General features: G+C 44.5%; 3 protein-coding genes across 12 annotated transcripts; 2 read left to right on the plus strand and 1 right to left on the minus strand.

Annotated features, from left to right (window-relative positions):
• The first annotated feature begins 18,907 nt into the window (after nucleotides 1-18,907).
• Nucleotides 18,908-27,375, plus strand: LOC123098111 (bZIP transcription factor 1-A-like). 10 transcript variants are annotated; one of them, XM_044519995.1, is made up of 16 exons: nucleotides 18,908-19,178; nucleotides 20,913-20,981; nucleotides 21,792-21,859; nucleotides 22,321-22,414; nucleotides 22,484-22,543; nucleotides 22,686-22,790; nucleotides 23,089-23,172; nucleotides 23,251-23,310; nucleotides 23,524-23,693; nucleotides 23,764-23,815; nucleotides 24,480-24,522; nucleotides 24,695-24,957; nucleotides 25,057-25,134; nucleotides 26,629-26,754; nucleotides 26,838-26,913; nucleotides 26,997-27,375. In XM_044519995.1, exons 4-15 carry the CDS (start codon nucleotides 22,358-22,360, stop codon nucleotides 26,883-26,885), a joined length of 1,146 nt encoding a protein of 381 aa, XP_044375930.1. In that variant the 5' UTR covers nucleotides 18,908-19,178; nucleotides 20,913-20,981; nucleotides 21,792-21,859; nucleotides 22,321-22,357; the 3' UTR covers nucleotides 26,886-26,913; nucleotides 26,997-27,375. The 10 variants fall into 10 exon arrangements, with proteins under 10 accessions (XP_044375930.1, XP_044375934.1, XP_044375928.1 ...); XM_044519999.1 differs by having other exon boundaries at nucleotides 22,328-22,414; XM_044519993.1 differs by having other exon boundaries at nucleotides 21,792-22,414.
• Nucleotides 27,376-29,573: 2,198 nt separating this feature from the next.
• On the plus strand, nucleotides 29,574-32,426 carry LOC123098114 (zinc finger protein 7). Its single transcript, XM_044520004.1, has 2 exons — nucleotides 29,574-29,810; nucleotides 31,385-32,426. Exon 2 carries the CDS (start codon nucleotides 31,453-31,455, stop codon nucleotides 32,173-32,175), a length of 723 nt encoding a protein of 240 aa, XP_044375939.1. The 5' UTR covers nucleotides 29,574-29,810; nucleotides 31,385-31,452; the 3' UTR covers nucleotides 32,176-32,426.
• Nucleotides 32,427-32,876: 450 nt separating this feature from the next.
• Nucleotides 32,877-36,484, minus strand: LOC123098113 (protein TITANIA). Its single transcript, XM_044520002.1, has 2 exons — nucleotides 34,713-36,484; nucleotides 32,877-33,856 (listed from the first exon to the last, which is right to left on the minus strand). Exons 1-2 carry the CDS (start codon nucleotides 36,349-36,351, stop codon nucleotides 33,111-33,113), a joined length of 2,385 nt encoding a protein of 794 aa, XP_044375937.1. The 5' UTR covers nucleotides 36,352-36,484; the 3' UTR covers nucleotides 32,877-33,110.
• Nucleotides 36,485-72,089: the final 35,605 nt, after the last annotated feature.

Consider the following 72,089-nt stretch of genomic DNA (forward strand, 5'->3'; position numbering starts at 1 on the left):
TTGAAGTGCATTGAACGTGAATCTGCTAATTCTTCACCTGAATGTTCAAATGCTTCTAATGCTACAAATTCTTCACCTGTCTCTGCTATCACTAATTCCTCATCTGAGGACATTGCTAGTATCACTGATGATGCAGGGCTGAAGGAATTGTACATGACAGGCATATACAAAAGCCTCAAAGGGCATCAGACTCTTTGTGATGTGCTTAAAAAGCAGATCCTCAACAGGAACCCTAGGAAAGAGGGTATTGCCTTTGAGAGGAAAATCAATGCTGATAGAACATATTGGAAGCCTGAGCAGTACCCCAAAACCTCATGGGTTGCTGCAAAGGGACCTCCAGTAGATCCATCTACTTATCTGGCTTTACATGTGAATCTCCTCATTCTTCTGATGAGTCATTTGACTCCAACTATAAACTGTTCAAAAATCAGAATGGTGAAGTATTTGCAAGATATGTTGGCACTAACTGCAGTAACGGTTCCCCTGTGAAGAAAATCTGGGTTCCCAAAAGGTGCCTTGAAAGTCTTCAGGTGAATGTCATCATGACACCACATGTGAAGAATAGGAACCCCAGATCAAATTCTTCATATGGACCAAATTCTTCATATGGATCCAAGTCCTCATACGGACGAAATTCCTCACGTGGATCAAATTCCTCAAAAGGATCAAAGTCCCCATATGAACATCATCGTGCTAACACCTCTGTTTCGCAGGGAAGAGCTAAGGGCTATGAATACGAGCATTATTCTTCTAATCATTATGTTCATAAGTCATCGAAGAATTTCTCTGCCTATTCATATGCTTATCCTAACTCCTCTTATGTGAAACTAAGTGGACTGGCTTCTATGCCACCTTTCTCGTATGGAGCTCGCAGAGTGATTAACCCTTTGCCACCCCTTCAGATGTGGGTGGTGAAGAAAAGGAACTAATCTCTCATGCAGGGTCAGGTCTCCAGACGTGCTTAAACGTCTGAAGAATTTGCTGGAGACCTGAAATTGCCTGAAAGGACGCAGGCTAATCATGAAGAAATGAACTTTCATTTCTCACGTCCTCATACTGTTTTATCTGTTCTATTGCTTGATGAAATTGATGTCATATTCTTCATGGATGAAGTATATGAGTTCGTAAGCTGCACTAATTCATCTGCAGGATGATCAACTCAAAGCCAATGAGTGGGTCCTCGATAGTGGATGTACAAATCACATGACTGGTGACAAGAATCTATTGATGGATGTTCCCTTATCTCCATCGCATCTGAAGCATATCATCTTCGCTGACAAAGGCAAAAGTCAGGTATTGGGTCTAGGTAAGGTTGCGATCTCAAAGGATCGACACATGGACAAAGTCATGCTTGTCGAGTCCTTAGGATACAACCTCATGTCTGTCTCAATGCTTTGTGATCTCGATATGGTTGTTGTCTTTGGCAAGTATCGTTGTGTTGTGATCATGGAAGTTGACAATTCCAAAGTCTTCGAAGGCTTTAGGAGAGGAGACTTGTATATTGTTGATTTCTCTACAGGACCTCAACCAGCTGTATGTCTACTTGCAAAAGCTTCAGAAGGCTGGCTATGGCATCGACGACTTGGTCATGCTGGCATGAGGAATCTGCACACGCTCGCGAAGAAGAAGCATGTCATTGGCATTGAGAATGTCAAATTCCTCAAGGATCACTTGTGCGGAGCCTGCGGAGCTGGAAAGATGACCAAGGCCAAACATCCAGTGAAGACAATCATGACTACCACTCGACCATTTGAATTGCTTCACATGGATCTCTTTGGTCCTAATCATTATTCTGCAATTACAAATGATGCATCTCTATATGGCTTTGTTATTGTTGATGATTACTCTCGTTACACATGGGTGCATATTGTCACTTACAAACATGAGGTGCAGGAAGTCTTCAAACGATTTTCCTCGAGGGCTTCAACCAACTTTGGTGTGAAGATCAAGCACATCAGAAGTGACAATGGAACTAAGTTCAAGAATTCTGGTCTTGATGACTATCTTGATGAACTTGGTATTACTCATGAGTTATCTGCTCCTTATACTCCTTAGCAGAATGGTGTCGTGGAGCGCAAGAACAGGACTCTTGTTGAGATGGCTCGCATTATGCTTGATGAATACAAGACGCCTCGTCGTTTCTGGATTGAGGCAATTGATACTGCTTGCCACATCATCAACAGGGTATATCTTCACAAATTCTTCAAGAATACTGCTTATGAACTCCTCACAGACAAGAAACCCAATGTGAGTTATTTCAAAGTCTTCGGTGCTAAATGTTGGATTAGAGATCCTCATCACAACTCAAAATTTGCACCGAAAGCACATGAAGGTTTTATGCTTGGTTACGGAAAGGACTCGCACACCTATAGAGTCTTCAACAACGTTCTTCACAAAGTTGTTGAAGCTGTAGATGTGCGGTTCGATGAAACTAATGGCTCACAAAGAGAGCACCTACCTTCTGTGTTAGATGAACAGTCACATGAGGAAACTATCAAGTTCAAAGCTACTGAGGATGTCATTCCTACCGAAGAATCTGTTGAAGAAATCATTCCAGAACGTGAAGAACATCATGCTGATGCACCTGAAGAAAATGGTGCTGAAGAAAATGCTGATCAAATTCCTCAACGACAACCCGCTCATCCTCGCGTTGCTAACGAAGTGCAGATTGAGAAAATCATCAGTGACATCAACATTCCAGGTCCTCTCACACGCTCAAAAGCTTCACATTTGTCTAACTTTTGTGGGCACTTTGCTTTCGTCTCTATCACAGAGCCCACTAAGGTAGATGAAGCATTTCTGGAGCCTGAGTGGATTCAAGCTATGCAAGAAGAATTACATCAGTTCGAGCTCAACAACGTCTGGGAACTGGTTAATCGTCCCAGATCCTCGCAAGCACAATATCATTGGCACAAAGTGGATCTACCGCAACAAGCAAGATGAAAATGGCCTTGTGGTGAGGAATAAGGCACGGCTTGTAGCTCAAGGCTACACACAGGTTGAAGGAATTGATTTCGATGAAACTTTTGCACCTGTTGCTAGACTTGAGGCTATTCGCATATTACTTGCTTATGCTAACCATCATGATATCACTTTATATCAAATGGATGTGAAAAGTGCATTCCTCAATGGTAAGCTTGAGGAAGAAGTATATGTTGCTCAACCCCCAGGTTTTGAAGATCCAAAGCATCCTGACAAAGTCTTCAGACTCAATAAGGCCCTCTATGGCCTCAAGCAGGCCCCTCGGGCGTGGTATGATACTTTGAAGGAATTCCTCATGAAGAAAGGCTTCAAACCCGGTTCACTTGACCCTACTCTTTTCACTAAATCTTATGATGGTGAATTGTTTGTGTGCCAAATTTATGTTGATGATATTATCTTTGGCTGTACTGACCAACGTTACAGTGATGAATTTGCCTATATGATGAGTGAAGAATATCAAATGTCTATGATGGGAGAATTGAAATTCTTCTTAGGTCTTCAAATTCGTCAACAGCGCAATGGCATATTCATATCTCAGGAGAAATACCTCAAGGATGTACTGAGGAAATTCGGCATGCAAGATTGCAAAGGGGTCAAAATTCCTATGCCCACAAATGGCCATCTATGCACTGATGAAAATGGTATTGACTTCGATCAAAAGGTATACCGCTCCATGATTGGTTCTTTATTGTATTTATGTGCATCTAGGCCAGATATTATGCTTAGTGTTTGCATGTGTGCCCGATTTCAAGCTACACCGAAGGAATCACACCATAAGGCTGTGAAGCATATTCTTCGATATCTAGCTCACACACCAACACTTGGATTATGGTACCCCAAGGGCTCGGCTTTTGATCTCATTGGATATTCAGACTCTGACTATGCTGGTGATCGTGTGGACCGCAAGTCAACATCAGGCACATGCCATTTCCTCGGACGATCTTTGGTCTGTTGGTCCTCGAAGAAACAGAACTGCGTATCACTGTCTACTGCTGAAGCTGAGTACATTGCTGCTGGTTCTTGCTGTGCTCAATTGCTGTGGATGAAGCAAACTCTCAAGGACTACGGCGTCAACATGAAGAATGTGCCTCTCTACTGTGACAATGAGAGTGCAATCAAGATTGCTCACAACCCAGTTCAGCACTCAAAGACAAAGCACATTCAAATTCGTCATCATTTTCTCCGTGATCATGTGTGGAAGGGCGACATCTCTATTGAGCATGTACGGACTGAAGAACAGCTAGCCGATATCTTCACAAAGCCCTTGGATGAGAAGAGATTTAGCAAGTCGAGGTGTGAGCTAAATATGCTAGAATCTTTGAATGTTCTTTGAAAAGGACACACGTCCTAACACTTATGCAAAATTGATGACTTAGATGTGCAACACGCAAAGAAACATTTTTCTTCAATCAATGAAGACTAACACTCTAAGTGTGAAGAAATTAACAAAGAATTTGATTCTCAGAGCCCTACGACAATTATACGTGGTGTCTAAAATCATCATTCTTACACGGTGGGTTACGCCACCACCAAAAGTTGAAAATCTCCAATTGAGTTTTTCCTCAGTTTTTTTGAAATTCCTCTGTTGTTCTTTTTCTTCAACTTTGCATTGTCTTCACCATTTCTGTCGTTTTTCTTCATTGGCTATTTATATATAGAGAGTTTATTCCTCTACAACATTTACTTATTGCTAATTCTTCAAGTTGCTTTTTCTGCTAAGTGAATGTGATCGGACCCTTCCCCCTCCATGCTAAACTCAACCTAGTCTATTCACAAATTCTTCATGTGCGTTCTATTTGAAACTCGTTCAAAATCTTCACTGTGTCCTTGTCAGCTGAAGAATTTGTGAACGGTACTTTAAAACCTATCTTATCTAAATTTTTGGCTTTGCCGCTCAAACCGTTCCGCATTCTGTGAAATGTTTATCTATTCACCCACGATCTCACACGATCGCCACCTCTCAGTACGTGGGTGACACATGTCAAGTGAATGAGAAGGGTCAGGGGCACGTTCGTCCAATTTCTTCGGGCAAACAGTTTTTCACTCCGACTATAAATACCCCTCCCCTTCCTCACTTCACTTTTACTCCGCTCGATCTCTCTCCCGCTCGAGCTTCTCAAACCCTAGCGCCGTCGCTACTTCCGTCGTCGCCGGTGAGGAAGAGCTTCACTGCCTCGACCTCGTCGCCGTCGTACTCGCGCCGGCTGCGGATTTCTTCACTCCGCTGCCGCCGTAGCTGTCTTCCTCTACCGAGTTAGGGCGTGGAAGATCTGAACTGACGAACTTCACATCTACACTTCCCAGTTCGTCGTGTTCTTCGTCCAGGGTAATTAAAAGTTACTTTTACTACCCTCTTTGATTCAAATGTTTTCTACAAAATCTTCAAAGGTGTTTATTCTTCAAATCTTCACACACTAAACACCTCACGTGTCATCTGTTCTTGAGCTGTTTCTCTAAGCAACATTTTTCTTCAAGATTCCTCAATTGTGTGGATTTTTGATCTGTACAACTCTGGAACCTAAGACAAAGAACGCTTAGTGAAATTCTTCAAGACTCATCTGGTCAAATTCCTCAAACTTGTTCTTTTTGAAAAACTTCTGAGAACGCATATGACCTCTCCAAATTCCTCGCAACTATACTCTGTTCACAGGTACTCATGTCCGCTGCTGAATCACTAGGTTCTCATCAACTTAACTCATTTGCAGCGTTCCTCGAAGAAAAGTTGCACACCTTTTCAGAAAATTCAGTTGTCCATATTCCTCAGCTGAAGAAAATGGCTGACGGTAAGAAGCCACAGAAAGGAGGAAAAAGGCCTGAGGTCAACACAACGTTTGAGATCCCTGATGACATCTATGCTGGGTACTCCACACCCCTTGAGGAGGATAAAAATCAGCGCAAGGTGCGCATTCAAAAGATTGAGAGGAGATGGGCAAGGGAATGGAGGGAGTACAGGTATGTTACTCCCAAGTATATGAAGAAATTCGCTCTAAATCCTCCATGCCCAAGACCTCCATTGGCACCTGGCCAAGAAGCAGATCCCACCAGCCTCAAGCGTGGTGAGGACTATCCTGATGGATGGGCCAAGCGCCAGGCCAAACTAGCCAAAATGGCTAAGGAAGCAGTGAGGAAATTTAATGAAGACTCTGCTGCTGCTGCTACCACTGCTGAGGCCTCTGCTCATAAGCCAAGTGCTTCACTCCAAATGCCCTCACGGCCAAGTTCCTCAGCAATGCCCTCACGGCCAGATTCTTCAAAGACCTCACGGCCAACTCCTCAAGCTGCTCCAACTCCTCCAAAGTCCTCAGCTCCTCCGCCAAAGTCCTCAGCTGCTCCGACCAAATCCTCAGCACCTGTGCATCTCGCCACGTGCCAAAGGACAACAGGCATCTCTATTGCCTTAGGAGATTCTGCTAGTTCTTCAGCTCCACCAAATTCTTCAACTGGCCCCTCTCTGCTGAAGAAAAAGGCTACTGCTGGACGAGGCTCTCGACCAAGTCCTCACAGAAAGCAGGTCGCCTTTCAAGTGTCGTCTGATGAAGACAAAGCTGATGATGAAGAACTTGCCGAAATCATCAGAGACAGGCAGCTCAAGGCCGCTAGAGCCAAAGGCACAAATGTGCCTCTACTTTTGGATCCAAAGTTGATCCTTGATTACATTGATCTCTGGCACAAGGACCCCAACACTCCTATGCCTGATTTCAAGCTGACTCCTGGCCAAAGTCATATGCTGACTGCCTTTATTCAGGAAGAAAAATGGAAATTTGAAAAGGCCAGGCAGATCAAGAAAGCGCGGTACAAGAAGGAGCGCTTCCTGAAGAAAAACGTTGTCTCTATGACAACTAAAGAACTTGTCACTATTCAGTCTGAGATCAAGAAGCTCAGTGATGAATTTGACGTATACCGCACTGACTGGCTTGGAGCCAAAGTCAGATTTGTGACTTTGACTGAAAAGTTCACTTCCAATGTTGCAGCCCCAACGCAACAAGAAAATCCTCAAGCTGAGGCTTCTGCTCAGCCTACTGAAGAGCATGCCAGCACCGCTGATGACAATCAGGCTGCTGAAGAAACTGCTAATGTCAGGGCTGATGACTGCATTCCAGCCGCTGAAGAAATTGCCAGGGCAACCACTAGTGTTGCGCCTGAAGAAACTGAAGAAGTCAGGGCAACTGCATCAGTTGTGCCTGAAGTAATTGAACCAAATTCCTCTGCCCCTCCTGCACCTACACCAACTACGATCCTTCCATCTGCATCAGATGTGAAGAAGACCAAGGCTGCAGAGCGTGCAGTAGTGAAGAAAAGGAAAGCATCAACTTCATCAGATTCTTCAGCTTCGAAGAAGATGAAGCCATTGACCAGCTCTTTTGCAAATCCAATTGATGCTATTCCGGTCTCATCCATGCCATCAAAGGACCTTGTTCCTTTTGATGAAGAATATGTGATTCCAAGTGAATCAGATGAAGAGAATCCTTCTGCTGCTTCGTCAGAGCAGTTGGATGAAGAAATTGAAGCGGATGCAATCCCTTCAACCCCAATAGTCTCATCGTCCATGCCTCAGTTCACTGCTGAAGAGGCCGGCGTTGAGGAAAAGAGTGAAGATGAAGATGTGGACATTGGGTGTACAACACCAGTGCTGAATGATGACTTTTGGGAAAGTCAGCACCCCAACTCTCCTCTGTTCACACCACTACAAAAAATTCCTCAGTCCCCCATCAATACTGAAGTAAAAATGGGATCTAAAGAACCTCGTGCAACCCCGTCTATCCATGAAGAGATTCTAGCCACTAGTCTTGAAGAAAATGTTAATGAAGAATTAAAGACCCGGGCTGTCACTGAAGAAGAACCTGAAATTCCTCAGCTTGTGGAGCCTGAGATTGCGATTCCTGAGGTGGTGATGCAGTTGACTGATACTCCTCAGCCCAAGCCAAAGGATCCCTTCTTGAAGAAGCAGAAATTCAAGGCTGATGGCTTCTTCGGCGAGCATGTTTTCTTCACTGACTTCAACCCATATGACTCTGCTCGTCTTAGAAGGAAACGCTTCTGGACTGCCAGCCAAGCAAATTTTTATTCCTCACTACTCTTCAACAAGGACAAAGTCTTCGACCATGAGCATATTCCTCACGTCCACATGGAATCACAGCCGTGTTTTACCCCAGTCCCCAGTGTGCTTCATGATGCAGGATTGCTCAACTTTTGCACGGATATTTGCAATTGGAATGAAGAGATCATTCTTCAGTTCTATGCAATCCTGCACATCACAGGCGATGTTGATGATATCAACTCTTGGGTGTTGGACTGGATGACCGAAAACACTCATTATAAGGCACCGGCCTCTGAATTACTTCACGCCCTGCCCATCAGTCCACCCCTTGAAGGAGCTCGCTGCCTGTACCAGGAGCCTGAACTCACTGCTCATTACATGCAAGTGCTTATGAAGCCTCTGAAGCTCGGTCAAGCCCCAAGGACCAAATTTCTCGTGAAGGAATTGTTGTCTGTACCAAGAACTGTCTATTGCATTCTGACGAAGACTATGAGTCCAATAAAAGGCCACGACTCATCTGATGAGGAAATTGTTGGCATCATGAAGAATCTGCTATTCAACATCATACATGGCATTCCTTTCAATTATCATGATTTCTTCATGAGAACTCTGGCAAATGTTGCACTCTCTCCGTTTGAGTTGAAGCCTTATGCTCCATGGATTATGAGATTCCTCAGAACAAGGTCTTCACTCAACTACAATGCTGATTTTCAGAATCACCTCAGCTACTTGCCCCCAATTGAAGTCCTCAAGCGGACGTTTTCCTCAGCTGATGAAAAGGGCAAGGCCGCTGGTGTTATTGGATGGTCAGTTTCGCAAAGCTGCATCTTATTCTACCAATGATGACTCTGCCACTCATGATTCTGCTGCCAATGCATCCAAGCCAAATCCTCAAGCCACAGCTCCAAGAGTGATGACTAACCGTGAGCTGCTTCTTAGTCTTCACCAGAAGGTGGATCGAAACCACAAATGGGTTAAGCGTCAGTTTGGTTCTATTCTTCACAACATGACTGCTACACACAATGCAGTGAAGAAAAACCATTTCTACCTCCATGAAGTCTTCGGTCGCACCTGGGCTATTTTGTCACATCTGTATGGTGAAGAAGATCTGAAGCAAATGGGTCTCAAGGAAGATTTTGACTAGTCTGCTCCTCCACCGAAGAAATTCAAGAAGGTCAAGGTTCCTTCCTTGGTGGCCAGCTCATATTCTTCATCACGCGAAACCGACGAGTATGAAGACTTGGACGACACTGCAGCAGGCCCTACAACAACAACCGACCCCAACGACGCTGGCGCTCCTCCATCAACTTGATATTCTTCAGGGGCGTTAGTCCTCATTTTTTGATCCTTTTGGTCATTTGATGACAAAGGGGGAGAAATTTGAGTTAGTCTTCAAGCGGGTCTACCTATATGGGTGTTTTTTTTGCTAAGTTACAACTCTCGTTCTTCTGAGACTTTATTCGATCGAGTTGTAAACTTAAACTCTATGGCGGTCTGATACTTTTGTTGTGTTCTTCTGCATGCTTATTCCTCGTTAATGTTAATACACGCATGTTGAATTACATCAGTCACCATATTTCATCATGCATTTCAAATTCTTCATATTATATGTCAAATGCGTGTATGAATTACAAGATATAGGTGGAGATCTCCATGATTCTACTCTTCAAGTGTGCATTGCTTCAAAAGCAAATTCCTCACTATGCACATCTTCAGGGGGAGTTCTTCTATATCTTGCAATCAAATTCCTCATTATCAGTATTTACACTTCATATGATTATCCCCGTTGAAACTTAACCTATATTATCATCAATCACCAAAAAGGGGGAGATTGTAAGTGCATCTAGTGCCCCTTAGTGATTTTGGTGTATTGAAGATTTATAGGTTAAGGGACTAATGTGTTTATGAGTGTACACAGGTCTATAAGTCTATGAGGAGTTTGATATTTATAGAGAAAGTCGACCCCTAAAAATGAAGTTCTTTGACTGAAGATTTTGGTTTTCTGAAGACTTTCTGAAGACTTTGAAAGTGAAGAAATTGGTGTGACCTGAAGACTTGGTATTCATACGAGGAACATGAAGCGTGAAGACTTTTGTTTTCATAGTTTCATTTTCTCTTTCTTGAGTCATAGGAAACACCGTACTGTTAAAGGGGGTCGAGGAAATACTAAGGAAAATTTCCATGTGATGCTCAACTCAAAATCCTACACCTACCAATCCCTTCGAGTGAAGCCATTGGAAATCTCATACAGTTCAGTCAATTTCTTCAGTGACAGAGACGAAGTTCTTCTGGTCGCTGAGGAATTTGTTCTGACTGAGGAGTTAGGAATTCGCCAGTGCGGATTGCCTACACAGTGAGGAACATGATAGCCCTGAGGAACTTGAGCCTCAAATATCCGACCGTTGTTGTGCTACGCGCCAGCTGTCCCAAAATATCTACCCACCTAACGGTCGTATCATTGAAGGGCATTTATGTCTTATCATGTCAGGCTGCTCCCTAGGCTATAAATAGCCGCCCCTTACAACCACTAGCTGGTTGGCTGCTCCGAGAGAAACTGACACTTGTCATTTGAGAGCATCCCATCCTCCGAGGACTTGAGCGAAATCATCAAGTGAGGACACCCAAACCCAAACACCTACAAACCCAAAGTGATTGAGCATCACTGAAGAGATTGATCCTGCGTGGATCTGACGCTTGTTACCTTTGAAGACTGTGCATCTTCCAGACGGTTAGGCGTCATGGTCTAGAGCATCCAAGAGGAAATTGTGGATCGCCGAGTGACCGAGTTTGTGAAGGTTTGGAAGTCACCTGAAGACTTACCACGAGTGATTGGGCGAGGTCTGTGTGACCTTAGCTCAAGGAGAATACGGTGAGGACTGTGTGTCCTCAGGTTTAGATACCTAGCCGCTTCAACCAGACGTACAACTGTCACAGCAGTTGGAACTGGTCTACCAAATCATTGTCTTCACCAAGCTTACTGGTTCTATTTCCTCAACTCTTTCATTTCCTCATTACAGTTGTTGTGTGTTTGTTCATATCTATTTGAAGACTTTGACTGAAGACTTTCTCAATTTCCTCAGTTCAATTTCTTCAGTATGTTTGTCTTCATCCTGTTTTATCCTGTGTTTACGCTTTCTGTACTCAGTGCTTGTCTTCATTTCATCATGATGACCATGCTTGTGTTCCGTTATGTTTACATCTGAGTACTTATTCCGCTGCAAGTAGTTACTCGCTTAGGAATTTCCTCACCCTGAAATTCCTCAGTGAAGAATTCATAAAAATCGCCTATTCACCCCCCCTCTAGTCGATATAACGCACTTTCAATTGGAGAAGAGCATCCCATTATGCAATGGTAGAGAAAGTAATGCAGATAAGGTTCAAGATAGTGAGACAACCATGTTGGTCTCCAAGAAAGCTGACAAAAACTAAAACTATCTTGTAGACAATGAGACAACCCCAAAGTCCTGCCTTGATGTAGTGTTCGAGTTACTGGCCAGTACCACAGGCACAAGCTCTTCGAACTTGCTACCTGAATCAGTTCGGCTTCTTGAGTCTTAGCTACAAGCTGAAAGGCATCAGTCAGCTGTGTTGTGACAAGAAGCCGAAGGACTGAGGAAGTCCTTGTAGAATTCAGATGCATACTTTCTGGTGCAACAGCAAGCATTGGAGGATTTTAGCGCCAGACAAGAGAAAGCTAATAATCTTGCTAAGCTTCTTACCAGCATGGTGGGTACCCAGGATATCGTTTCTTGAGCTCTTCTGAAGTGGTTTTAGTTCTGGACTGGTTTTGCTGTTGCGTTTATTTGCACTGGTGGCCAATTTAGATGCCCAGTGTATGTAATATGCTGCTTTGTTCACTATATTTGCACTGGTGGCGAACTTTGATGTAATATTTGTAATAGCCGTAATAGCCTAGCGTAAGTTGCTTGCTTATTTATTTCCTTATTGTCTTGTTTATTTGTTTGCTTGTAGTCACTGCAGTTCTTTTTCCGCAGTTCGCTAGTTGCCACATTTTTTTTGAGAATTAGGCCACAATAACCATGATCCACATATGGACCATTCTAACCATGGTCCTGCTACCTGTTGTAGTGACCATGGGCCTTGTATGGGCCATCGAATTCATGGGCCTTCTACGGGTCGTATGATCGATAGGCCAAACATGGGCCATACTATTCGTGGACCAATAACGGACCGCAATATGGGCCATAAACAGGCTAAAAATGGGAATCTTCCATTTATGTGCCGGGCCATAACGGGCCATTAACAGGCCGATATGTATCACGGGCTTAATTCTATCGACAAGCATAATTGGTCGTTAATGGACCGGAATAGATGGCACTATCAAAATGGCCCAATGGTTTAACGGGCTGCAAACAAGTCAAATGTAACCACGGGCTGAATTTGGCCCATTAGTAGAACAAGCCAATAATGGTACGTAAGTAATCGAGGGCTGGAAATGAGCCCAAGAATAAATGGGTCCTTACAAGGCTGAAAGATAACACATGCTGGAAATGGCCCAACTGAAAAATGGCCCGTTAATGGGTATAAAGTGATATACTATTCATTATGGGCCAGCTTCACCATGGACCGTTAAAGAACCAAGATTTACAAAGGTCCTCATATGGGTCGAAAGACGTCATGGGCCATCCATGGGCCGAAAGTTAGAGCGGGCTGGAATTATATTGGATGGCCCACATGAGCTGTTGGGCCGATTTCGGAAAGGCCAGAATGGGCCGTGAGTTAGCGGGCCGTAAATGGGCCATATACGAACATGTCGTTAACATGCTTTCCATGGGCCGCCCTGCTTTTGACCAAGTCAAACGGGCCAACCTTTTTAACCTAAATGGGCCACTGTTGGGCCGTGCCACATGTCGACGTATTATAGGCGCCTCCTATCCATTGGAAGGTTTGCATCTGTCCCAACACGGAGCTGCCACGTGGTTCCTTCAGCCAATGAGAATTTTACATGTGGAAAATAGCCATTGGTTGCAGCTGTTAATGGGTTATCGGATCCAAAATCAGACCCGATAGCTTAATGGCGACCCGTTGCGGTGGATGCCACGTGTTGGTTGCCCTTAATGAAAGCACTTCCATGACGCGCCATTTATCATCATGGAAGTGGACACTTCCGTGATGATAATTTGAGTATTGTCATTGAACACTTCTACGACGACACATGTATGACTATCTTGATTCTGTCATAAAATCTTCATGGATGTACATGCATGACAGAAATCATGACCTACTGTGACAAACATGTATCATCACGGAAGTGTTTTTTATAGTGCAAGACTACTTAAAATAGAAGGTGAATCAAGTGCGGAGCTAGATGGAAGTTCCTTACCTCCTCTCATCTTAGAGGGTACAATCTTAGTCTTAGCGTCTTCTAGATTCTTCATAGTGATAACAAGATATTCAACCCCCAAGTGAACTTAATAAATAGAGCTATGCTCCCCAACAACAGCGCCAGAAAAAGGTCTTGATAACCCACAAGTATAGGGGATCACGACAGTCTTCGGGGGTAGTATTTCATCCAATTTATTGATTCGACACAAGGGGAGCCAAAGAATATTTGTAAGCCTCAGTAGTTGAGTTGTCAATTCAACCACACCTGGAAAGTTGTTTCGCAGCAAAGTGTATAGTAGCACAATAGTTTGATAGTTTTAATAGTAGCGGTACTAGTAGCAATAGTAGCAGTAACAGTAGCGGTAGTGATTGTAACATCAGCAGCAACAATAGTAACCTAGCAAAGATCAACATGAGAAAAGCGTAGGCATTGGATCAATGATGGATATTTGTGTGGATGACATTCATCATGTAATAGTCACAACCTAGAGAGATACACAATAGCTCCAATTCATCAATTCAATGTAGGCATGTATTCCGTATATAGTCATGCGTGCTTATAATAACAACTTGCATCACATCTTTTGTCCTCCCCTCCCGTGGCAGCGGGGTCCATAAGAAAATCTAAGGGATATTAAGGCCTCCTTTTAATAGAGAACCGAAACAAAGCATTATCACATAGTGAATACATTAACTCCTTGGATTACAGTCATCCCCGAAGAGTATCCCAATTATTGTCACCTTGGGGTCTACGGATTAAAACAATAACAGGTGCATATAACTAGTAGATAGGATCAAGAACTCAGATATATTCATGGAAACATAAAGGGTTCAGATCTGAAATCATGGCACTCGGGCCCTACTGACAAGCATTAAGCATAGCAAAGTCATAACAACATCAATCTCAGAACATAGTGGATACTAGGGATCAAGCCCTAACAAATTCACTCGATTACATGACAAATCTCCAACTCCATCATCGCCCAGCAATCCTACGAAGGGATTACTCACTCCCGGTGGTGAGCATCATGGAATTGTTGATGATGATGACGACAACGAACCTCCCTCTCCGGAGCCCCGAACGGACTCTAGATCAGCCTTCCCAATGAAGAACAGGAGGTGGCGGCGGCTCCATATCTTAAAACGCGATGAAAATTTCTCTCTGATTTTTTTCTCCGCGAGACAGTACCAATGGACTTGGAGGTAGGGCAAACGGAGGCTCGAGGGGCCCACAAGCTTAGGTGGCGCGCCCTAGGGGGGCGCCACCTGAGCTTGTGGCTCTATGGTGGCCCCTCCAATAGGTCTTTTTGCTAGTATCTTTACATATTCCAGAAAAATCTCTGTAAAATTTTAGCACAATTCGAGAACTTTTATCTCTGCACAAAAATAACACCATGGTAGTTCTGCTAGACACACCGTCAGTCCGGATTAGATTCATTCAAATCATGCAAATTAGAGTCCGAAACAAGAGCAAAAGTGTTTGGAAAAAGAGATATGTTGGAGACGTATCAGTAGCCTCCAGGGCTCTATGGATGATATGAGCAACCTCACCACTTCCTTTCGAGGCACGCCCACCTACATGAACATGAACTTCTCCAACTGGAGCCAAGGATGGGCTCCTGACCAACCGCCACAATGATCCCACTGGTTTCGGCCTGCAAAAGCTTAAGCTGGGGGGGGGCATCTCCACTTCTGCATCAAGATGTGGCGGTATTATTTGAATAAATTGTAATGAGGTTGTACTTAAGCTCATGGAGCTTCAAAACACTCGTGTTGGTTTGTTCCAACACTTTGCTTTTATTTGTTGTTGCCTTTGCGATTTTTCGCTTGCAAGTTAGTTTAAAAAAAACCAAAAGTCAAAAAACAGAATAAGCTTTGCTCGGACTCTTTTTGCCCCTTGGAGTTTGTTTGCATTTTTGTTTTCAGAGGAGTTGATCTACGTCGGACAATGAGGAATGCAAGAGTAAGGAAGAGAAGTGTGTAAATTCGCAACCGTGAAGGTATGTCCTATGACTCCCGTCTTTTGCACTTGAAATACTTAGAATAGATGTAGTAGTAGTATGTGTGATATGTGCAAATGGGAGTAAGTCTTCATAATTACGACAAAGGTTATGTTCTAGTAGCTGAAATAATTTTGTAGCCTTCGTTCTATTTGGTCTAGATAACCAAGACTTGCCATGGGACAGTTTTTCAAAGACTTGGGAGTTGAGAAAAATTGTAGAGAGAATAATGTTTGAAATGCTCAACCCCATATTGTTAATTTTAATAGACTTGATGGCACTTGTGGGTTAAATTGTCTAGAGGAACTTAGTTGAAGGGTGAATGAGATTATGCCAAAAATATGTGTTGTATCTCTTACATGGTGCTTCAGCTTCTCGCTAGTGATATGGCCCTGCTAGTCTATGCACGTGTACATGTGTAAATGTGGATTCGTCACCTTTCTTGATGTTATGCTGAGGACTCCGCTAGCCAATGAATGATCCACCAAGAGTGAAAGCTCTGATTTCAGCTATGAGTTTGTTACCGTACGTAGTCGGAACACTACAAACACATATTATTCGGCTTTCTCTTGAATGGGTGTGTATGTGGTAAATAAAGGGGACTGATCAAAAGAGCTCAAAAGAGACAAATATCAAAGGTCGATAGTTCCCAAACATTAAGCCACATTGAAACTCTATGCATGATCACTTATTTGGCATAACCCTTTCACGTGACAACCAAAGTTCCAGCAAACAATGATTGAAATGAAGTGCTTAAGAGCCTTGAGGATGAAATAATTGTGGGCATGTTTATGAGCACTAGCACATCATGTTTTTCTACATGCCTTTCACTCCCTAATATATGTTTGTATGGCTCTATCCAAAGAAAACTCTTCCGTGCATTCCCGACAATCAAGTGTCGTCCAGAATAAATTAAATAGAGTGCTGCAAAGTTGTTTTATCTAGTTGATCAAGAACTTTCTGTTGAGTATCTTTGCTTCACTAACACTTGCAAACTATGCCACCGCTACAGCTACACTATGTTTCAGGTCAAGAAGCGGAGGGCTATCTAGGCGCACCGATAGTAAGTGAACCAAAACCTTCTTGTTATTTCAGTAAACAACTGAGTTCCCTATGATTCGGATTTCTCTCTATGTTGCTCAAGGACGATCAAGTTTAAGCTTGGGGAAGTTGATGAGTGATATTTTTACACTCATCTACCTTAGTTTAAAATGAGATATTTCATTTAAAAACGAGGCATTCGCTCCGGTAATGACTAATGAATGCAAAGGATTCCACAAAAATCCTCTCTTTGGTGTGTTTCCATGGGAAATGGGCTAAAAAGGGAAGAAATCACGTGTGGAAATGGAAATGAAGGAAAATTGAGAAAGAAGGAATCAACATGAGGCGTTTATGCAAAAACAGAGAAAAAGGTGGCGTTCCATATGGGCGCGTGCGCCCGTTTGAGCGCCCATATGGCATGGAAATTGAGGTAGATTGTCCACCTGAACAACTTTTATAAAGGGGGCCCCATCAAAATGTCAACGGGGAGAGCGTCGACAGAAGCCAGAACATCATCATCATCTTCTTCTTCATCCACAAACCCTAGCCGCCGCCATTTCCATCTCCATAGCCACCATCACCATCATAGTGCTTCCTCAACTAGTTCATACTTGTAATCGTTCATCGCACAAGGCATCCATTGTAAGAGATATTTGCAATCAATCAATCTTCAAGATGTGTTCTTCAATGCTTTCTTCTCGCGATCTGATCTCCATGTGTGAGTAGTTCGGTAAGGTATGCGTTGAGGCATAGGCTTTGCAACCCTCTATATTGTTGGGATCAATGGAAGGGCTTTGAATTAACATCAAGTATGTGTGATATAAAATTGTTCTTTAGATGTCTCTTGTCTTGTTCACGATCTTCATCCCTGCAGGTACCCAGATCATGGAGATCGAGTCACGGTGGAGCTAGGAGCAAGGAGACCGCGAAGTGTTATACAGAACATCGGTGATAGTAAGGTTTAGTAGGTTAACACGGATCCTATCCTTCGGGATATATGAGGTGTAGTCATTAAACTCCCAAAGCTCTTGTTTGATTTCATTATCTTAATTATCGAGGCAACCCCGTGCGACGGATAGGGCTTGCGGTACGACAACTGATTCTTGATGCAGGACTCGTGCTGGTCAATATGTTATTTGGACATATCCCCCACTTCGGTTTGTAACAAGCACATCTCGATGGGTGATTTCCAGCGCACAAATTAAGATCATATCTGGTCCTAACACAAAAACATGGTTGTAGGCATTAAGACCTCATACCCGTACCTCTTTTTATTATAAGTGTTTGAATCACTATTTGCTTGATTGATTCAGTCAAAAGATGGAGTTGATCCTTTAACATAAGCTTGCTAGAGACCATCGCTTCAAGAGAATGTTCCTCTCGTGGGTTCGATAACCCAGGGTCACCTCTATAGAAATAGGTGCGGGATACACTTTTCTGTTCCGTTACCGAATCACTAAAAGGAGGTATCAGACATTAGTCACCATCTCCGATGAGAATTTCAGGTTAAAAAGCTTACTGGAGACTAGAGTGCTGAAAAGCCTCAAAGGGCACCAAATCCACTGTGATGTGCTCAAGAAGTCAATACTGCACAAAAGTCCCAAGAAAGAAAGGATTGGGTTCGAGAGAAAACTCAATGCAGATGGAACATACTAGACCCCGGACAATATCCTCAAACCAGTTGGGTTCTTGCCAAGAGTAAACTCTTGAACCAGCATCATTATCGGGCTGTGACAGTCCCATTTTTGTTAACGATGATGAGTCTTTTGAGTCGAATTACAAGTTATTCAAACAACATAATGGAAAGGTATTTGCTCGATAAATTGGCACCAACTGCACGACAGGTTCACCCAAGAAACAAATTTGGCTGAAAAAATTCCCCTAATAATGATGGTTGTATATTGGTTGTTTTTAGGTTTTACATTTCGTTCTTCGTTGTGTAATCGTGTATGTGCATTGGATTTTGCTACTTCACAGTTGTAGAGAGGGTTGGGTGTGTAAACCCCTCACAACCCCTCTGAGTGTGGGCATCAAAGGCATTGGTGTCCATATTTTTATAAGCTACAAACTGCTTTTGATGGTTTCTAAAAACTACAAGCTACTTTTCTGACGAAACTAGCTAGGAGGGAGGAAAAGCGAATACTTCGATGCGTGCACAAATACAACAGAGTCCAACCCGAAAACAGAATATTGTCGGGCGAGATGTATGGAATCGACACCGGTCAGTAAGTAAGTGCGCACTAGCCCATTGGTTAGTCGCTCCCGATATCAGCTACAATTATTTCTTCCTCGCAAAAAAAACTATGATTTTTTATATTAACTATCATTATTTGTTGATACACTAAGCAGTACATGTTAACCACACCAAAATTATGTAGTACAACTATATAATCAAAATTTATTTACAATCTGACCACTGGCCCATCTTTTCAAAAGAAAAAAAATCTTGAAAAAGTTAGCCATTACTCCAGGACAAGAAAAAAGGGAAAGGAATTGGACAAGTAGTAAAACACCACGCTTCGCCACTCGATTCCTCTTTTTATGCGCCCTCCTCTCCTGTTTGTCTGTCCGACGTTGCGATTGGAGTGCGTTCAGACCATTTTCTCTTCCCATCTCCATACATGCGCCACGCCTCCACCCAGAATTCCCAATTCCACGGCCTCCGGGCCTCCTGCCGCCGAAGCAAGCTCGCCGCCTCCACGGAATTCTTCTGCCCCCTTCCACCGGGCCGGCGTGGAGCCGAGATCCGTCCCCGCTGATTCATTCTTCTGGTAAAGCCCTAGCCTTGTCGGATTTGCTCTGTTCTCTCTCGCCCGTGAGCAATCGAATCCAAACCCGCCCCTGAATTCGGGGCCAGCTAGGGGTGCTACTTAGATCTGCGTGGTGTTCGGGAGCAATTTCGTGGATTGTCGTGTGGAATTGCTCCTCAGGATCCCTGGATTTGCCATTCTTTCTTATGGTGCTCCGTAGACTTTGATTTCTGTTTCTCCCGTTGGTTAATTTTGTTCTGACGCGTATTACTTAGTGCTGTTGGTGCTGTGTCACTTTGACAGGACGTTGCCCATTGCGTACTTAATCATGTATTGTGAATACCCGAGCAGGTTTAAGTGCGTTAAATACTTAATTCCCAGTCACAATGAAATTTATATATTTATTTCTACCAGTTGGTTCGCTCACTTTGTTTGAAACAGGTAGCTATCCAGGAATGCAACTATAAAAATAAAAATAAAAATAAATGGTAAATACTGTTGTTGCTTGGTCTGGTGTTCTCTGTTGCTTTGTGGATCGCCTACTCACCAGAGTATGGTTCAAGAACAATACTCTCTTGGCTTCATTACTTCAAAGAATTAAGGAATGTAGTGGGAAGCTGAGACCTTTGTGGTTCTAGGGAAATGAAACATCGAATTGAAGTAGAGTTCTTTGTTTCTACTCTCTCTGTTTGAAAATATAAGGTGACTAGTTTTTCAAAAGGTCAAATTTCTCTAACTTTGACCAAATCTATAGAGAAAACATCAATGCATATAATATCATATCATTATAGATTAACTATGAAATATATTTTCATATTATATTTATTTAATAATTGTAGATGTGGAAATTCTGCTATATACTTGGTCAAGCATAGGAAGGTTTGACTTTTGGAAAAACTAATACACCTTATAGTTTGGAATGGGGTAGTAACACAGGGAGAACTTGTTTTGAGGTGTCTACTACTTGCTGATGGAGTAGTTGAGTTTGTGCTTGGATACTTTAGCACAGAGAGCATGTTTGTGTACCTTATCCATCTCTGGTAGGCTGACGGCCTCACCTTTGTCTGCTCTGCGATGTGTCACCATGATGCTGTCGAGGCCCCTGCTGTTGACTATGCTGGCTGCACGAGTCAACCCCTTATCCACGCTATGCAAATTCTTTTGGGCAAAGGCTAGCTATCTTGACATTTCATCTCCCCTTAATTTGCATGAAGAAATATGTAAATTACTACAACTATTAAAAATAATAGCTGATGAATGATGATAGACCCCATAATGCTAACTGCTAAATGCAGCTGGATGATGATGGCACCCTAAGTTGTTCCTTAAATAGTTACCATCAACATCTACAAGTTATGCCTATATCTCATTGCCAGGACAACTTAAGAGTAAGCAGGAGCCCAATTAGCAAATTATGATGGCCCTTATATAGTTTTTGCTCTGAATGTTCACCATCATGATGTATAGTTCTGGACCCCCATTATAGACTCTGATGATGAACCCTGTGAAACTAGTCTGTTGACAAATTGCTTAATGGTGGTAACGCTGCTATCTTATTGGATATTCGTGGTATAAATTTAATCATGCTATGGATACAGATGTTTCTTGTGCATTGCTAGTCTGGAACATTATAGTTAATGTTTATTTTTAGCAAGATATAATTAGTGTTTCTATCTTTTGTTTTTTTAGCAAATGTTATCAATACATTCTATGATATTCTTTGTAATAAAGAAGAAAACTCCCTGTGGCGTTCAGGTCTGGTTAGAGATTCCATCGCTCCATCAACGAAACGAAGGACACATAAAAGAACAAAGGTGCCTGTGGGTAGGAAGCTGCTACCTTACCTTTATTTGTTCGCCATTTACTTCATGGATTTCTTTCATGTAAGTTAGCTTTCTATAGTTCCGATACACTTTTGGATTTCCGATGCTCTGGCAATGCCAAATTTCTATCTTCTTTGAAATATTTGTATCACCATGATCTAGCCTCCTTGCTTGCCTAAATTATTACTTTTTAATTTCACTCGGGCAAGAGGTAGATTTGGTTTAAGCGCCATGAAAGATATAACTGAAGATGAAGCCATTAAGGCGAGTGACGTAAGACCGCTTCTGAATTTTTATGTGAGTGTTTTGTTTGTTTTTACTCGGAATGTGGTTTTATTATGATTCACCCAAAGCCTCTCGCCTCTATGGTATATATAGTGCCAGTAGAGTTGTAGTAATGCTGGTGAACATGATTACTTAAATGATGTATGGTAAATCAATGAGGTGTCTGTGGAAAGGTTCTGTGAATCACTCCATATGTATGTCTGAGTACGTGGGTTGGAGAATCAATGAGGTGTTGTGGTTTTGCTGTTGTTTGTGTATATTTGTCAAGTTTAGTAGTCTCAAATAAGAACTAACCTTTTTCGGTGTTCCAAATCTCAGAAGCTGCACTTGGGGTGATAAAATATATACTGAACTAAAACCACAGCACTTATTTTGGATCAGAGGAAGTAATATTTTTATGTTGGGTCATATCGGAGAGAATAGAATGAATTTTTAATTATACACATATTGCTGTAGATGCTCATTTTTTTTTCTTCCCATTATAGCTGATTCTCAGAACTATTGTTTTCCATATTCGATTGAAAAGCGAAAGGACAGGACAGGCAGTGGTGAAGTACTCCCCACTTGTGCCTCTCTGCATTGCACTGGGCAGGGGTAAGACCTACCTCTTATAATCCCTCTCCGGACCCCACCTGGTGTGGGAACTTCTAGCACTGGGTCTGTCCTTTTTTTTGGTTGATTGAAAAGTGCTAACCTGGTACGTCACATGCTTTTCTCGTAAAATGTACATTTTCACTTGAAACAGTTTTGGAGTGTTTAACAACACTATCTGGATTTGAACCCTTTGTTGGTATGTAGAATTTTCCACTTGACGGTGCTTATACCTTTTGTAGGTCACACCTAGATATTTCCAATGTACTTCTTGTCTGGGTAGTGTCAATCTCCCTTGTTCCTTCTTCGCAGATAGGAGATGATTTTAATGTTAGTCTAGGTCCTTGATTTGATAATTGTTGATTTTTCATGAACTTTATTATGTGTTGCCTATAGCCATGAACCCTAGTTGTTTTCTCTTGCTATAAAGGGAAAACCCCATTTTACTTTTTGCAACTTTGGAGGTGAAAGGAAGAAGGGACTAAAGGCGAGGAAATAATAATGGGAAAGGGAGATGTGGCCACTAGGTCCAAATCCCAGAAATCGTCGACATCACAGGTCTGTGTGAACAATCTAAACTCCAAGAGTAATTATTGTCACTATCTTACCTTGTTTTACTTGTTTCAGAATGAACAGAGTACACCTACTAATCCTCCTACAGCATATCCTGACTGGTCCCAGTTTCAGGTTCTTAGAATGAGACTATCCTGCATTCCTTTCTAATGATCTACTCCCTCCGTTCGGAATTACTTGTCGCGAAAGCGGATGTATCTAGACGTATTTAGTTCTAGATTATTTTATTATTCTAACAACCAGCATACATCTTTAGGCATACTATAATGTCCCTGGTACGGCTCAAATGACCCCGCCGGCTTATTTTCATTCAACGGTGGCTCCAAGTCCTCAGGGGCATCCATATATGTGGGGTCCACAGGTACATTATGTATATTTGTAGTGTTGAATTACTATTATTTTGACATAATGTTGTAAACCATGACTGGCTGGCTAGTGGCTACTATCCCTTAATCTGTTCTTCAAGAATTATGTTAGTTAACTAGTTCAAGCAAAATCATGACTGACGAGATGAACTTCTCCATGGATGTGCGAGTTAGGCAGATCCTTTAATCTTCAGTCATAGGGTTTGCTACTATTTATGAAATACATTATTAGCTAGTACAACCTCTGAAAGTCTTGTGAACAGTATTTTAACATGTAATTTCATCTGCTGGCAGATGATGCCTCCTTACGGGACACCGCCACCATATGCAACGATGTATGCTCAAGGCACACCATATCAGCAGGCACCTATGCCACCGGTAGTCCACTCTCTTACATTTTACTTGGCTGTGTAATTTTATCATGCTTCTGTATGGCTCTAAATGTTTCCACATCAGGGCTCACACCCATACAGCCCATATCCTGTTCAAGCACCAAATGGGACAGTTCAAACTCCTGTAAGTTATTGACATCATTTAGCCGCTCTATTGCTTGGTAGAACAAAAGAATAATTTCACCTGATACTTTTCAGAAGTTTATTCTTAGAGTCCTATATTTTGGTTCTGGAAGCATTGCTGTCAAACTTGTTACTTAACGATTATCACTATTCTATTATTATGCCGCATAGGCATTCATATTTTAAAATTTCCCGTTCTGTTTCATCATTTTAGACACCTGGTGCTGGAGGGTCAGAGACAGATAAGTCAAACAAAAATAAGCGGAAGACTCCCCTGAAGAGATCCAAAGGAAGCTTAGGTAGTCTGGATGTAGTTACAGTAAAAGATAAAACGCCACCTGCAAAACCTTTAGTGTCATCCTCCAATGAAGGTTCTTCACAAAGGTAATTCTTTTTATTCCGTTCATGTGTTTCTAATGGATAGGTGATGAGTCCTCACTAATGTGATCTGCAGCGAGAGTGGAAGTGGAAGTTATTCTGGAGGAAGCAGTACAAATTCTAAAAGTGTATGTCATTTCATCATATTTACCTTTTTATGCTTATCTTCATTAAGCTCATTAGTAATCTGGTACAGATTCCAAAACAGCCTACTTTTTTTTCACTGTTCTCCTTGTTTGGCATGAGAAACCACCAAACTTTCCGATCTTCGACTATTGCCAGATGACACCTACACCGCCGATCCAGTACATATAGAGGTGCTATTTGGTAGCGTTGCACACTCATTCTATATAGCGAAGTGGGAAACTGACCGAATCAATTGGATTATGCTTCTGGTCGGGCTGCAGGCCTTTTGCTAAATCCAGGAACGTGAATCCTGGTTAAGAGGATACTGACCAATGATTATCCAGCTCTATTTTTTGTGACAATCCTGAAGAATTGATTGGTAGCCCTTCTATTGAATTCTTGATTGTTACCCATGCCCAGCACCTCTTAACAGATGTTAATATATTCGACTCCATGTTAATATTGATTGTTGGTCACCCTCCTTATGCTGCATGCATCTTTGGTAGTTGTATAAAATTTATCATGGCCAATGTTGTTCATGTCTTTTGAAACATGTGGTTATCCTGCTAGTCGATGGACAAACTAGATGCTTTCTTGTCCTGTATGGTCGATATTACCGTCATCATGCTTACCTAAGACCGACATAAACGAATAATTTGCCTGCAGGGTTCACACACAAAGGATGGTTCTGAGCAGGGCCCAACTAATGGTAGGTCCTCAAATCTCTAATGTAATATTTAAAGGTACTCGGTGACTTGTTGGGAAGTGGGGAGAAAAGGATTGAGGAAGTACTATGATTCTTGTTTTGAAATGCATATATATTAGTTGCCAAGCTTTCCTTGTTAGGAAACAACTACAATCTGATTGTTTCTTTTGGCCAGATGCTAGCAATAAAGGAGTCACTGCTCAGGGCACGGCAGTTGAGCCCACACAAGTATCTTCTGGGCCAGTTGTGCTTAACCCTATGATGCCATATTGGCCTGTTCCCCCTCCCATGCCTGGCCAAGCAACTGGTGTAAACATGGGAATGGATTACTGGGGTGCTCCTACTTCTGTACCTATGCATGGCAAAGCTGTCGCTGCACCGACATCAGCTCCTTCATCAAATTCTCGTGATATCGTTCTCAGTGATCCGGTCATACAGGTCTGTTATTATTTAGGCTTTAGTTCTCATGGTTATTTTATCTCAGGGCCCTGCCGTGCACTTCTTTTTTCTTAGGTATGCTTTTTTTTGTTAATGTAGGATGAACGAGAAGTGAAGAAACAAAAACGGAAGCAATCAAACAGGGAATCAGCTCGTCGCTCTAGATTGCGCAAGCAGGTCTGTAGTTTTTGCATAATTCAGATGAACGGTTCAGTATTATTTGTTGGCACGTGCAAGCAGGTCTGGATAGTTTGGACTGTTGATAGCTTATCTAGGAGAGACCAAGTTGTTGGAGAAAAGAACCAGTTGGTGATGGTTCTCTAGTTGCAGACTGCAATAAGATGAGGAGATAGCTCAGGATTGACTTCAGATAGGCTGCATAAGATTGTATTTGGCATTGCGGTAGATTATGACAATCCCGTTTGCATAGCCTGCGTTTGCCTATTTTACCATTTTGCTAACCAAGTCTTTCCTGCTCTCATGGATTTTTTTCACAATGGATTTTTTAATAAGTTCAGTGCAGTATAGTTCATCAACTGCAAATGACCACTATTAGATCTGGTGTCTAGTTATTGTAGCGTACCTGGCCAGTATAAAGTTTTAAACTAGTGAAGTGTACCTAAATCTAGCCTAAACAGCAGTGAGCTGGGGATGTTGTTTGGACTTATTATTGACTCCATGGAAATAATTTCTAATTATGCACGATCATTTTCGGCATACATGTGTGCCTGCAAACTTTGCCATCAGTCTGGCGATGGTGTTTTCTGTACTATCTTCAATGGATGGCATAAACTGATTTTTTTGAAGAACAAATATGTGCAAACATTGTCTGAAAAAAGTGTGTGTGTCAGAAGCAGGATCATAGAGACAATATGGATTACCGCATTTGAATAACTGATAAAAACTGGTACCTACATTTTCTTAGGGTTAAAAGCGATTTACTTGAGACACATCTTCAACTTTTCACCACACATTCGTTCCTGAAGTTATGCGTGTAGATGAAAACATGATAAAAATCCTGCTGATAAAAAAATTAGGTCGACTATGTATTTTTTTGGTTATTCCCTAGCTCTAATACCTGCATGATTGGTTCATAGTTGGTTGTTTTGGCTTACTGCAAACTTTTGCTTTGCTAGCATACCAAGTTACCAACCATATCTACTTTTCCTGCTAAGGATATCCGAAACTGCTGTACACAAAATGATGCCATGGCTGGGTGTACACTGGCACAAATTAAATATGCAATGTCATGCTATTTCTGTGGAAACTGGTATATTTGGATTACAATAATTTACGAACACATTAATAGAAAAACCATGGGAATATTGGTGTAATCATGCACACGGGAAAAACTTCAAAAATATAGACACGAAGAATGCAGGAATTGTAGACATAAAATAGAGAGAAAACATGAGGTAAGATATAATGTTAATCTTCCTCCAATTTATGAGGCCATTTCTCAGGGGAATCCTGATGAGCTAGCTATTTGTTTGTTCCAGACTGCACCATGGGAAGTTTCCTATAGGGATTCGATCCTCCAATATTTGTACATTTTTCCTTTATGCCAAAGGACGCCTTAATGCAAATTTACTATTTACTTCTGTTGTATTTATTTTTTTGAACCAGAATGTATTATATATGTTGCGTTATAAATGGTGTTATACTGCACAGGCTGAATGGGAGGAAGTAGCCAGTCGAGCTGATTTGCTGAAGCAGGAGAACAGTTCACTTAAGGAAGAATTGAAACAACTTCAGGAGAAGTGTGATAACTTGACCTCAGAAAATACATCTTTACATGTAAGTTTTTCGTTATGTTTTTATTGTGTAGATCCTCAAAGCTGGTAGTTAATATATATGTGAGACGTTCCTAACGATTGCAGGAAAAGCTTAAAGCGCTTGATAGTGAGAAACCAAATGGAAACTTGTGAAGCAGGGCCTCGCTTTCTGACTGCTGATGTAAGGCAGGCATAAAACTACTTTGTACTAGCTGCCACTGCCATTAGAGAGCATGGAACCTAATATTTCTTGCACCTTTTCAGATAAATTGGAGGTGACATGATAGGCCGGAGATAATTAGGAGGTGTTCATGTGTGCAATTAGATTTTTGGCTGAGATGGTAGGATTGTATCATAGGATTCAACATGATGGCTACAGATTCTTCTTCTTCCAGTCGTGGCAGCTGCGGTGCTCTATGGTGTGTTTTTTTTCCTGCTTTTATGTGAGATGCTACCTTAGCAGTATGCAAAGATCCCCAAGTTATATTTGAGACTTTGCGGGATTAGCTTATAAGATGCTTGTTGTAGAGCTGCTGGTTGACCTGAACTGATGCTTTGCTATAGCGATGATTTATAACATTCAGAGTTACTTACCAATGTGTATACTGCACTGAGTGATAAGTGGTATTGAAGGAATTATGCACTCCTGCTTGCATCATACTCTCTCTGTTCCAAAATAAGTGGTGGTTTATTCAAATTTGAACTAAAACCACGACACTTATTTTGGAATGGAGGGAGTACCACTGAAAGATGGTGTTACAGGAATTCTGCTTGTACCATTAATGTTGTTTCTGAAAATGTCAGTAGTTTCAGCTACATGATTCCCATTGCAAATCTATGTCAAATACTATTAGTGCATGTCGGTAGTTTCAGACACACAACTCTTCAATTTTATGTGAAACATTAGCGGTCATTTTTGTACCGATCTTGAATCAATTGTGAGATATATGAACCGTAGCTATAGCCCAATCACTTTAGCCGATCCACACTTATTCTTTCTGGCCGATCCACACTTAATCTTTCTGCGTTTTTTTGGTCTACAAACAACATTCTCTTCTTTTTACCCGTCTGTTTAGTAGAGTCTATCTCCGGTTGAAACAAAAGGGCATCCATGATCCATCATCCTGTTCAAACATGAAAGGAAAAAGGTTGCGGTGGCCGCCTTTTGATCTCTTTTGTCACCAGTCCGGCGCTTTTGTCAATCACGTGGGGGGATGGCCATGGCACGCTTTTGATCCCTTTTCCATGCTGTTGTGTGAGCTGGTGGAGCATTTCGATGTCGTGTGTATGCGGTGACCAAACGGAATGAGGTCATCGTGGCCAACACCACAGCATACACATACATATATGGGGCAGCCGGGGGAGAGACTCCTCAAAAGAAAGAGGAGAGGTGGTCCTGCTTGCTCAACTCATCACTTGTGACCGTTTTTTTCCCAACAAAAGAAGAGATAAAGTGGGCGGTCTTTTTTTTTTTTTTTTTTTGGCGGGGGCAACTGATTGAGTTGGGCATCATGTGGTGTCACTGCAATGCTGCTGTATACAATGGCACGCACTTGTTGCCGAGATAAACCTCAGATCTCTCGCTTCACTTACTTTGCATTTCTCCACAAGAAAAGTTGCAAAAAAGAAAAAGATCTCACATTGTAGTAGTACTAGTTGCATAGAAACAAGTCTTGTCACAAGGATGGGGATGGCATCAGAGGAGGAGGAGGAGGCGCTTTCACAGGGCTGTCCCCCTTGCAACCATCGGGAGGAGATGGAATGGCAGTGGCAGTGGCAGTGCATGGGATCCATCAGAGAACAGCAGGGCAAAGGACAGAGGCAGTGGGAGGAGCAGAGTTAACTTGCAGGCAGGCATGTTGTGCAGTACGCAGGCGCAGGCGCAGAGGGAACGCAAAAGCCACACTCAAACTGCTTTCTGACAAGGGAAATAACTCACGCACTGCTCATGACCCCATGACCATACCATTGGCCACAGCATCGATGACACAAGTAATAAAATAAATAAAAAAGGCCCAGTAGAGTACAGCGGCCACCACCCAAACAAACCCAAGCAAGTACACAAGGCGAGCAAGTGCCAGTAATAAACTCGGAGGCAGGCATCGCATCGGCATGTCATGTTGCGCAACAACAAGAGAGCAATGCAGTGCAGTGCAATGCGCAACGGAAAAAGGGCACAATCCTGACTGACTCATCCCTGACTGACTAAAGTATCATGCCACCCTCTGGTCCCCTGCAACCAGTTCATACTCACCTTGCACACACACCTCACGCGCATCATCATCTTTTTCAACTCCTCTTTTCAATTTTTTTATTTACAGAGACTGTACTATTTTGCTTCAGTTTTTTTGTCCAACAACAATATATAGTAATTATCATGTACTACTTACTACTGGATGGGTAGATGGAGCACACTTAACCCTAGGAGTAAACAAGTCACAAGTGCTAGCTTAGCCTTAGCTAGACCAGGAAGGAGCGAGCAGAGCAGGAGCATAGCAGCCCCAGCCTGAATTGTCTAGCAAATGTGGGGCGCTTTCCCTCTGCTTTTCTCGGATGGTGGTGGCGCTAGACGCTAGTGGCTATTGATGGTCATGGTACAAAGGAAAGTAGAAAGGAAAGCCAGAAGTGTGTATGCCCAGTCTCATCTCGTCTCATCTCATCTCATCCTTGCGTTTTATGCTGTTGTATCCTATCAGATGCATCCTTTTCTTGTACCACTTCCGAGCTCTGACCACTGTCCGTCTGTCTCGCATCCCATCGCGTCTCATCTCATCCCCGCCCTACCAGTAATTTACCAAACCCCTCTGCATTCCTCCACAATTAAACACCACAGACACGGTGGGAGTCCGAGTGGGGCTGCCACCACTTTAACTGAACACACCACCTTCCTGCCTGCCCTCCCTCCCCTCCTTCCTCCTCACTTCGCCTCTCTCCCTTCCTCCTCCCCCCTTCGGTGCGCGCAGGCGGCGCTAGGTCTTGGAGGCGGGGAGCCATGGCCTGACTTACGGGTTCCTTCTTCAAATCTTCTTCGCGAGTGGTGTGGGGCTGATCGGAGACGCAAGGAGGGGTGTGTTCGAGGTAATTAATTCGGTTCTTCTCCTTGCAGAAGCGCATGAATCTTTACTGCTTTTCCTCCCTTCTTTTTCTTCTTGATTCCGGCGTTTTTTTAGTTCATCCATTCTTGCCTTCTCGGTTCTGAGTAGAGTAATTCTTTGTGCACGCATGTCTTGTTCGGCTGCTCAAGGGAGTTCAGCACAATTCGGTCTAGTCAAGATCAAGGGCTAGCCAAGATCTTTCAAGTAATTTTGCTTTCATGGTTCATTCAACTCAAGCATGGGTTTTTTTTTTTTTTGGTTACAAATATATTGCGGTAGTATGAATCTAGTTCGTGTGCGCTCCAGTCCATGCCCACTCCTGTTCTGCCGGTTGGTAGCACGTCGCTCCATCAGGGTTTTGTTCTTTATACATACAAGAGTTGATGGGATTTGGCAGTCTCTTCTCTGAATAATTATGTTTTTTTTTTGCTTCATGTGTCTTGCCAAAATTGGCAAATCTCCTGGTCCAAGTGCCTCAATAATTTATATATCTCCTAAATAAGATAGTATCCACCAAGCTCTAGTGCATGACACTACCTTTCCCAAATTAATTCTTAGTATTATTATTACTCCAGTTGCCATCGAGTAGTACCATGATGCATAATTCGAACCTATAGGGTTGATGTTGTTCAGCTTATTTGTAATGCAGTCTGGTAGTGGTGATCTGGTGATATCTGCAATGGCATGGACAAAAACAAGTCCAACCTAGTGGTCTTCAGAAACACTGGTATCAGATCACTTGTAGCAGGCACATCAAAACACCACCAGGGAAGTCTTGTTTCTTGGGCCTCTTTGACAAAACAAAAAAGCATTCTCTGTCGGTGAATTCGGCGTAGCTGTCCAGCATTTATATTCGTGCTCTCATCAGATCTCCAGAAACACCACAGGGATTTGGATGGGAACACCAGGGCTTCCATCTTTTCATGACAACAACTGAATGTGCTATTCCTGGACCCTTTCCTTTCAGATAAGGTTCCGTTTTAGAGATTCCCGGAGCAGAAAAGAGGCCACGCTTTTCATCTGTTTGTCCTCTGATTTGGCATCAGACGTAGCATATCCAGGCTTAGCAATGGATCGGATACTTGTCTTGATCTGCCTGCACTCCACATTCAGACACATTCAGTTATTGAGCACACATGAAGCTTGAAAAATTCTGCTTCTGCTCCTCTAGCAGCCCTTTAGTCATCTGGATAAATCTGAACTTGCTTAGATTCCTAAATCGACAGCATAATGAACTGTCGTCTTCGGAATCACGTAAGCCGGAAGCAATTTCGGAGAACAAAAGGTGTGTCAATTCAGACTCCATAGTGCTTATCCACAGGGCTATCTGATTGCAAGCACTCCCATTTGTAAGATTCAGTTTGCCATGATCATCACACTGACAAGAGCAACACATGCTATTTTATCCTTGTACAACTGTGGTGAGTGAGTCAATGAGTGCAGCTGAGACTAGAAACAAGCGATCCTTTTCAGTTTGTGCATCAAATCATCTCACCAAGTACAGAAGAACACATGCACTTGCTTACATGACTTGGCTTGTTCTCTGGACGCATGCAGGTGAGAGATAGATAAAGGAGCAAACAAAGCGCAACGAAAGAAAACAGACAGAGAGAGATTGTTCAGAGATGAAGAGCAGCAGCGTCCAAGAAGCGTGTGAGGATCAGGTGTCCGAGATCAGCAGCCAGGCGGCGTCCAACAACAACGAGGCGTCCAACACCTCCTCCGGCCCCAAGCTCGCCCTCGACCTGTCGCTCACCGTCACCGCGGCCGCCGCCGCCGCCACCACGACCGCCGAGTCGAGCACCACCGACAGCAACAACGGCGGCGGGCAGGCCGCGCGCGAGCCGACGCGGGTGTTCACCTGCAACTACTGCCAGAGGAAGTTCTTCAGCTCGCAGGCGCTGGGCGGGCACCAGAACGCGCACCGGCGGGAGCGCACGCTGGCCCGGCGCGCGGTGCACCGGCTGGAGGCCTACCCCTACGGCTACGCCGACGTGGCCTCCCTCCCGCTCTACGGCTCCCCCGGGCTGTACCCCATCGGCATCCAGGCGCACGCGTCGGCGCTCCAGGGCGCGGCGGCGCAGGCGGAGCGGCAGCAGCACCAGCAGCAGGACGCCGCGGTCCTGGCAGCGCCGGCGCGCGCGCGGGCGCTGCTGGGCCCGATGCCGTTCCTCGTGGGCGGCGACGAGGAGGTCAGCTTCGGGTGGCCCGGCAGCTTCAGGCCACCGCCACCGGGCGCCGGCGTGCTCCCCCTCCTCCACTCAGGCCCCAACTTCGGCAGCAGCAGCGGCAGCGGCAGCGTCGTGGTGCAAGCCGACGAGGAGCCCGACCTGACGCTTAGACTCTAGCCGCCATCCGTACGCCGTCCATCGCTGCGCTTATACTACGTACTAGGTTGGTGCAACTCGTCAGGCTCCCGACGCCGATCAACAGATCATGGTGGTAGACGACCCGTATTTGTTTCATGCGTGCGTGGGTACGTACGTACGTACGCTCGTGGAAGTATTTCTGTACAGTTTTGGTGCTCTTCTGTGGTATTGGTAGTAGCGTGTACCCTACAACTTCCCGCGGTATATTAAAGATTCATGTGATCAATCAATCATGTTGCTGTGTCCATGAACTCCAGAATGTTTTTTCCCTTTTCCTTGCTAATAATGTTGTCGTGTGAGACTTCCCGTCCCGGCCAGTGCGGCGTCGACACGCCTCCCGCGCCGTCGCTCTCGGCGGCGGAGCCGGAGTAGTACAACGGTGAGCGACGGGTCGGGGTCGAGGCCATCGCTGCTGCTGTCGGACCATGATGTGCTAACAGGAGTTGCAGCCTGTAGCTGTGGCCAGGATCAGGGCCAACAACCGAACAAGAAAATCCACGCGGGATCACAACGCGCACACCAACAGTGAAAAAACATCGAAAAAGAGAGGAGAAAATGACAAGCTGGGAAGTTGAAATATTCCCATGACGACGATGCCAATTATAGCATAGCATAACATGGCATGGGGCGAAATGCACAGGTCATGACCCAACGACTGCACTCTGCACACCATCAGGCAATGAGCAAGCAACGAACTGAAAATGCTGTCAAGTTATATCCGCCGGCGCAAGGTTAGGCCTCCTCCGCTTATAACAACGGTTAACAACGGGTAGTAAAAAAGAGCAAATTACAGATGGAACACAACAGCTTTGGTTTAGAAACCATTCCACTCTAATGGACAACAACAGCAACGCATCTCCAGGCATTCAGGAGCAGCAGGCGGTGATTTTTTGTTTTTTTACCGGGTTTCCTCTCTACACCCACATCTTCTTTGTGGCCTCCATCCGCTCGAGCAGGCCCTGGATCTCGGTCTGCATCCGCAGCTTCATCTTGTGGTAGTCGTAGTGCGAGTTCTCCAGCGTCTTGAGCTCCTCCATCTTCTTCCTCCTCTTCTCCTCTGCCTCCTGGAAGCACAGCTTCGCCACCTTCGACGCGTACTCCTCCTCCATGCTCTGGATTCTGTTGCGGACCATCTGCCGGTAGTTCTCCACCTCCTTCCGGGCATCGTCAGCCAGCTTCTGGAACAGTTTTGCTTCGGCTTCCTTGCACTTGACGACGGTCTCGAGGGTGGAGGCTTCGTCGTCCTTTGAGGTGGTGCTGAAATGGGGCTCGATAGAGAGCGGCTTCGGGCTGGCGCCGAAATGGGAATCAATGGACAGCGGCTTTGGGCTGGCACCGAAACGGGAATCGACGGACAGCGGCTTCGGGCTGGCGCCGAAACGGGAATCGACGGACAGCGGCTTCGGGCTGGCGCCAAAACGGGGTTCAATAGCCAATGGGTTTGAGCTGGAGCCAAAACAGGGTTCAATAGAGAGGGACTTTGGGCTGGTCTTGAGCGCATCAATCTGTGAGTCGAGAATGGAGGTGCTGGCATTGAAATTGAAGGATTTGGGTGGACTGATGGCCGGAGATAGAAGGGGAATCGTAGATTGGCTCGCCTGATTTGCTGCCAATATGCCTTTGGACTTGCTGCCAGTGACAGAGCAGTCGGTAACGCCATCTGTGAAAACATAAAGATTAATTAGAGCTGTGGTGCCTGAGAAATTCTATAAAACTATGTCGGAATTATTTTCCATTGCTCTAAAAGAACATATATAATGACACCAGATTTTCGTTGTATTTGGAGAGGTGGGAGTATTATAATAGATTTAGTCTCAACAGAATATGCATTTTGATTCTTACATCATGCCCAACATCACATTTTGGAACCCTTAACTGTTCATGGTTCAGTAGGAGCAATATGTTTTCCAACAGAGTTCAAGAAAGCTACTGTTGGCAAAAAAAAGACATTCAAGGTTAACTCGTTCATTTAGAGCCATTGGCTTAATGCTATAATCATTTTTTTTCCTTTCGAACTCAATTGAATCAAAGTCACTCAGCCAAAACACTATCCAGCTTTGCCCTTATTGCAGTGCTATATGACTGGAAGTTCATTGTGCATATCTACAAATGTACCGATGATGTGGCCATGCATACATCCTTATGGCAAAGTGGTGAGTTGTAGTGCCGCACAACAAAAGGATTCCCAAATATGTGACAACCGGAAACAAATTGTGAACACCTAAACATGACTGAGCAATGCCATAGTTGTAGTGTCACAGCAAATGGATTCCCCGAATATGGGTCAAACAGAAGAAACTGTGAATACCTAACATGACTGACAGAGATGGTGTGTAGCACAAAATATACATAATGATCGTATTTCCCAGCAGTTTAAAGGGGGGACCCACATGGAAAGTGTATGCAGATGCGACATGATCATGCTAAAACAAATAATAAAGCAAGTAATAATTCATTTAGAGAACTCAAGTTTGTAACATGGTGCTTTATTAGAATGTAAAGTAAAGAGATCTCACATTTGAAGAATTGCAGCATGTTGTTCAATGCATCCGGCAGGGAGATAACTTTCTTTGAAAGCATGCTGAGGACCTCTTCAGCCTTGGCATGAAGCCCCTTTCCCTCAAAATCATCACTAGCAGCAAATATCTTCCTGACAACATCTAGCTCTTTCATCAGCGTCTCAGCATTCCAGTTCTCTGCGCAGCAATTGAACACCTCCTTAACAAATCCAAACATCTCAGAAGAATGGCTGCAACCAAGACACTGGAACTGCATCTCAGTCGTCCCTATCGGCCCCTTGAGTGTCGGGCCTGGTCTGATCAAGTTCCTCTCCAGACCGCACGCAGCATGGCACCAATGGCCGCAAACGTCACAACCGACCCAGCTGCAGGTATTTGCAGCACAGTCAAACTTGTGGCACACCGGGCACATACATGCGCCACAGAACCCTTTGTTGCTGGAGCAAATCTTACACTCGCAATCGTCCACAGGCAGCATGCTCTTGCAGTTGAGGTTGCGGCACCGTGTCATGAGGAACATCTCCACGAGCTCGCTGCTTGGTACGCGGCCCTTGCCGGTGACAAACGCGGCCGAACCAGTCTTGATGGCCACCAGGATCTCCAACTGCGTCCTGTTGGCCCGCGCCAGTGCCTCGGCCGTCAGGTCCGACCTGCGCTCCAGCCTCCGCTGCAGGCTGGCCAGCTCGTCCCTCTTCTCCGGAGCATCAACCATGCTCCGCACCGCCGCCCGCAGCACCTCCAGAGACTCGCTGGGGAACTCCTGCAGCACATGCGCCATGGCCGACACAGAGTCCGACACGATGTCCCGCAGGATCCTATCAGGCCGCGACGTATGCCCGCCGCGGCCGCCGTCAAAGCTGCCACCCGCGCTGGCCGCCGCCATCTTGGCGGGGAGCTCAGTGGGGAAGAAGGCGGAGGTGCCCTCCTTCATCGGCGGCGTGGCGAAGGCGACGCTGCCGTCCCCCATGGGGCGGAAATTGAATCTGCTGTGCACGGAGCCGTTGGTGCCCTCCCCGGCGGCGTAGATGTCGGTGGAGTTGTGCGTGAGGGAGCAGCTGGGGTTGTGCGAGAACATGGAGTAGGAGTAGGACATGTCGTCGGAGTTGATGCTCCGGGTGCGGCCCGTGGTGGCGCTGTAGGTCCGCCTGGGGGGCGGCGCGGCGGCGGCGCCGGCCGACGCTGCCCGGAGATCTCCATCGGCGGCGGGGACCGACGGGAGGTGCTGCTGCTGCTGCGCCTGCGCCTGCCCCTGCCCGGGCCCGTCGGACGGGAGGGAGAGCGAGAGCTGGAGGGAGTCGAGGCGGGGCTTCTTCCCGCCGACCACGGAGGAATCGTCCCCGGGGGGATCGCCGCGCTTGGGCGCGGAGAGATGGAGGAAGTCGCGCTCGACGCAGAGCTTGGCGTTGGCGGCGTCGGCCGCGGCGTCGGCGGCGGGGTTGGGGTTGGGAGGGGAGGAGGGCCCCGGCGCCGCTGCCGCTGCGGCCGCGGAAGCAGCGGCCTCGGCGGCGGCGGCGGATGCGAGGGTGGGCTTGTCGCAGAGGTAGCTGCTGAGGGTGAGCTCGCGGTTGGGGAAGGGCTGGTCGGCGGGCGGCGGCGCGGCGCCGGGGTCCTTGGATCCGTCGGAGTCGCCGAACATGGCCGCCGGATTCGCGGCGATTTCCTGCGGGCTGCTGCGGGGCGCTCGGACGGGGGTGGGTTGGGGTTGACTTCCGCACGCCGAGACGCGGAAATGGGGCGGAAGGACGGGACGGCGGGGGGTGGGAGGAAACTGTGAGCGCAACTATTTTTTAACCTGTTGCTTTTGGTCTGTCCCGAGGCCTTGTTTACTTTTTCTTTTCTCTCTCTCCCGTGAGATGATGAGATGAGAAGACTGGGGGCTAGTGGAAGGGGGGAATGAATGTCTCGTCGCAGCAGAGGAGCTTCCTTGCGCTCCCGGTGGCTGGCTGGCGCCCGTGACGTTCAAAGCAGCGTCGCCTTGCCGGAGCTACGGACGCGTGAAGCTTTTGGCCGTTTGCCCGTCTTCCCATGTGAGAAAACGGACGGTTGCGCCAGCACAAGTCGCACTGTCTCTCTCTGACTATTTGAAACGCGGAGATATTTACGAACTGTCTTCACTACCGCCGTCATTGCTCGTGCGTGAAAGTGGGGGAGTAGATGCAGTCGCGTAAAAAAAGCGGCACGTCAGTCGTGAGATGCAAACCCGTTTGGCACGCAGGCGACAAGAGGGGGTCAAACTGCATCATGTGATTTCGGACAGCGACGACGAACGATCGATCGATCCCGTGTTTCTCTCGGAAAGACGATCGGACCATCTCCACTCACGTGCAGGGCAAAGCAACCATCGGCTCATTTCCGTTCGCAAGAAGAAAAAAAACCGGCTCGGTGCGAGCGGGTAGAAAGAAAGTGTGGGCCGTTTGGTCTCGGTGGACTGCCGACGCGGCAGCAATCAGCAGTGGAGGTGGAGCACCCTCGGTGGGAGAATTTCTTAGCTTATCTCACGCCAGTCAGTGCGACGGCCTAGCTAGCTGTCTATCCATCCGTCCATTGTTAAGTGCGGCAACGACGCAATGCCAATAACTTGATCTCTACCATAATGCCCCATTGCTTCCATGTCGATACGGTCCCTCATATATAATGCCATCCAGCCTGAACTGGTCTGCATTTGATCTGAAAAATGATCTTAAAGACTTGCACGACGAGAAATGAAATGCAGTGGTTGAGAACTTGAGATGGCACATGCCCACTGCTTGGTCAGACGAATTCCAAACGGCATTCAATTGTCAATTGGGCTAACAGGGTGTGCTTGGTTTCTATGTCAACCCCCACGCCGCCAGCCGCCCAGCTAACTCAGGTGATAAATTACGTCGAAAAACATAGGCTGTTTTATGAATCCTCGCCGGTTGCCACCCGTTGACCGGCCGGACATCTGTTTTTTTATACACCATTTTCTCTGTCGATCCTACGCGTTCAAATCAAGCTGTGCTGCATCCCCGTCCCCTACGCCGCAGGCCCGTGGCAGTCAGCCCAGCCTCGTCTGGGGGTTCTGTCGACCGAGCTTCATGCCGAGATTGTCTAAACCTGTATAACGCCGCGACTCGCAAAATAACCGCTAAAATACAGATCGACACGGAAAATTCTGCCTGACCAGGCCCCGCAAATGCGTCCGATCCGTAAAAGTTTTTGCGTGGCGCGGCAAAAGTTCACCCTTAACCTTTAGATTCACGGGGTGGGAGGCCGACCCGAGCTCGCCTCCTATCCGCAGCGAGATTTGGCGCGAGGGAAATTTCCGCGCGGCCGTTCCCGCTCCTCGGCCGCCATTGCCCCGTCACCGCGCGCTCCGGTCCATCTTCCCCACCATTCTTCGCCGCCATGGAAGCCTCCCAACCGTCCCCCGTCACTGTGGAGGTCGCGCACGCGCAAACCCCTCCGGCGGATCTCGTCGCCGGCCATGTCGCCCCCGCGGTCGCCCAAGGCACCAACGCGCCTGCCCACAAGCGGCAGGGCAACGTTGTCGTGCAGGGCGGCAATCCGGTTGACCCCGCCGGAAAGGCACACGCGCCGGGCGCCGCCGCCGCCGCCGCCGCCGCACGATCTGCCCGGGCGCCGGCGGAGAAGGTGAGCAAGGTTTCGGGCGTGAAGCGGAAGAAGGTTCCTATGAAAAGGCCGGCGCCTTCGTCCACTCCCTCCGCCCCGGCGAGATGTTCCCCGACGATGCTGTTCAACGGCATTGCTTCCACCGCAGGCGAGGTGTTCGATGAAATGGCCGAAAGGTATGCATCTTTGATCCCTTGTTCTCGCTTCGCTTTTCGCCATTGTGATAGCTCGTGACTTGATGTCACTCAATGTAGCGGTGGTTCGAACAATGCCACTGCCAAGTTCGTGAACTTGTTGGACACCAACGCCGTCGACATCGATCAAGCCCCGTTCGCTGATTTCAATTACAGTGAAATGAAGGATGGCGTGGATGACCACGGTGGTGAAGATGAAGCGAAGGAGGTAGATGAGGGGCGTATGAGCAAGCGCAAGCAAAAAAAATCGTGAGATCGAAGAACTATATGATCTTGGAAGATCAAATCTTGATCAAGGCTTAGAGTGCGGTGTCTCTTGATGCTTGCACGAGTACGTCTCAAACCTCCAAGAGATATTGGCAAAGAATCGAAGATCAATACTTCCGCATGATGGCCAAGCATCCCAATAGGACACCACGGACCTTCCGGTCACTCCAAGGTCGTTGGGACGTGATCAAGCCGATTTATAGCCGTTGGGCAGCTTGCTTGGACAAGTTCGCAATGCACCTCCAAGTGGAATCGTGGAATCCGACTATGTGAGTTCGTTTTCACGTCCCAAGTTTTGCGTTTGGAACAAGTTCGCAATGCACCTCCAAGAGCGACCAAGATGATGACGGATGAGGTCGTCGTTTTTGCTTGAAGTTCTTTTGCGTTTGTCCTACAAAACTATGATTTTATTTGCACGTGAATTATGTTTTATTGTTTGAATTTGAACTCATTTGTCGGAATCGTTGTCAAATTCGCTTATTGGGGGTTTTCGGTTTGCGGGTCGACGTGGCGGCGCCCGAATAGACCCCGCGTAGCCGACCCGTAAAAAAGGATATCTTATATCTTTTTTACGGGTCCGTTTTGCGGGTCTGACTCTGCCCTCACCCGCGCCGGCCCGCAAAGCCCTTTTTCCGTGAACTGTAAACGCGTTTTATGGGCCGGCGTTATACGGGGTCTGCTAGAGATGCTCTAACAGTCTGAATATTAATACTTCCGTGCAGATTTATTGGGCCCCTTCATATTTTGAGCCAGACTTTGACCATCTATAGACTACTAAAATATAAAATATATGATATAAAATTTATACTTTTTGAATTGTATTTAAAAGAGCTTTCCGATAATATAGTTTGCATTTTCTTAGTTAAATTTATAGATTAAATTTTAGCACAAAATAAGAGGGGGTTTAATAAAGCCGAGGCAGTAGGCAGTATCCCACGGCGCGAGCAACGGTCGGTCATCGTCTCTGTTGTCCATTAACTAGCGTTGCTTATTCGCTTTGGTTTTCTTTGTTTATACTCGTTTGGAAGGATGGATGAATGGATGATACACGTGCGTACACCGGAAGGCATGAAACTCTCAAGCATTCTTCTGAAAGAAACGGAATCCCAATCTGTACTTTCTGCGGCAGTATGTGTATGTCTCTCTCGATTCCGCAATTTGGCTCCGCATCTCCGCACTCTACTCCACTGTTTCTTTTTAGGCAACTCCACTGCTTTTTCTGTAAAGCTCAGGGATAGCGTAGTCCACTCGCCCATAAGCAAAGCAAAGAGCGCACTGAGTTCAGGCAGTATCATCGATCGACACAGGCTCCTCCACTTACAATTTCAGCAGATTTTTTTTTTGAGGGGTTACAGTTTCAGCAGATGGGCTAAAAGTAAAACCCCGTTATATATGGGCTGAATCAGAAAGAGACCGTTCAACCAACTCAGGCTGTTCAACCAACTCAGGCTGCAATGGGCCAGTCCGGAATTTTATTTATCTTTTTGTTCACCGGTTTTCTCCCAGTTTCATTTTCTTTTCGGGTTTTACATTTTCTTCTCTATATTTTTATATTTTCTGAATATTTCATAAATTATGAACGTTTTCTCAAATTTGTGAACATTTCTTGTATCACGATTGTTTTCCAAGTGCACAAACATTTTGAATTCGTGAAAAACAATTTAAACTTGTTAACATTTTTAAATCCGCATACATTTTTAATTCATGTGAATAAATAACATTGGTACCTCTTTCTGTATTTACAAATAACTTTTGAATTTCTGAATATTTATTTAATTCATGAACTTTATTGAATTCGTGAACTCTTTAAAATTGAAGAGCATTTTCTAAGCTGGTGACATTTTATAAAACTGTAAACATTTTTCAGATTCGTAAAAAATGAATACATGAACTTCTTATAAATATACGAAAAAAATTATTCCACTATTTTTTTCAAATTCGTCAACTTTTAAATTTTTGGAACTTTTTAACCTCATGAAATTTTTTCCAATTAATGAACTTTATTGCATTCGTGAACTCCTTTCTAAATTAAAAATCATTTTCTAAGATGTTGATATTTTTAAAATTCAATAAAAAACTTTATATGCATGTGTGGAGTTTTAATAATTTTGCTATTTTTGGGAATCTGTCAACATTTATCGAATGCATGAACGTTTTCTAAATTCATGGATGTATCTTAAATCCGTGAACATTTATATAAATTGTTAAATTTTTATGAATTCATGAATTTCTTTGGTATTAATGAATATGTTTTGAATACATGAATATATTTTAATTTAATGACTTTTTTAAATTTGGGAACTAATTTGAATTCATAAAAATATTTTAATTCATGAATATTTTTCAAATTCGTGAACCTTTGTTCGATTCATGAAAAACATTCCAACGCATGAATTTTTTTAATTCATGAATATTATTTAATGCATAAAAATATTTTGAATTCATGAACTTTTTTAAATTCACAAATAGTTTTTAAATTCGTGATTTTTTTTCCAATTCATGGACATTTCTAAATTTCTTGAACGTGTTTTAAATTTGTGGTCTTTTTGACATTTGTGACTTTTTTATATTATATTTTTTAATTAATTATTTCTATGAAAATGGTTATTGTTTTATTCCACGAACTTTTTGGAAAACTAACAAAAAGTCAGTAGGCTAGTCTGTTTAGGAAGTTGAGCGGTTGACAAAGTTGATCATGGAGTAGCTTTAGATTGAATGGTTGGTGAGAGCTGGTGTCGTAACAATTTTTAAATTATAAAGAACACTTGCAAATTATCAAACATTTTTAATATGGAAATTCATGAAAATTCTTTGTCAGTGATTTTTTTTTCATTTTGTGAACATTTTTCAAAGTCACGACCAATTTTCACTTTTTGATATTTTTTGAATTCACAAACATTATTTAAATTGTGAGACATTTTTTTAATTCCTGAACATTTTACAATTCATATTCATGTTTTTCCTTCCCTGAACATTTTTAAATTCATGGCCTTTTTAAAAATTAACAGATATTCTAACCCCGCGAGTATTTTTAAATATGTGAGTGGTTGTAAATTCAAGAACATATTTCTAATCCATGGCTATTTTTCAAATGCATGAAATTATTTCATTATGGAAATATTTTTTTCCTAATTGGCGATTTTTATACCTTTTTATCATTTTCCAATTCATGAATACTTTTGAATACTCAATACATTTTTTCTAATTTGCAAACATTTTTTAATTCTTGAACATTTTTAAATCTCTGAATATTTTTTTACTGAAAATAAATGATTTTCTAAAAGCTATTCAGTGGACTAAAGTTTTCTATTCAACAAGCATTTCCCATTTCATTTTTTATTTTCTTACATCTTTTTCTCCCACCATGGTAGACATAGCACAGACAAACGGGGCGTAGCTAATAGAAAAAAGGTGTCATGAAGAAAGAAAAAAGGAAGCAGAATGGGAAACTTTGATCTTTGGAGCTTTGGGTAGAAAAGAACTCAATGAAGAAGGCACAGAAATATTGATAAAAACCAAGTGAAACTTGGCAGGATAGAAGATCAGGCCAATACAAGATTATGACAGTTATTTGGGGAAATTTGGAGAAACTTTCCTATGGAAGTATTTCAAATACTTGGTTTCCGCAGAAACAAAATATGGATGGTGAAGTCCATTTTCAACCAAGAGGTTGTAGAGCGCGACCCAAATAAACCCACACATCCAAATCCCTGAAATCGTTACACTATACCACTGATCCCAGTTAAACGTAACCCTAAACCGCCCCTATACATGTTAGGAAGGGCAATCTCGGTTGGGATCGCACATTTCTCTCACTGACTACATGATCTGACATTCTCATGTTCATCTTCTTTCTCAATCTCCACCCATCTCTCCTATCCACCATCTTCCTAAAAAAGAAAGTATATTTTCTGCTCATCCTGTTATTGTTGTACTGAATGAGCAGTGGAGCATTTGATTCAAGGCACGCCCATTGCCGACTGAAATCACTGTTTTGACCCTTTCCACGAAGCTTAGCACGATATGGCCCCAGTTCAAAAAACATCATGATCTAAACTTTTTCCTACCGTCGTAGCCCTTGGCGGTAGAGTACACGACAAAAAAAAGACACATCCGTGACATTATGGCTCGAATGAAAACATTTTCTATCATGGTTATGACACTTCTATGACGATAATTGTGACAAAAACACGTATGATCATAGATGTGGTGGGCTCCTACTTCTATGACAAAAAATGGGCTTTTCGTCCTGGGCGGGCCGGAGACGCACCTGTATGACATTCTTTGGGCCGTCCATGACTTCAAAAATTGTGGTAGAAGTGAGGGCGAGGAAAATTTCAGGGAGCTCCCAATTACGGTGGGTGGTCACGGCCTAGCGTGATGCAGTGTAGTTTGCGTGTTTTTCTCGTACGCGCGTGTGTGTGAGGCGTTCACTAATTGAACCCGAGCGAAGCGTCCGCTAACTGAACCCGAGCGAAGCGTTCGCTAACTGAACCCGAGCGATCGAACTAGCTAGCTACTACTGAACACGAGCAATCGATCCCACTGCATACTGAAGCCAATCGACCCCTTCGCTGCTAACTGAAACAGAGCGATTATTTCGCTGCTAACTGAACCCAACCGATTCCCGATGGGGAACGTTGCATGAAAAAAAAATCTACACACACGCAAGATCTATCCATGGAGATTCATAGCTACGAGAGGGGGAGTGCATCTACATACCCTTGTAGATCGCTAAGCGGAAGCGTATATAACGCGGTTGATGTAGTCATACTCTTCGCGACCCGATCACGATCCAACCGATCTAGTGCCAAACGGACAGCACCTCCGAGTTTAGCACACGTGCGGCTTGATGGCGTCTCCTCCTTCTTGATCCAGCAAGTGGGAGAGGAGAAGTAGATGAGATCACAACCAACATGACAACGTGGTGGTGATGATGGTGGTGGAGCACCGACAACGCTTCGCTAAGCGTCGTTGGGACGAGGTGGTAGAACTATGGAGTAACGGGAGAGAAAGGGCGCCAAGGGCTTGGTGTATCCTCTTGGGGCACCCCCTCCCCTCTATATATAGGTGGAGGGGCGTGGGGAACAACCCCTCCAAACCCTAGGGCACAACCAAGGGGGAAGGAGGTGGAATCCTAGTCCTCCTCCTTCCCTTCCATACAAAAGTGGACTTTCCACCTTTCCCAACTGCATGGGCCTTGAGGGACTAGTGTGCGCCTGGCCCAATAAGGCCAGGGCGCCTCCCCTGAGCCCATGCCGATCCTTGGTGTTGGAAATATGCCCTAGAGGCAATAATAAAATGGTTATTATTATATTTCCTTGTTCATGATAATTGTCTATTGTTCATGCTATAATTGTGTCATCCGGAAATCGTAATACATGTGTGAATACATAGACCACAACATGTCCCTAGTGAGCCTCTAGTTGACTAGCTCGTTGATCAATAGATGGTTACGGTTTCCTAACCATGGACATAGGATGTCATTGATAACGGGATCACATCATTAGGATAATGATGTGATGGACAAGACCCAATCCTAAGCATAGCACAAGATCGTGTAGTTCGTCTGCTAAAGCTTTTCTAATGTCAAGTATCTTTTCCTTAGACCATGAGATTGTGCAACTCCCGGATACCGTAAGGGTACTTTGGGTGTGCCAAACGTCACAACGTAACTGGGTGGCTATAAAGGTACACTAGGGGTATCCCCGAAAGTATCTGTTGGGTTGGCACGAATCGAGACAGGGATTTGTCACTCCGTATGACGGAGAGGTATCTCTGGGCCCACTCGGTAAGACATCATCGTAATAAGCTCAATGTGACTAAGGGGTTGGTCACGGGATGATGTGTTACGAAACGAGTAAAGAGACTTGCCGTAACGAGATTGAACAAGGTATCGGTATACCGACGATCGAATCTCGGGCAAGTGCTATACCGGTAGATAAAGGGAATCGTATACGGGATTGATTGAATCCTTGACATCGTGGTTCATCCGATGAGATCATCGTGGAACCTGTGGGAGCCAACATGGGTATCCAGATCCCGCTGTTGGTTATTGGCCGGAGCGGTCATGTCTGGATAGTTCCCGAACCCGTAGGGTCTACACACTTAAGGTTCAGTGACGCTAGAGTTGTAATGGGAATTGTATGTGGTTACCGAAAGTTGTTCGGAGTCCCGGATGAGATCCCGGACGTCACGAGGAGTTCCGGAGGTGAAGATTTATATATGGGAAGTCCAGTTTCAGTCACCGGAAAGGTTTCGGGGTTTATCGGTATTGTACCGGGACCACCGAAGGGGTTCCGGGGTCCACCGGGAGGGTCCACCTGCCCCGAAGGACCTAATGGGCTGTAGTTGGGTGGGAACTAGCCCCTTAGTGGGCTGGTGCGCCCCCCAAGGGCCCAAGGCGCCGAGGGTTGGAAACCCTAGGGGGCCGCTGCCCCCCCGGGGGCAGGCGCCCCCCTAGTTGGAAACCCTAAGGGGGCCGCCGCCCCCCTTAGGTGGAAACCCTAGGGGGCCCCCGCCCCCCTCTAGATGGATCTAGGGGGCCGGCCCCCTCTGCCCTTCCCCCTATAAATAGTGGGGGGCGGGGGGTGGGGGGGTGGGAGGGCAACCGACCCCCTTCTCCTGGCGCAGCCCTCCCCCTTCCTACACCTTCTCCTCCTTCGTAGCGCTTAGCGAAGCTCTGCCGGAGAACCACGAGCTCCACCGCCACCACGCCGTCGTGCTGCCGGAGCTCTCCCTCAACTTCTCCTCCCCCCTTCCTGGATCAAGAAGGAGGAGATGTCCCCGGGTTGTATGTTTGTTGAACGCGGAGGCGCCGTCGTTCGGCGCTTAGATCGGAATCAACCGCGATTTGAATCGCTACGAGTATGACTCCTTCATCCGCGTTCTTGTAACGCTTCCGCATCACGATCTTCAAGGGTATGGAGATGCACTCCCCTCTCTCTCGTTGCTAGTCTCTCCATAGATTGATCTTGGTGATGCGTAGAAATTTTTTAATTTCTGCAACGATCTAGGTCTATGCGTAGTTTCTATGCACGAGTAGAACACAAGTTGTTGTGGGCGTCGATTTTGTCAATTTACTTGCCGTTACTAGTCTTATCTTGATTCGGCGGCATCGTGGGATGAAGCGGCCCGGACCGACCTTACACGTACACTTACGTGAGACAAGTTCCACCGACTGACATGCACTAGTTGCATAAGGTGGCTAGCGGGTGTCTGTCTCTCCCACTTTAGTCGGATCGGATTCGATGAAAAGGGTCCTTATGAAGGGTAAATAGAAATTGGCATATCACGTTGTGGTTTTGGCGTTGGTAAGAAACGTTCTTGCTAAGAAACCTATAGCAGCCACGTAAAAATTTGCAACAACAATTAGAGGACGTCTAACTTGTTTTTGCAGCATATGCCGTGTGATGTGATATGGCCAAAAGGATGTGATGAATGATATATGTGATGTATGAGATTGATCATGTTCTTGTAATAGGAATCACGACTTGCATGTCGATGAGTATGACAACCGGCAGGAGCCATAGGAGTTGTCTTAATTTATTTATGACCTGTGTGTCAACATAAACGTCATGTAATTACTTTACTTTATTGCTAAACCGTTAGCCATAGTAGTGGAAGTAATAGTTGATGAGACAACTTCATGAAGACACGATGATGGAGATCATGGTGTCATGCCGGTGACGATGATGATCATGGCGCCCCGAAGATGGAGATCAAAAGGAGCAAAATGATATTGGCCATATCATGTCACTATTTGATTGCATGTGATGTTTATCATGTTTTTACATCTTATTTGCTTAGAACGACGGTAGCATAAATAAGATGATCCCTCATTAAAATATCAAGAATTGTGTTCCCCTAACTGTGCACCGTTGCTAAGGTCCGTTGTTCCGAAGCACCACGTGATGATCGGGTGTGATAGGTTCTAACGTTCGCATACAACGGGTGTAAGCCAAATTTACACACGCAATACACTTAGGTTGACTTGACGAGCCTAGCATGTACAGACATGGCCTCGGAACACGGAAGACCGAAAGGTCGAACATGAGTCGTATAGAAGATACGATCAACATGAAGATGTTCACCGATGATGACTAGTCCATCTCACGTGATGATCGGACACGGCCTAGTTGACTCGGATCATGTATCACTTAGATGACTAGAGGGATGTCTATCTGAGTGGGAGTTCATTAAATAATTTGATTAGATGAACTTAATTATCATGAACATAGTCTAAAACTTTGCAATATGTCTTGTAGATCAAATGGCCCACGCTAATGTTGCCCTCAACTTCAACGCGTTCCTAGAGAAAACCAAGCTGAAAGACGATGGTAGCAACTACACGGACTGGGTCCGTAACCTGAGGATTACCCTCATAGCTGCCAAGAAAGCATATGTCCTTGAAGCACCGCTAGGTGATGCACTGTTTTCCCAGCAACTCAAGACGTTATGAACGCCTGGCAGTCGTGATGATTACTCCCTGGTTCAGTGCGGCATGCTTTACAGCTTAGAACCAGGGCTTCAAAAGCGTTTTGAGAAGCACGGAGCATATGAGATGTTCCAAGAGCTGAAAATGGTTTTCCAAGCTCATGCCCGGGTCGAGAGATATGAAGTCTCCGACAAGTTCTACAGTTGTAAGATGGAGGACAATAGTTCTGTCAGCGAGCACATACTCAAAATGTCTGGGTTGCACAACCGCTTATCTCAGTTGGGAGTTAATCTCCCAGATGATGCGGTCGTTGACAGAATCCTTCAGTCGCTCCCACCTAGCTACAAGAGCTTTGTGATGAACTTCAATATGCAGGGGATGGAAAAGACCATTCCTGAGGTATATTCAGTGCTGAAATCAGCGGAGGTGGAGATCAATAAGGAACATCAAGTGTTGATGGTGAATAAAACCACTAAGTTCAAGAAAGGCAAGGGTAAGAAGAACTTCAAGAAGGACGGCAAGGGAGTTGCCGCGCCCGGTAAGCCAGTTGCCGGGAAGAAGCCAAAGCATGGACCCAAGCCTGAGACTGAGTGCTTTTATTGCAAGGGAAACGGTCACTGGAAGCGGAACTGTCCCAAGTACTTAGCGGATAAGAAAGCCGGCAATACCAAAGGTATATGTGATATACATGTTATTGATGTGTACCTAACCAGCGCTCGTAGTAGCTCCTGGGTATTTTATACCGGTGCGGTTGCTCATATTTGTAACTCAAAACAGGAGCTGCGGAATAAGCGGAGACTGGCGAAGGACGAGGTGACGATGCGCGTCGGGAATGGTTCCAAGGTCGATGTGATCGCCGTCGGCACGCTACCTCTACATTTACCTACGGGATTAGTTTTAAACCTCAATAATTGTTATTTAGTACCAGCTTTGAGCATGAACATTGTATCTGGATCTCGTTTAATGTGAGATGGCTACTCATTTAAATCCGAGAATAATGGTTGTTCCATTTATATGAGAGATATGTTTTATGGTCATGCCCCGCTGGTCAATGGTTTATTTTTGTTTAATCTCGAACGTGATGTTACACATATTCATAGTGTGAATGCCAAAAGATGTAAGGTTGATAATGATAGTCCCACATACTTGTGGCACTGCCGCCTTGGTCACATTGGTGTCAAACGCATGAAGAAACTCCATGCAGATGGACTTTTGGAGTCTCTTGATTATGAATCATTTGGCACATGCGAACCATGCCTCATGGGCAAAATGACCAAGACTCCGTTCTCCGGAACAATGGAGCGAGCAACCAACTTATTGGAAATCATACATACTGATGTGTGCGGTCCAATGAGTGTTGAGGCTCGTGGTGGTTATTGTTATGTCCTCACCCTCACTGATGACTTAAGTAGATATGGGTATGTCTACTTGATGAAACACAAGTCTGAGACCTTTGAAAAGTTCAAGGAATTTCAGAGTGAGGTTGAGAATCAACGTGACAGGAAAATAAAGTTCTTACGATCAGATCGTGGAGGGGAATATTTGAGTCACGAATTTGGCACGCACTTAAGGAAATGTGGAATTGTTTCACAACTCACGCCGCCTAGAACACCTCAGCGTAATGGTGTGTCCGAACGTCGTAATTGCACTCTATTGGATATGGTGCGATCTATGATGTCTCTTACTGATCTACCGCTATCATTTTGGGGTTATGCTATAGAGACTGCCGCATTCACTTTAAATAGGGCTCCGTCGAAACCCGTTGAGATGACACCGTATGAATTGTGGTTTGGGAAGAAACCTAAGCTGTCATTTCTGGAAGTTTGGGGATGTGATGCTTATGTCAAGAACTTCAACCTGAAAAGCTCGAAGCCAAATCAGAAAATTGCGTCTTCATAGGATACCCTAAGGAAACTATTGGGTATACCTTCTACCTCAGATCCGAAGGCAAGATCTTTGTTGCCAAGAATGGATCCTTTCTAGAGAAAGAGTTTCTCTCGAAATAAGTAAGTGAGAGGAAACTAGAACTTGATGAAGTATTGCCTCTTGAACCGGAGAGTAGCGCAGCTCAAGAAAATGTTTCTGTGGTGCCTGCACCGACTAGAGAGGAAGTTAATGATGATGATCATGAAACTTCAGATCAAGTTGCTACTGAACTTCGTAGGTCCACAAGGACACGTTCCGCACCAGAGTAGTACGACAACCCTGTCCTAGAAATCATGTTGTTAGACAATGGTGAACCTTCGAACTATGAAGAAGCGATGGCGGGCCCGGATTCCGACAAATGGCTTGAAGCCATGAAATCCGAGATAGGATCCATGTATGAAAACGAAGTATGGACTTTGACTGACTTGCCCGATGATTAGCGAGCCATAGAAAATAAATGGATCTTTAAGAAGAAGACAGACGCGGATGGTAATGTAACCATCTATAAGGCTCGGCTTGTCGCTAAGGGTTATCGACAAGTTCAAGGGGTTGACTACAATGAGACCTTCTCACACGTAGCGAAGCTGAAGTCTGTTCGAATCATGTTAGCAATTGCCGCATTCTATGATTATGAGAGATGGCAAATGGACGTCAAAACAACATTCCTTAATGGTTTCCTTAAGGAAGAATTGTATATGATGCAGCCGGAAGGTTTTGTTGATCCTAAGAATGCTGACAAGGTATGCAAGCTCCAACGCTCGATCTATGGGCTGGTGCAAGCATCTCGGAGTTGGAACATTTGTTTTGATGAGATGATCAAAGCGTTTGGGTTTACGCAGATTTATGGAGAAGCATGTGTTTACAAGAAAGTGAGTGGGAGCTCTGTAGCATTTCTCATATTATATGTGGATGACATACTATTGATGGGAAATGATATAGAACTCTTGGAAAGCATAAAGTCCTACTTGAATAAGTGTTTTTCAATGAAGGACCTTGGAGAAGTTGCTTACATATCAGGCATCAAGATCTATAGAGATAGATCGAGACGCCTCATTGGTCTTTCACAAAGCATGTACCTTGACAAGATATTAAAGAAGTTCAATATGGATCAGTCCAAGAAGGGGTTCTTGCCTGTATTGCAAGGTGTGAGATTGAGCACGGCTCAATGCCCGACCATGGCAAAAGATAGAGAAAATATGAGTGTCATCCCCTATGCCTCGGCCATAGGGTCTATTATGTATGCCATGTTGTGTACCAGACCTGATGTAAACCTTGCCGTAAGTTTGGTAGGAAGGTACCAAAGTAATCCCAGCATGGAACACTGGACAGCAGTCAAGAATATCCTGAAGTACCTGAAAAGCACTAATGATATGTTTCTCGTTTATGGAGGTGACGAAGATCTCGTCATAAAGGGTTACGTCGATGCTAGTTTCGACACAGATCTGGATGACTCCAAGTCACAAACCGGATACGTGTATATTTTGAATGGAGGGGCAGTCAGCTGGTGCAGTTGCAAGCAAAGCGTCATGGCGGGATCTACATGTGAAGCGGAGTACATGGCAGCCTCGGAGGCAACACATGAAGCAATCTGGATGAAGGAGTTCATTACCGACCTAGGAGTTATTCCCAATGCGTCGGGCCTGATGACTCTCTTCTGTGACAACAATGGAGCTATTGCCCTTGCCAAGGAGCCCAGGTTTCACAAGAAGACCAGGCATATCAAGCGTCGCTTCAACTCCATTCGTGAAAATGTTCAAGATGGAGACATAGAGATTTGTAAAGTGCATACGGACCCGAATGTCACAGATCCGTTGACTAAACCTCTTCCACGTGCAAAGCATGATCAACACCAGAACTCTATGGGTGTTCGATTCATCACAATGTAACTAGGTTATGGACTCTAGTGCAAGTGGGAGACTATTGGAAATATGCCCTAGAGGCAATAATAAAATGGTTATTATTATATTTCCTTGTTCCTGATAATTGTCTATTGTTCATGCTATAATTGTGTTATCCGGAAATCGTAATACATGTGTGAATACATAGACCACAACATGTCCCTAGTGAGCCTCTAGTTGACTAGCTCGTTAATCAATAGATGGTTACAGTTTCCTAACCATGGACATAGGATGTCATTGATAACGGGATCACATCACTAGGATAATGATGTGATGAACAAGACCCAATCCTAATCATAGCACAAGATCGTGTAGTTCGTCTGCTAAAGCTATTCTAATGTCAAGTATCTTTTCCTTAGACCATGAGATTGTGCAACTCCCGGATACCGTAAGGGTACTTTGGGTGTGCCAAACATCACAACGTAACTGGGTGGCTATAAAGGTACACTACGGGTATCCCCGAAAGTATCTGTTGGGTTGGCATGAATCGAGACTGGGATTTGTCACTCCGTATGACGGAGAGGTATGTCTGGGCCCACTCGGTAAGACATCATCGTAATGAGCTCAATGTGACTAAGGGGTTGGTCACAGGATGATGTGTTACGGAACGAGTAAAGAGACTTGCCGTAACGAGATTGAACAAGGTATTGGTATACCGACGATCGAATCTCGGGCAAGTGCTATACCGGTAGACAAAGGGAATCGTATACGGGATTGATTGAATCCTTGACATCGTGGTTCATCCGATGAGATCATTGTGGAACATGTGGGAGCCAACATGGGTATCCAGATCCCGCTGTTGGTTACTGGCCGGAGAGATGTCTCGGTCATGTCTGGATAGTTCCCGAACCCGTAGGGTCTACACACTTAAGGTTCGGTGACGCTAGAGTTGTAATGGGAATTGTATGTGGTTACCGAAAGTTGTTCGGAGTCCCGGATGAGATCCCGGACGTCACGAGGAGTTCCGGAGGTGAAGATTCTTATATGGGAAGTCCAGTTTCAGTCACCGGAAAGGTTTCGGGGTTTATCGGTATTGTACCGGGACCATCGAAGGGGTTCCGAGGGTCCACCTGCCCCGAAGGACCTAATGGGCTGTAGTTGGGTGGGAACCAGCCCCTTAGTGGGCTGGTGCGCCCCCAAGGGTCCAAGGCGCCTAGGGTTGGAAACCCTAGGGGGTCGCTGCCCCCCCGGGGGCGGGCGTCCCCCTAGTTGGAAACCCTAAGGAGGCCGCTGCCCCCCCGAGGGGCCGCCGCCCCCTCTAGATGGATCTAGGGGGCCGGCCCCCTCTGCCCTTCCCCCTATAAATAGTGGGGGGGGGGGGGGTGGGAGGGCAACCGACCCCCTTCTCCTGGCGCAGCCCTCCCCCTTCCTACACCTTCTCCTCCTCTGTAGCGCTTAGTGAAGCTCTGCCGGAGAACCACGAGCTCCACCACCACCACACCGTCGTGCTGCAGGAGCTCTCCCTCAACTTCTCCTGCCCCCTTGCTGGATCAAGAAGGAGGAGACGTCCCCGGGCTGTACGTGTGTTGAACGTGGAGGCGCCATCGTTCGGCGCTTAGATCGGAATCAACCGCAATTTGAATCGCTACGAGTACAACTCCTTCATCCGCATTCTTGTAACGCTTCCGCATCGCGATCTTCAACGGTATGAAGATGCACTCCCCTCTCTCTCGTTGCTAGTCTCTCCATAGATTGATCTTGGTGATGCGTAGAATTTTTTTAATTTCTGCAACGATGCCCAACACTTGGGACGTGGTGGAACCCTTGGTGGACTTTAGGACTCCTCTGGAAGTTTCTGGAACCTTCTGGAAGCTTCCCGGTACAGTACCAAAAAAACTAAAACTTTTTCTGGAACCCTGCAAACAACTTTCCATATATAAATCTTTACCTCCCGACCATTCTGAGACTTCTTGTGACGTCTGGGATCTCATCCGGGACTCCGAACAACACTCGGTTACCACTCATCAAATATCCCAATACTACTCTGGCGTCAATGAACGTTAAGCGTGCGACCCTGTGGGTTCGGGAATCATGTAGTCATGACCGAGACACCTCTCCGGTCAATAACCAATAGCGGGACCTGGATGCCCATATTGGTTCCTACATATTCCACGAAGATCTTTATCGGTCGAACCTTTATGACAACATACGTAGTTCCCCTTGTCCGTCGGTATGTTACTTGCCCGAGATTTGATCGTCGGTATCTCCATACCTAGTTCAATCTCGTTATCGGCAAGTCTCTTTACTCGTTCCGTAATACATCATCTTGTAACTAACTCCTTAGTCACTTTGCTTGCAAGCTTCTTGTGATGTTGTATTACCGAGAAGGCCTAGAGATACCTCTCCGTCATACGGAGTGACAAATCCCAATCTCGATTCACGCCAACTCAACAGAAACCTTTGGAGATACCTGTAGAGCATCTTTATGATCACCCAGTTACGTTGTGACGTTTGATAGCACACAAGATATTCCTTTGGTATCCGGGAGTTACATGATCGCATGGTCGAAGGAATATGTATTTGACATTAAGAAAGCAGTAGCAATAAACTGAACGATCATATGCTAAGCTAACAGATGGGTCTTGTCCATCACATCATTCTCCTAATGATGTGATCCCGTTATCAAGTGACAACACATGTCTATGGTTAGGGAACCTTAACCATCTTTTGATCAACGAGCTAGTCTAGTACAGGCTCACTAAGGACATGTTATTTTTTTATGTATCCACACATGTATTTAAGTTTCCGGTCAATACAATTCTAGCATGAATAATAAACCTTTATATTGATTAAGGAAATATAATAATAACCACTTTATTATTGCCTCTAGGGCATATTTCCAACAGTCTCCCACTTGCACTAGAGTCAATAATCTAGTTCACATCGTCATGTGATTAACACCCAATGAGTTCTAAAGTGTGATCATGTTTTGCTTATGAGAGAAGTTTAGTCAACAGGTCTGCCACATTCAGATCCATATGTATTTTGCAAATATCTATGTCTACAATGCTCTGCATGTAGCTACTCTAACTAATTGCTCCCATGTTCAATATGTATCCAGATTGAGACTTAGAGTCATCCGGATCGGTGTCAAAGCTTGCATCAATGTAACCCTTTACGACGAACTCTTTATCACCTCCATAACCAAGAAACATTTACTTAGTCCTCTTATGTAACTAAGGATAATTTTAACCGCTGTCCAGTGATCCACTCCTGGATCACTATTGTACCCCCCTTGCCAAACTCATGGCAAGGCACACATCTGGTACACAACATGGCATACATAATAGAACCTATGGCTGACGCATAGGGAATGACTTTCATTCTCTCTCTATCTTCTGCCGTGGTCGGCCGTTGAGTCTTACTCAAGTTCATACCTTGCAATGACAGTTTCAAAGAAAGTTATACCTTAGGGCCGGCGGGATGTGGCTAGGCGTGCGGTGGGAGGCTGGATCTGCCCACACTACGTACGACAGCGAGGAAGAAGGGGTCGGAGGCCCTCCCACGCAGGCGCTGGGTGAAAGAGAACAACACATGCGACAATGGATTCCCTTCCTCGCCGAAGGCGACAGAGTGAACGCCGCACCTCCTTCCCTTCCCGGTCCGACGGGATCCAGACGGCTCTTGACCAGATGTGAGGGGGGGAGAGGCAGAGAGAGGCCAATGCAGTCTTGTTTAGATCTGACGAAGAGGGTGAGAGATTGTGAACAGAGCAAACCCTAGCAAATGAACGCTGAGCCTCCAGCATGTGTATATATATAGTGCAGTGAGAGTGTGAAGAGTGCAAACCCTAGCGAACAAGCGCTAAGGCTCTACCTTATATAGTACTTGTATATTGTACTAATATAGTGGAGTGGTTTTATTTTTCTCTCCATATAAATACAAAACTTTTGCTCTTAGTACCAACATAGATGCTTCTTTGAGGAAACATTTGGTTCATACCAAAGAAAACGCGACCAAGGTGCACTGATGAATGATATCTTTGTCTTTGTGGGTAACTGATGTCTACTACACAACCTTCTTCTTGTAGACGTTGTTGGGCCTCCAAGTGCAGAGGTTTGTAGGACAGTAGGAAATTTCCCTCAAGTGGATGACCTAAGGTTTATCAATCCATGGGAGGCGTAGGATGAAGATGGTCTCTCTCAAACAACCCTGCAACCAAATAACAAAGAGTCTATTGTGTCCCCAACACACCCAATACAATGGTAAATTGTATAGGTGCACTAGTTCGGCGAAGAGATGGTGATACAAGTGCAATATGGATGGTAGATATGGGTATTTTTTATCTGAAAATATAAAAATAGCAAGGTAGCAAGCGATAAAAGTGAGCGTAAACAGTATTGCAATGCTAGGAAACAAGGCCTAGGGTTCATACTTTCACTAGTGCAAGTTCTCTCAACAATAATAACATAATTAGATCATATAACAATCCCTCAACATGCAACAAAGAGTCACTCCAAAGTCACTAATATTGGAGAACAAACGAAGAGATTATTGTAGGGTACGAAACCACCTCAAAGTTATCCTTTCTGATCGATCTATTCAAGAGTCCGTAGTAATAGAACACGAAGCTATTCTTTCCATTCGATCTATTCTAGAGTTCGTACTAGAATAACACCTTAAGATACAAATCAACCAAAACCCTAATGTCACATAGATACTCCAATGTCACCACAAGTATCCGCGGGTATGATTATACGATATGCATCACACAATCTCAGATTCATCTATTCAACCAACACAAAGAACTTCAAAGAGTGCCCCAAAGTTTCTACCGGAGAGTCAAGACGAAAACGTGTGCCAACCCCTATGCATAAGTTCACAAGGTCACTGAACCCGCAAGTTGATCACCAAAACATACGTCAAGTAGATCACGTGAATTTCCCATTGTCACCACAGATAAGCACATGCAAGACATACATCAAGTGTTCTCAAATCCTTAAAGACTCAATCCGATAAGATAACTTCAAAGGGAAACCTCAATCCATTACAAGAAAGTAGAGGGGGAGAAACATCATAAGATCCAACTATAATAGCAAAGCTCGCGATACATTAAGATCGTGCCGAATCAAGAACACGAGAGAGAGAGAGAGATCAAACACATAGCTACTGGTACATACCCTCAGCCCCGAGGGTGAACTACTCCCTCCTCGTCATGGAGAGCACCGGGATGATGAAGATGGCCACCGGTGATGGATCCCCCCTTCGGCAGGGTGCTGGAACAGGGTCCCGATTGGTTTTTGGTAGCTACAGAGGCTTGCGGCGGCGAAACTCCCGATCTAGGTTTATTTCTGGGGGTTTCCGTATTTATAGGAATTTTTGGCGTCGGTCTCACGTCAGGGGGGTCTCCGAGTCGTCCACGAGATAGGGGTGCGCGCCCAGGGGGTAGGGCGCGCCCTCCACCCTCGTGGATGGCTCGGGACTCTTCTGGCCCAACTCTTTAACTCCGGAGGCTTCTTTTGGTCCATAAAAAATCATCAAAAATTGGCACGTCAATTGGACTCCGTTTGGTATTCCTTTTCTGTAAAATTCAAAAACAACGAAAAAATTGAAACTGGCACCAGGCTCTAGGTTAATAGGTTAGTCCCAAAAATCATATAAAACAGCATATAAATGCATATAAAACATCCTAGATGGATAATATAATAGCATGGAACAATAAAAAATTATAGATACGTTGGAGACGTATCAAGCATCCCCAACCTTAATTCCTGCTCGTCCTCGAGTAGGTAAATGATAAAAACAGAATTTTTGATGTGGAATGCTACCTAACATATTTGTCAATATAATCTTATTTATTGTGGCAGAATGTTCAGATCCGAAAGATTCAAGACAGAAGTTTAATATTGACATAAAAATAATAATACTTCAAGCATACTAACAAAGTAATCATGTCTTCTCAAAATAACATGGCCAAAGAAAGTTCATCCCTACAAAATCATAAAGTTTGGCTATGTTCCATCTTCGTCACACAAAATGTTCAAATCATGCACAACCCTGATGATAAGCCAAGCAATTGTTTCATACTTTAGTATTCTCAAACTTTTTCAACTTTCACGCAATACATGAGCGTGAGCCATGGACATAGCACTATAGGTGGAATAGAATGGTGGTTGTGGAGAAGGCAAAAAAACAGGAAGATGGTCTCACATCAACTAGGGCTATTAATGGGCTATGGAGATGCTCATCAATAGATATCAATGTGAGTGAGTAGGGATTGCCATGCAACGGATGCACTGGAGCTATAAATGTATGAAAGCTCAACAAAAGAAACTAAGTGGGTGTGCATCCAACTTGCTTGCTCATGAAGACCTAGGGCATTTTGAGGAAGCCCATCGTTGGAATATACAAGCCAAGTTCTATAATGGAAAATTCCCACTAGTATATGAAAGTGACAAAATAAGAGACTCTCTATCATGAAGATCATGGTGCTACTTTGAAGCACAAGTGTGGAAAAAGGATAGTAACATTGCCCCTTCTCTCTTTTTCTCTCATTTTTTTGGGCCTTCTCTTTTTTTTGGCCTTTCTCTTTTTTTTGGGCCTTCTCTTTTTTTGGCCTTTCTCTTTTTTTCCTCACACGGGACAATGCTCTAATAATGATGATCATCACACTTCTATTTATTTACAACTCAAGGATTACAACTCGATACTTAGAACAAAATATGACTCTATATGAATGCCTCTGGCGGTGTACCGGGATGTGCAATGAATCAAGAGTGACATGTATGAAAGAAGGCGGCTTTGCCACAAATACGATGTCAGCTACATGATCATGCAAAGCAATATGACAATGATGGAGCATGTCATAATAAACGGAACGGTGGAAGTTGCATGCCAATATATCTCGGAATGGCTATGGAAACGCCATAATAGGAGGTATGGTGGCTATTTTTAGGAAGGTAAATGGTGGGTTTATGGTACCGGCGAAAGTTGCGCGGTACTAGAGAGGCTAGCAATGGTGGAAGGGTGAGAGTGCGTATAATCCATGGACTCAACATTAGTCATAAAGAACTCACATACTTATTGCAAAAATCTGCAAGTCATCAAAACCAAGCACTACGCGCATGCTCCTAGGGGGATAGATTGGTAGGAAAAGACCATCGCTCGTCCCCAACCGCCACTCATAAGGAAGACAATCAAAGAAACACCTCGTGCTTCAAATTTGTTACACAACGGTTACCATACGTGCATGCTACGGGACTTGCAAAGCTCAACACAAGTATTTCTCAAATTCACAATAACTCAACTAGCATGACTCTAATATCACCATCTTCATATCTCAAAACAATCATGAAGCATCAAACTTCTCATAGTATTCAATGCACTTTATATGAAAGTTTTTATTATATCCTTCTTGGATGCCCATCATATTAGGACTAAATTCATAACCAAAGCAAATTACCATGCTGTTTAAGACTCTCAAAATAATATAAGTGAAGCATTAGAGTTCATCTATTTCTTCAAAATAAAACCACCGCCGTGCTCTAAAAAGATATAACTGAAGCACTAGAGCAAACGACAAACTACTCCGAAAGATATAAGTGAAGATCAATGAGTAGTTGAATAATTATATAACTATGTGAAGACTCTCTAACATTTAAGAATTTCATATCTTGGTATATTATTCAAACAGCAAGCAAAACAAAATAAAATAAAATGACACTCCAAGCAAAACACATATCATGTGATGAATATAAATATAGCTCCAAGTAAAATTACCGATGAACGAAGACGAAAGAGGGGATGCCATCCGGGGCATCCCCAAGCTTAGGCTCTTGGTTTTCCTTGAATATTACCTTGGGTTGCCTTGGGAATCCCAAAGCTTAGGCTCTTTCCACTCCTTATTCCATAGTCCATCGAATCTTTACCCAAAACTTGAAAACTTCACAACACAAAATTTAACAGAAAACTCGTAAGCTCCGTTAGTATGAGAAAATAAATCACCACTTAGATACTGTTGTGAACTCCTTCTAAATTAATATTGGTGTAATATCTACTTTATTACAACTTCTCTATGGTTCATACCCTCCGATACTACTCATAGATTCATCAAAATAAGCAAACAACACATAGAAAACAGAATCTGTCAAAACAGAACAGTCTGTAGAAATCTGTATCATTCAAATACTTCTGTAACTCCGAAAATTCTGAAATAAATTGGTGGACGTGGAGAATTTTTCTATTAATCATCTTAAAAAAGAATCAACCTAAAATCACTCTCCAGTAAAAAATGGCAGCTAATCTTGTGAGCACAAAAGTTTCTGTTTTTTACAGCAAGATCGCAAAGACTTCACCCAAGTCTTCCCGAAGGTTCTACTTGGCACAAACACTAACTAAAACATAAAACCACATCTAAAAAGAGGCTAGATTAATTATTTATTACTAAACAGGAGCAAAAAGCAAAGAACAAAAATAAAATTGGGTCGCCTCCCAACAAGCGCTTACGTTTAACGCCCCTAGCTAGGCATGATAATTTCAATGATGCTCAGATAAAAGATAAGAATTGAAACATAACGGGAGCATCATGAAGAATATGACTAGCACATTTAAGTCTAACCCACTTCCTATGCATAGGGATTTTGTGAGCAAACAACTTATGGGAACATGAAACAACTAGCATAGGAAGGTAAAACAAGCAAATCTTCAAGATTTTCAACAGATAGAGAGGAAACTTGATATTATTGCAATATGTAGAAGCATATGTTCCTCTCTCATAATAATTTTCAGTAGCATTATGAATGAATTCAACCATATAACCAGCACATAAATCATTCTTTTCATGATCTACTTGCATAGAAATTTTACTACTCTCCACATAAGAAAATTTATTCTCATCAATAATAGTGGGAGCAAACTCAACAAAATAACTATCATGTGAAGCATAATCCAATTGAAAATTAAAATCATGATGACAAGTTTCATGGTTATCTTTGTTCTTTATAGCATACGTGTCATCACAACAATGATCATAAATAGGAGGCATGCTTTCATCATAATAAAATTGCCCATCAAAACTTGGGGGACTAAACATATCATCTTCATCAAACATAGCATCCCCAAGCTTGTGGCTTTGCATATCATTAGCATCATGGGTATTCAAAGAATTCATACTAACAACATTGCAATCATGCTCATCATTCACATATTTTATGCCAAGCATTCTATGTAATTCTTCTTCTAGTACTTGAGCACAATTTTCCTTCCCATCATTTCGCGAAAGACATTAAAAAGATGAAGCATATGAGGCACCCTTAATTCCATTTTTTTGTAGTTTTCTTTTATAGACTAAAATAGTGATAAAACAAGAAACAAAAAGATTCGATTGCAAGATCTAAAGATATACCTTGAAGCACTAACCTCCCCGGCAACGGCGCCAGAAAAGAGCTTAGTTGACGGGGTGTTAGTGCCACTTACCTAGCCTCCCCGGCAACGGCGCGAGAAAAGAGCTTGATGTCTACTACACAACCTTCTTCTTGTAGACGTTGTTGGGCCTCCAAGTGCAGAGGTTTGTAGGACAGTAGCAAATTTCCATCAAGTGGATGACCTAAGGTTTATCACTCTGTTGGAGGCGTAGGATGAAGATGGTCTCTCTCAAACAACCCTGCAACCAAATAACAAAAAGTCTCTTGTGTCCCCAACACACCCAATACAATGGTAAATTGTATAGGTGCACTATTTCGGCGAAGAGATGGTGATACAAGTGCAATATGGATGGTAGATATGGGTATTTGTAATCTAAAAATATAAAAACAGCAAGGTAGCAAGCGATAAAAGTGAGCGTAAACGGTATTGCAATGCTAGGAAACAAGGCCTAGGGTTCATACTTTCACTAGTGCAAGTTCTCTCAACAATAATAACATAATTAGATCATATAACAATCCCTCAACATGCAACAAAGAGTCACTCCAAAGTCACTAATAGCGGAGAACAAACAAAGAGATTATTGTAGGGTACGAAACCACCTCAAAGTTATCCTTTCTGATCGATCTATTCAAGAGTCCGTAGTAAAATAACACGAAGCTATTCTTTCCATTCGATCTATCTAGAGTTTGTACTAGAATAACACCTTAAGATACAAATCAACCAAAACCCTAATGTCACCTAGATACTCCAATGTCACCACAAGTATCCGCGGGTATGATTATACGATATGCATCACACAATCTCAGATTCATCTATTCAACCAACACAAAGAACTTCAAAGAGTGCCCCAAAGTTTCTACCGGAGAGTCAAGACGAAAACGTGTGCCAACCCCTATGCATAAGTTCACAAGGTCACTGAACCCGCAAGTTGATCACCAAAACATACATCAAGTAGATCACGTGAATATCCCATTGTCACCACAGATAAGCACATGCAAGACATACATCAAGTGTTCTCAAATACCTAAAGACTCAATCCGATAAGATAACTTCAAAGGGAAAACTCAATCCATTACAAGAAAGTAGAGGGGGAGAAACATCATAAGATCCAACTATAATAGCAAAGCTCGCGATACATCAAGATCGTGCCGAATCAAGAACACGAGAGAGAGAGAGAGATCAAACACATAGCTACTAGTACATACCCTCAGCCCCGAGGGTGAACTACTCCCTCCTCGTCATGGAGAGCGCCGGGATGATGAAGATGGCCACAGGTGATGGATCCCCCCTCCGGCAGGGTGCTGGAACAGGGCCCCGATTGGTTTTTGGTGGCTACAGAGGCTTGCGGCGGTGGAACTCCCGATCTAGGTTTCTTTTTGGGGGTTTCTGTATTTATAGGAATTTTTGGCGTCGGTCTCACGTCAGGGGGGTCTCCGAGTCGTCCACGAGATAGGGGCGTGCCCAGGGGGTAGGGCGCGCCCTCCACCCTCGTGGATGGCTCGAGACTCTTCTGGCCCAACTCTTTTACTCCGGAGGCTTCTTTTGGTCCATAAAAAATCCTCAAAAATTGGCACGTCAATTGGACTCTGTTTGGTATTCCTTTTCTGTAAAACTCAAAAACAACGAAAAAACAGAAACTAGCACTAGGCTCTAGGTTAATAGGTTAGTCCCAAAAATCATATAAAACATCATATAAATGCATATAAAACATCCTAGATGGATAATATAATAGCATGGAACAATAAAAAATTATAGATACGTTGGAGATGTATCAGTAATAAGCAAAGAACACTGATAGAAGACAACTTGTTCTTCATTGAACATCGATCAGCTTCACCAGCCGATGCAACCATGAGACGCAGCCATGAGCATCGATAGGTCATCGTGGTGATGCATCATCCATTTTGGCATCAAATTTGGGTGAGGCACCACTAAAGTTCGATAAATCCTCACTATGGTCTGTTTCTTCTCGGTAAACAAGCTCAAGAAAGGAAGAACCACGTGGCAGAGGACAGTGAGGCAGAGCAACAGTGGCCTTGCAATTTTGTGCACTTCCACTAAAATTGGGGAAGACATGCTCGGGTATGGAGATACACATCGTTGTTTGCAATAAAATTAAAAAGGGATATTTAAGTAGTGTCGTTACTCTGTTTTGGCAATGGTACAAGATTAATAGCGGCATCTCAATTGTCAATAAGAATTAATGAAATTTACACCAACAAATAGAAGCATCATGATTATATTGATGGGAACTAAAGTAGGATACCCAAAAAAAACTAAAGCAGGAAAAGCATTTATCGACGCCTCTATATTGACAGCAGCATCACTTAAAAGGGACGTCACTTCAACATGGGCATTGCTTCATTTTACTAGTGATAGTATTAGATTAGCAGCAGCAATAGGAGCATATGGACAATGACCGCACAACCACCATGTACTTTTGTCGAAAAAGAAACCATGTATACCTCCACCGAGTCATAAACCAGGACAACCTTTGGAGTGGCCTTTCCTCTAATAGTAAAAATTAGGTGATGTTGGACCAGCCGACGAACCCTAGCTATTGTACATGGGGAGCCGGGGAGTAGTGGTATAGAAGAAAACCACATGCAGCGACCTGGGGAGCTGGACCAGTACAATGAAGCATGAAATCGAAAAGATGTTATACCTCAGGTGGGCGAGATGTGGCTTAGGCGGGCGGGTGGGATCTGCTCACATGACGGCAGCGAACAAGGGTGCGGAGGACCTTCGTCCGCGCCGGCGCCGACTCGGAGAGGACGGTGCGCATCAGCTTCCTCCATGGCCGACGACGACAACGTCAATGCTGCACCTCCTCACCTCCTGCAGCGAACAGGATCCGGCCAAAGCTGTGACCACCGGTGAGGAGAGAGATACAGTGGACACTGTCGTCTTGTTTAGATATGGAGAGGGTGAGAGAGCGAGACGCGAGAAACCCTATCAAACATGAGGCTACATATACAATGGAATAAAAAGTCTCTCCATAGCAATGGTTTTAAATAGAATACGCGCGTTCCTAGAAAAAAGGAACGAAAACTGGCGGACGAATCCTTTTTAAGGTACCAGGAAAGAAAACTTGATCAATAACACACCTCCTCTTCCAGGTCGCACTTTGTATCACTCACGTGTGGTTCTTGACCCTCCATTATTAAGTGAACAAATTAAAGGGTCAAATTATTATGTAAGCTGCCTCTTCGTGTACAAATGCGCTTCATCGTGTGCTCGCGGGTGTGTCGGAGGCAAAGTGCATGCGTGTACATTTCTTGTACGTATTACTCCATTTATCTCACTTTCTATTGTTTCCCACTCCTATGATATTCCTATCCTAGGAACAAAATGAGGCCGTACTAAGTTTGTGTGTGTGTAGGGAGAATGAGACATCGATAATGTGTATGAGTAGTCATGAGAGTCGTCACTATGTGTGTGTACGCACACACACGCATAGACATACATATCCGTGTTTAGGTAAAATTCTTACTTTCATCTCCATCTCCATCTCCATCTCCAATGTATTTGTACAACTGGCACATTAGTTACGTTAATTATGTAGAAATATTTACGTACGTCTAGCATCTCTCATTTGCGGGCGTTCGGACCGCTGCCACGCCCTGGCCAACCCAAACCCTCTTCATCACCCGCCCCCAATAGCGCTTCGCTTGCATGCAAGGCAGCTAATAAAAGCGCCAGGTAGACACACGCTTCCTGCCCGAAACGGTCGGTGCCACATTCATGCCCGGCCAGAGCGGACGCGACCTCTCACTGGCGCCGACATTGAAGGGGCTCGTCAGCCGAGAGAGCGCCGCTCACGCCACTTCCCGGTGCACGCGACTGCTCCGCATTCGAGCAACACCATGGCCGGCCACAACATGCATGCAAAAAAGTTCTTGGGAGTCTGTGCTACAACTAGCTGTCCTCCCCCTCCTCGTCTATCTTTTCTAGTAGTAGAGTACTGATACTCCATGGCGTGATCCGTTGACAAGCAGGCGGGATAGTTTGCATATAGTCGGTTTGCGGTGAGGGGCATGCCGAGCGACTGTGTGGGGTGAGACGCGAATGCCACAAACGTGATCCAAATGTTAGTTTTGCTCCATGGCGCGATCAACCGAAACAAAACATTGGTTTTCGAAAGAATACTGTAGTATAATGTACTGCATGAGGGAGAAGTGGATTAACCGAAGAGTGATGGTTGCTTCGTCCATCCAACTTACTGACGAGTCTATGTGATTTGACGGCTCATTGGTCATTATTACTATGGCGGTAGAGCGTCATAGAGCGTCTGCACTCTTATTTTTTATTCTTTGATAAAACTAATTTTCTCCACTCTTACACCAGAGGAGTGCAAAACACGGCAGCCCAATGAGTACATGGCCCACCTCACACTATCACCATATTCCTTGGACATCGTGCGACACCTCTGGTCCCTTTTTCTTTGCATTTATTAGCACCTACATAGTAGCCCACATGCCAAGGACACAAGCGCTCAGAGAAAATTACTACACCGGAGTAGTAGACTATTTTGCCCCCGGATTTGCTATGGAGGAAATGCTGGGTAGTTACACGCATGCAAAGTATTGGCTCAGCCTGCAGCCCTCAATTCTCGCGCACAATTACTCCTCTCTCCATCTCTCTGGATGCAGTCTCTCTCTCTCTCCTCTTCATCTATCTGCATCTCTCTCTCTCTCCAATTTTTCATGCATGCGACTCTCTCTCTGTGCAAGCATGCCTTGGGAAGGGACGAGGAATATGGGAGAGAGAGATGGGAATTATTGTGGCTGCATGTGCGGTACTATTGGAAAGAGCAACATAAAGATGCTAAGGCGCAGACCATTGTGGGAAAAATGAGATTTTCTTATACGCATAAAAAAGGACCGGAGGGACTACTACAATGTTATGAAGCATTCAGATTTTGTTTCATGTATGTATCTTGACTCAAGGTTGCACCGTTATAACATTCCATCAAATACAAAGGAAAACTAACATGCATGCTGATGATTTTGTGCCGTTCCACTAAAATCGAGCTGAGCATCCTTGTTGGCAAAGATATTGAAGAAGTGATTAGAATAATAGTAGTGTCACTAGTTGATCAGACATAAACTCATCAGAAATAGAAGCCAATAGAAGTAGAGAAAGATCCACATGGAGATGGAGCTACGTGGGAAGCTACAGCAGTGGAGCAAACCGGCTCCAAAAGGAAGTTGTACCTAAGGGACGTCAGGATGTAGCTAGGAGAGCGGTGGGAGGTGGCATCAGCCCATACCCCGGGGACCCACGATCGGGACGCACCAACAGTGGGTTTTCTCCCTCGCTGCTGCCCACCGCGTCTATGCAGAACATCCTCCCCTTCCCCCGACAATGGGATCCAGCCAGATATGTGACCAATGGTGTGGCCACCGTCATTCTATGCGAGAGAGTGTGAAGAGAGCAACCCCAACAAGCAGGAGTGTAGCTTAGGCTCCTGGCTAGTATCATGTTATTATGTACTAGTGTATATATAGTGGAGCGCTTTTCTTTTTCTCTCCATATCAACCTTTTTATATTGCATAGTGTCATTGAAGAGTGAAATGATGGTTGCTTCGTCCAACCAACTTACTGCGTGATTTGGCTACTCATTAGTCATATTAATGTGGACCCTGCACGTACTCCCCCTACGTTTGTGACTGTTCCTGAGTCTTACTTGTACTTATCTCTATTTCCTTGCATGACACATGGACCCAGATGCTGGATATCCCACATGTCGGTGAAAGGAAGAAGAACAAGTTCCGACGACCGAGAAGTAGTATTTCCATGCAAACGGATCTTACGATGCATGAGCTATTTGTTGTGTTAACGACAAAAATACCCCCGCGTGTAGGTTTGTCTCACTCCTATGTGCCCTACCTTCTCTAACATCCATCATTTTAGCAAGGGGTAATGTCGTCTAAAACTGCGTCCACATGGTACATTATGGGATTTTGGCCAAAAGCTTATGGGCACTATAAAACAGAACAGATGGAGTATGTTTTACCATGCTCGTATTTCCATGCTAATACTTGGTTGTTGAAAGGATAAGGTCATTAATCTATCACTTGTTTCTGAATGAGAGAGTGAATTGGTGATCTTGTGATCTCCATTTGAAGGTCAATGATGTATGCATGAGTAAACATAATAGAGAGAGTATGTTGCATGTTGTGGTGCAATATTTTCTTACGCATGTTCATGTGGAAGCATTGTGATTTAAAACCCACTTAGAATGCACTAATGCATGTTGCATGGTAGATAATTCTTGAGCATACTGCATCAAACATATGGTACTGGATCTAGCTGCTAATCCGTCTATACCGGGCTCGTGTGTCAGATAATGGAAGAGAGAGGTGCGTACGCGTAATTGCGGAAGCATGCTCAACTGGCAGACATGATGGCATTACAGAGTAAGGCATGTATTGTCACTTCACTATGAATACTGGTTGAATAGTTTTCTCTGACCGATGGGGAACAATGCCTCTACTTGCATCTTGTCCAATAACAAGAACCATTGGCCAAGGCTCCGGGTGCCAATTATGTACCTACTCCCTCCTTCGGGTTTACTACTAGTAGATGATGAGTCCTGAAATACCTTTTTGTACTTTGCAAAAGTACTCAATTCATGGGCTCGTTTTCCTCAAGAAATTGTCTTTACCAACGTATTAATATCGGTAATGCATGCATGCATGCGTGAACAACGAATGATTAAACCTTGCATGAAAAGTTTTAACGAAGCTTTGAAATATGAACATGTGAATGTGAGGGACTAGAACCCTCATGCATGCATGCAACAGTCACACGTACACATGCACACAAAAATGCATGCCAAGCCCTAATGCATGCATGCATGCAACACACACACGTACACATCGGTGTGTACATCGTAAATTTTGCATGTGTACAACACACGACCGAACACAGACGCTCACGCTCAAGTGCTCAACCTACACATGCATGCACACACACATAGTCAGGGTGAGCTAGTGACCGTATAAACACCGGAAAATGTATATATTGACCGCAATGAGCATATTATGAAGTCCACTAAACGTATTTTTATAAATATACAGTGACCGCCAGTGTATTTATCTCGTTTCAAATTAAGCCATATTAACCGAAAAGGAGGCAGTACGGACTGGCACTACTTTTCCCGTCAACTCCCAGAACGAGGAGAAGCTTGCAGGACAAGGTGAAGCTTGCTTATACTACGCCCTCTCCATGTACCACACGCGCGGTGGCTCGCAGGATGAGGAGAAGCTTTTGACTAATGCAACCTCTCCCTCGTCCAGGCGGTGGACGTGCAACAGTTCATTCGGTATCAGATTGCGAGTAGCATAAACTGTAGTACCATCATTGTTCGACTTCCCAAAGAGGCGAAGAGCCAAGAGTATTACTAGTAGTATACATGTACTAGTAACCGCATGGTGGAGAGTATGCACTCTTATTTTATTTTAATCTATGATAAAGTAAACATTTATTCCGGAGCAGTGCAAAAAACGGCAACCCAATGAAGTAGTACTATTCAAAAACATCGAACATGTATAGATCACATAATATTTCTTGGCCTCCGTGCGACACCTCGCCGATCTATGTTCTCGCTCCATGTCTCTCTCAAGAGCCCATCTGTGTTCTCGCTCCTCGTCTCTCTCAAGGAGTAGCGGGTTGGCCATTTTGCCGTTAATTGATATTGTTTTGCTCACACTCTGGTCCCACATGTCAGTGATATGCCAAGAGGAAGCGCGTTGACCGACATGCCATACGCGCACATGGTTTTGCACCTTCATACTAGTAGGAGCGGATTCAAAGAGTGTATTCATGGTTGCTTCGTCCGAGCAACTTACTGTGGGAAAGGTGGGGCTTATGATTTGACTTCTCATTACTTATTATTACTGCGGCGCAACGACCGGGCTGAATCTCCCATGCGGTTCTGCACTCTAATTTAGTGTATGGCACATGGACCTGGATGCTGAATGGCTTCTGGCAATGCTATCAAGCTTCCAGCATTTGTTTACATAATTGATGTACACATAATTGGCCATCGACATGAAATTGTACAATGCTCTAAAGCTTTCAGCTTTTGTTTCATGTGTCTTGCCAGCTAGAAGGTTGTCCCGTTACAACATTCAATCAAATAGGAAGGAAACTAACATCCATGCTCTTTTCCAAAAATAAAAAACTAACTTCCTTGCTATTGCATCTCAATGATTAGCAGATCAGAGCTAATAATACATCACAACTGAAGACAAAGTTGTGAGAAGGTGTTATAAAGAAAAATATATTAAAATTGATCGATGCTTTCATTGGCAGCAACTTTCCGCAGCTCTTTTAAGACCAACAAGATATGTTGGAAAAAAAGTAGTTGTTAGGAGCATGGAACATTTCGATCATTTTGTGCGGTTCCACTAAAATAGAGCAGAGTGTCCCTGTTCCAAAGATATTGAGTAATTAAGTGTGATTATAATAATAGAGGACTATTGATGAAACAATAAACACACAAATAGAAGCCGGTCACCTTTGCTGTCTCTTAAGACTAACTAGTTGGAGAAGATTAGGCAAATAGGTGGAGAAGATTAGGCTCAGAGTTGGATGAGGAGGATAGAGCAAAACCAATTTCCCTTTGTGCAGTCCCACTGAAATGTAGAAACGTTGCCCGTGTGACATTTCAGTAAAACTCCACAAAACACTCTTAAGAAAAAAGTGCTTTGTGCAGTTCACCAAAAGATCACAATAGCAACGAGGTGAAATGGATAACCCTGTTTGGAAAAAGAGGTAGAAAGGAAACAATTACTGGCCAATAACAGTTGATGACACATACGCCGACAAAAAAGAAGCATATTCCTTGTCCTAAGGGAAGATAGCTGCACGTTTTTTAAATCTAAAACGGTGTGAGCACGAGATTGCAACATGGAAAGTACGCCGGTCGAGCTACATTTTAGGCAAAGAACTAGGGAAGATCCACATGCAGGGTTTTCCACATTCATCGACATGGGAAGATGGGCAGTGGAGTACGGCCGGAGGGGAGGAAGTTGTACCTGGGGGTCATTGAGATGTAACCAGGAGGGTGCCGGCGGGCGGGATCTGCCCTACCATGCCGGAGCTTGGTCAGAGAGAACGTCGGGTACCGCAGATCGGGACGTGTTGTCTCGACGTCATCGAACGTAGCAACGGTGCACGTCCTTCCTTTCAGCCGGCGTACGGGATCGGGCCATATTAGTGACCAACAGTGACACACACACACACACACACACACACACACAGAGGCCACCGCTGTCTTGTGTGAGAGAGTGTGAAGACAGACCAACCCCAGCAGGCAACCTCCATTGTATATAGTGGATCAGATTACTTTTTTCTTGATAACAATCGTTTTATATTCTATACGTGCCATTGAGCAATATAACTTTATTTAAAAATAATGCGCCAACGCGTCAAGTCGAGCTTTGTTTCGTGCACGTGTGGTACACGACCCTCCTTCAAGTAAACAACCGCTACACGCGTCAAATTAGCATGTGGGCTGTCTTTTCGTACAGAAATGAGCTCCATCGTGTACCCGCGCAGGTGTGGCTGGGAACAAAACGTGAGTACGTGCGTGCACCTCTTCTCTTCTTGTAGATACCCTACCTACGTGGGTGGGTGTGAGAGAGATACAAACCTAGAGAGAGATGGTGTGTGGGTTCGTGAGTGTTTTGGGGGGTGCGTGGGAGATAGACAGGGAATATGTGTAGATGACATCTCAAGCAAAAACTGTAACATATGCAATGTGTGTGAAACAGAGGCCTAGATATATCATATATAGAGGGGGCAATCCACGAGAAGAGAGTGGAGAGATCATCCGCATGAGATATCGATAGAATCGAAGAGAGGGATGTTATGGGTGCGCGATTGATAAAGAGGGCCAGCGAAATTGTGTTTACGCACGTCAAAGATATTGGGCGGCTGACCTACTAGAACATGAGAGGGGAGAGCTGCAGTTTGTGTCTGTGGCACGGATACCTACCTATAGCTTTCAACTATAAGTGTGTGTGTGTTGGGGGGGGGGGGCAGAGACCTAACTATAGAGAGGTAGATCGACTGGTATATGTGTGGAGAAGGAGAAAGACCTAGCTATGTTGTAACACCCCGGATGTAACTTTCCATATTTGTAACTCCGACTCTTGCCATTTTCGGCTATGTGCTATGTTATTCCCTTCATGGTTGGGTTTTGTCTTTCGTTTTGCATTTTGTTCATGTCATGCATATCATACCATGTCATCATGTGCATTGCATTTGCATACGTGTTCGTCTCATGCATCCGAGCATTTTCCCCGTTGTCCGTTTTGCAATCCAGCGCTCCCATCTCCTCCGGTGCATCCCTCTTGTTTTCTTTCATGAGCGGGTGTCAAACGTTCTCGGAATGGACCGAGGCTTGTCAAGTGGCCTTGGTATACTACCGGTAGACCACCGGTCAAGTTTCGTTCCATTTGGAGGTCGTTTGGTACTCCAACGGTTAACCGGGTAACCGCAGATGCCTTCTGTGTGTTGCAGCAAAACCCCCCTAAAAACCAGCCCAAAACCTACCAAACTCTCTTCCATGCTGTAGGTCGTTCGATCACGATCGTGTGGGCGAAAACCGCACCTCATTTGGACTCTCCTAGCTCCCTCTAGCTATATAAGTGCACCTCTCCCGAAATACAAACGCAGACGAAACCCTAGACCCGCTCCCCCTGCGCCGCCGGACACGTCCGGGCGGAGCCGGACGCGTCCACTCCCACCGCCGCCGCCATGTGTCACCGCCGCCTTCGCCGTCGCCGCCGGCCCGCCCGAGCCCGCGGGGAGCCCTCCCGGCCCGCGAGCCCGAGCCGGCGCCCGCCTCCGCGCCCCGCATCGCCGCCTGCCCGCGCCGCCGCCGTGCGCCGCCGCCGCCGCCTCGCCGCCGCCGCGTGCGCCGCCGCCTGCCTCGCCGCGCCGCCGCGCCTGCCCCGCCGCCTCGCCGCACCACCGCGCCGCGCCGGCCTCGCCTCCTTCCCCCCCAACGTCGGCCGCCGCGGCCTCCCTCTCCTCTCCTCCCGCCGGCGAGCTCCATCGAGGCGAACTCCCCGATCCAGATCCACTGTTCGAGCGACGGTTGACTTTCTCGATCCCGTTTTTTTTCCTAAGTCATTATTTTTCTCAGCATGTGCTCCTGTTCAACATTGCATAACTCTCTGCATATAGCTCCGTTTTGCGCGTGTAATATGTCAAATTGTTCGTCTCGTGATACTCTACATTTTGTTAAATTGCACCATATTTATTAGAGGCCATCTTGATGCTCAAATCTCTGTTGCAAGAGTGCTAGTTGCTGTTATCTGCTGGTTCTTAGCAGAACTTGGAGATTTGTTATTTTTGTATCATTTAATCTATGCATCTTATGGGCATGAGATCTACATGTGTTTTGTTGTATGCCATGCTATATTTCTAGTGGTGTATGCCATGTATTTGTTTGATCTCTGTGGTGACTAGCACAAGCATGCAAACTAGGCCCCGTAATGTTTCTGAATTCAGGGACTTGGTGATTTCTCCAAGTCTTTGTCTGCTGTTATTTTGTTGCCATGTAAACTTGATGCTACAGAGAGATCCATGCATATTTTGGAGATATTCAGTAAAGATGTTTTGTAGATATTATTGTAATGGATCCATTCCTGCCTTTGTTTGCAATTATAGAGTG

The sequence above is a fragment of the Triticum aestivum genome, chromosome 4D, assembly GCF_018294505.1.
Source record: "Triticum aestivum cultivar Chinese Spring chromosome 4D, IWGSC CS RefSeq v2.1, whole genome shotgun sequence".
Classification (NCBI taxonomy): Eukaryota; Viridiplantae; Streptophyta; class Magnoliopsida; order Poales; family Poaceae; genus Triticum; species Triticum aestivum.

Coding starts and splice junctions, on each gene's coding strand:
- LOC123098111 (XM_044519993.1), top strand. CDS start 22,358: ATGGGAAAGGGAGATGTGGCCACTAGGTCCAAATCCCAGAAATCGTCG. Junction 23,816..24,479: donor GCAGTACAAATTCTAAAAGT/GTATGTCATTTC, acceptor ATTTGCCTGCAG/GGTTCACACACAAAGGATGG. Junction 25,135..26,628: donor GCTCTAGATTGCGCAAGCAG/GTCTGTAGTTTT, acceptor TATACTGCACAG/GCTGAATGGGAGGAAGTAGC.
- LOC123098114 (XM_044520004.1), top strand. CDS start 31,453: ATGAAGAGCAGCAGCGTCCAAGAAGCGTGTGAGGATCAGGTGTCCGAG.
- LOC123098113 (XM_044520002.1), bottom strand. CDS start 36,351: ATGTTCGGCGACTCCGACGGATCCAAGGACCCCGGCGCCGCGCCGCCG. Junction 33,857..34,712: donor CATGCTGCAATTCTTCAAAT/GTGAGATCTCTT, acceptor ATGTTTTCACAG/ATGGCGTTACCGACTGCTCT.